At 43.8% G+C, this 72,089-nt stretch overlaps 1 protein-coding gene across 1 annotated transcript; it reads right to left on the bottom strand.

Annotated features, from left to right (window-relative positions):
* Positions 1-41,531: 41,531 nt before the first annotated feature.
* LOC124661327 (phosphopantothenoylcysteine decarboxylase-like) lies at positions 41,532-43,676 on the bottom strand. The gene is made up of 3 exons (XM_047199188.1): positions 43,567-43,676; positions 42,201-42,552; positions 41,532-42,107 (listed from the first exon to the last, which is right to left on the bottom strand). Exons 2-3 carry the CDS (start codon positions 42,528-42,530, stop codon positions 41,790-41,792), a joined length of 648 nt encoding a protein of 215 aa, XP_047055144.1. The 5' UTR covers positions 42,531-42,552; positions 43,567-43,676; the 3' UTR covers positions 41,532-41,789.
* Between the last annotated feature and the right edge of the window lie 28,413 nt (positions 43,677-72,089).

The raw sequence follows: 72,089 nt of genomic DNA, 5'->3' as shown, positions 1-72,089 counted from the left end.
GAGCAGGAGCTGGGTTTTGTCTCTCTCGGCCCAAATTGGCATTTTTAAGAGCACCTTTTCCCCTCTTTCTCTCTCTGTCTTTTTCACCAAATTAGTATCAAATCTAGAGAAGCTTCTATTTCTGTCTTTCTTCAATATGGCAGCAAATCTAGTAGCAAATCTCTGGGGTTATTTATGCCTTTTGGCCCTCGTTTTTTGCCCAATATGGCAGCAAATCTAGTAGCAAATCTAGAAGCTATTATATGATAAATTCACGAGCAGCATAATCAGAAAACTAAGTATAATACATAGGTAAACCGCATACAGTGACCAAAAGCAGCCAATAACATTGTTAATGTTCACGACAAACTAAGCTGCAAAAATATACAAGATCACGCACGCAATGTATGGACAACAAGAAGATTAGGATGAATGAATTTGTTCTTCATTCCTCCTCATATATTTCTCCGTCGCTCCATTCGTGCAATTCCCCAAGGAAATATTCATTGAACTCCTTCCGTCCGCAGTGTGAGGCCAATACATCCTCCAAACGGTATGGCTCGTGTTCATTTCTCAAACCGTAGAATCCTATTCTATCCACACGTAGTGGCCACTCATCCCAGGCATTTGTATCATGAGAGTACGCTCGATATAACCCAAATCCGTGTAGTAGATGCTGCCGAGGTTGAAGTGTCGGGTACACTCCGGTGTCGACGGAGATACACCGGATATAATTCACGAAGAAGGCATTACTGCCAATGTTAGTGACCGGATGGAGAGAGCGGCTCGAGTGTCCACACGGTACACCAATGGTTTGCCCGCCAAAGCCGCGCTGACCAACAACACAAGCAGCAGCTCACCATCCGACTCCACAAGGTAGAACTTCGACGTCCAAGTTACGGAAATGAAATTAGTGTCTCCATCTTGACGAGTGCTCGCGCGCTGCTGCAGCTGTATATTGGTGCACACTATTCTTCCGATCTCAAAATTGTCCGCAGCCTACGCATACGGTTCACCATTGAACGGGGTAATGGAACGGAAACCATGGTTCTTGATCGAAAATCTTCCTTCTCCCCAATCCCCATCTTCATTTATATCCTTAGTTGGAGTGCTCTCATCGACCCAACCAATTTCCGGCGGGTAATGTGTGGCAACGAAGACCATAGTCGAGGATTTGATAACGGCGACTGATTTCGAGAAAAACGAGATGGCATCTGCGCCTCAAACATCGTGTTCGATTTCTTTGTGAGTGGGTTCAGCAGCCGTATCTTGTGCGGTGGGTTCTTACGGGCAAGCACGATGACGCCACGGGAAAAGCCGAGAAGTAGAATCTAAAATATATTGAAAAGATAACATTCAGCACTAAGATTGAAAATAAGATCTATGGTGACGCCACGGGAAAAGCCGAGGAATTTGAACCTTGCACGAACTGCAGATAGATCTATGGTGACGTAGCGGGATGTGCCGAGATGGAGGAAGGTGAACTCAGCGGCGCGTGGAAGGGCGTGGTGTAGCATGATCCATTCGTGCAGGTGCACGTCGGGATCGAGTAAACACTGAGCGCCAATTTCTACGGAACTTGCCTCATAGCAGAGTAGCTGTCCACGTACTCCTCTTTGGCCAATAAGCATTCGCCGATCTTGTGAAGTGGTCCGTCAGCAGTGAGACCGGCCCAGTTCACGGAGGCGCCGCGCTTGGATGCGCCGCCCTCGGAGGCGACGGGCTCGGCGGCGACGGGCTCGGCGGCGACGGGCTCGGCGGCGACGGGCTCGGCGGCGACGGGCTCGGCGGCGACGGGCTCGGCGGCGACGGGCTCGGGGCGATGGCCGCCGGCGCATTCTTCTTCTCCATCGCCGGCGGGGAGGGCTCGTACGGCGGTTGGGGTTTTTGGAGAAGTTGATGGGACGTGAGAGGGGTGGTTTCGTGCGTGAGCGATAATGAGACGTGCTTGTGTGCGAGAGGGAGGGAGAGAGGGGCTTACGCGTCCTAAATGCGACCCGAGTCAACAATGGCACGTCTTCCACGTACGCACCGCGACACGCGTCAACAATGGCACTTCTTCCACTTACGCACCGCAACACGCGTCCTCGAGTCTAACCACGGAAATTTAGATATACTCATCTATACCCTCGAGTCATATACTAGCATTTTTTGTATGCTCAGTTTTCACCTTGAGTGCTAATACTGGCTAGTGCAATATACTCGAGTTTTACCCTCAAGTGGCTGGTCAACGGAGAGTCAACAAATGGGATTAACTAGTTAAATGAGTTATTTAATGTGCAAAAAATTCCGAAAAGGAGTGGCACTTACTCATGGAGTCTTTACCACAAATTTCCACTTCTCAAATCATAGATAAATCGTAGATAAATCAAGTTTCACCACAAATTGTCACTTCTCAAATCACCTAGTAGCTATGAAGGTGCATGGTTTTCCATAATAAGCCCTACCCAAAACAGCTTTCCCCAAAACATACTTTGTCCGAATGAGACCATAATTTTCACACTCATGTAGATTTGTATTGCAAATAGTTTGAGGTAGGCCAAGATGGGTTTCATTGTACAAAACACGCATTTTCCATTTTTTAAATCTCATATTTGAATCCCTTAGTCATGTTTACTACTCACTTGCCCTTGGTTTCTTGATACTACTCGGTTTTGCCCTCTCCCTTCACAAACTCTCACGGACGCCCAACATTGCCACTGATTGGTCTAGCCCATGTCACGCGGATCGTGCCCGACGACCGTTGATCGTATGATCTAACGGGCGGGATAACCCCTATCTCTCTCTCGGTCGGGGCCACCACCCTCTCTCTCTCTCTGTCGTCGGTTAGCTTCACGCAAAGTTTGGTTTTCTGCATTATTTTTCACGAGCTAAATTATAAACTCTTTTTAGGCATTACTTTTCACGCAAAAAATGATAAACCATCACCGATTTGTTGTAGCCATTACTTTTCACGCACAAAAATGATACACCATCACCCATTTCGTGTACCCATTACTTTTCACGCAAAAAATGATAAACCATCACCGATTTTGTTGTAGCCATTACTTTTCACGCACAAAAATGATAAACCATCACCGATTTGTTGTAGCCATTACTTTTCACGCACAAAAATGATACACCATCACCCATTTCGTGTAGCCATTACTTTTCACGCAAAAAATGATACACCATCACCCATTTCGTGTAGCCATTACTTTTCACGCAAAAAATGATACACCATCACCCATTTCTTGTACCCATTACTTTTCACGCAAAAAACGATAAACCATCACCGATTTCTTGTAGCCATTACTTTTCACGCACAAAAATGATACACCATCACCCATTTCGTGTACCCATTACTTTTCACGCAAAAAAATGATAAACCATCACCGATTTTGTTGTAGCCATTACTTTTCACGCACAAAAATGATAAACCATCACCGATTTGTTGTAGCCATTACTTTTCACGCACAAAAATGATACACCATCACCCATTTCGTGTAGCCATTACTTTTCACGCAAAAAATGATACACCATCACCCATTTCTTGTACCCATTACTTTTCACGCAAAAAACGATAAACCATCACCGATTTCTTGTAGCCATTACTTTCCTTTTAGGCATTACTTTTCACGGTAAAATGATAAACTATACCCACACAACGGTCGTCTCCTCCTTAATTTATTGTGTATAAACCCCCACAACGGTCATCTCCTCCTTATTTTATTGTGTAAACCCTACAACGGTCATCTCTCCCTTATAAACACCCACACGGCCATCCCTTGTGTCAATAGGTTCTGCCTCTCTCTTCTTTTCGTTCACATACACTTTATCCATTGCCATGGCTTCCACGTCTCGGACGCGGACCGGAAGGGGAAGGGGAAGGGGAAGGGGAAGGGGAAGTGGATCATCATCATTGCCACCACCACCGTCAACACTGCCATTGATCATAGAGGAGTTCTTCATCGTCGTCTATGAAGACCCTTTGGTCAAGAAGGTACGTACGCGTTCCCACATATATGATGCATGTGATTAATTATGGGCATGTTCTAAAAAACCTTTAATTTCAAGGGTTCCCTAATTTCAAACGATCGGCGCTCGATCTCTTTGCAGGAACTCCCAAAAAAATTTGCGGACTATCTTGACGGCAAGGAGCCAGCTAAGGTGTATCTGCGAGCAGCTGACTGCGGTCCTATTTGACGGAAAAGGCCGAATGTACCTCGACAAGGGCTGGGAGAAATTCGCCATCGCGCACGGTGTGGATTTCGGCTGGTTCGTACACTTCAAATATGAAGGCGATGATGTGCTCACGGTGAAGGTGTTCGACGGAACAATGTGCAGGAGGTACTACTACTCGGACGACGAAGATGCGACGATGAAAGCGACGACGACGTGAAGCCATGCATCCATCCCCTTTAGATAATTAAGGGGATTATGACCAAGAATATATATGTAGCTTCATATGCATCGATTTAGAGATCTAGCTATTTATTATGCATGTAAAAAATAATATCGCATTTCCACTATTATTCGAGCACCACATCCTCCAAACGATGCCGATGCCGATGCCGATATCGGCATGGTCAGAAGCGGCTATGCTCGCCGCCACTGCTAGGTCAACGTCGGGATGCACAATGTTTAGCATAAGAGTCACTTTAGATTAAGCTGTGAAAATGGGCTGAGGCGACCCCTACAGAGCGGCTCTATATTATATTCTCTAAATAAAATAGACGACCACAGCGGTCATTGGCTGCGGAGGCCCCACAGAGCGGCAATATATAATTTTCTATAAATAAATAGACGACCCACTGGTCATTGGCTGCGGCAGCCCCATAGAGCGGCCCCATTTGTCATTGGCAGCACCGCGTATACAATCAGGAAATAAAACGGCCCACGCGTCGGCGGTAGATGGATCCACCCGTCAGCACGAGACGGTCAGCGAGGAACTGACCTCACGGTAACGGTAAGGCCTCTGACCTGACGGGAACCCGCGTCTTCGAGGGGTTTCAAACTAGAGGGAGGGGAAAACTGAGGAAAAACTAACGAGCTGGGGAAAACTGAGTACAACTAACGAAGCAGGGGCACGAAAATAGAAATCCCGATATTTTACGTATATGTGTGCAGTAATATGACAGATTGACAGAATGTTCACCACTTCTACAGTAGTTAATTAGGGACGGATTGTTCTAAGTAAACTTTTAAAAAAATCGATAGCAGTATACACATGTCTTAAAAAGTCAAAAAGGTACTACTTCCTAGTCCGTCCACAAGTGTACTTAGGTTTTCACTGGCGGAGCCACGTTTCAGTTAATGGGTGTACAAAAATTTAAAAAATAGTCAAAATATAAAGGATTCTCAAAGGTGTATTGTCATGTATGCGTGTATTATACATAAAAAGCCTTCTCTTCAAAGTAATGGGTGTACATATGTACACCCAAGTACTCAACTAGCTCCGCCTACGTAGGTTTTGTTGGAAGTCAAATATTTTTGAATTCCCTCCGAAAAACATATTTTTGAATTTTACCAATGTTAGTGAAACAAAGTAAAAACATTCATGACATCAAGTTTGTATATTATGAAACTCCATTTTAAAATGGATCTAGCAATAAATTTAGTGCCATAAATATTGTTAGGCTTTTAGATAAAATTTGTCGAGAGATTAAACAGTTTGACTTATGATAAGAGGTACAAGTACATTTATTTGTGGATGGAGGAGTACGTCCACTCCACTGTGTAGATTCGAACGAGCGGTCAGGGACCACAGACTAGTTCGCGGCGACCCACTTCCGAATGTGGTCATGCAGACGATGCGAACATCCGCATGCGTCCTCACCTTGTCCTCCCCAGGGCCACCTGCTTGTGCCACATAAACCACTCCCTCTCCAGCCACTCCATCATGAATTTCACCGGCGCCGTTGTGCAAGCCCTAGCAAGCGATGGAGGATGACGATGCCGCCACCACCACCGCCGCCTCCGGCCGCAATCAAAGGCCATGGTCAAGCCTAAGAAAGACCCATCATCGGTGGAGCAAGAAAATGGGACCAAGATGTGTGTTGGCTAGCACGACGCCTCCAAGGCATTGGAGGCCGTTGACATAGGCATCCCTGATGGGCCTGCCGAATAAGGTACCCGGGGATAACTGAAGGCCCACAACCCAAAGTCTTTGAAGCTTGGAAGCACAATAAGTATTGATATGGAAGATAGATGTATTAGGAAGTCTTGATGTAATACGAGGACTCGTGTAAACCTTCCAAACATTGTAAACTTGTACGATACGAAATCCTCGGCTCCACCTCCTATATAAAGGGGAGCCGAGGGAGACAGAAAGGATCGAATCATTGTTAGCACCAACCCTAGTTTTTAGCAGCCGAGCACCTTTTCGGCTGAAACCTTCGAGATCTACTTGCCCTCTACTTTCCGCGAAACCCTAGTCTACAACTCGTAGGCGTTGACAAGTTAATACCTTGTCAATTGGCGCCGTCTGTGGGAATCGGAGGCGACAAGGAGCCGATCTCGATGGCATGTTCAACATCGTCAACATCATCGGTGGCAAGCAACGCGATGGACGGAGGTAAACAGATCAAAACTGGTCTCGTTGATTTTGTTCCTCACCCTCCCGCCCGTGTGGATGCTTATGCCTATATGGAGGATCCAATGAAGATGACGTTCGGGAGTTTCCACTTCCGCGTCGGGAGAGAAGGATCATATCGCTTGGCGGCACCGATTCTCTCGGGACCGTTAGCGATTGATTCCGATTTCTCGGGATCATTCTCTTCAATCAAGTCAAGCGACGAGGAGACTTCGTCGGCAAGCTACTCCAAGCCCGCCGCCGGCGGAGAACTCGCCGATCTGCTCGGCGGGATGCCTTTCGGGTCGTTCACGGATTCCGATCTGGACAACGACTTAAAGAGCATCGACAGCTTCGACTTCATCGACATATCTACTTCTATTCGGGAGGTCTTCGCCGATCTTTACGACGGTGTCACCGACCCCGAAGATGAAAACACAATGACAAAATATCATCAAGTCTGTGCAATTGGCGACTCAAGTCGCCAGGAGGATGAAACATCAGAGGCTTTCGATGATTTGGGAAATCCATAAATCGATCCAGCTGATCTCACGTGAGGAATGGGAAATAAATACGTCAGGCCCACACCGCGGGAGAAATTACAACTTCCGCAGGTAGCCTGGGACAGAGCAGCAAGGGCCATGAGCGGCACCGAGCCGATGACCTCTACAGCTACATTACAAGAGATGCAAGCGTATCAATATATACTCGCTCGTGCCAGACGGGAGATAGAAAAAGAAAAAATGTACTGGAGCAGAGAAAAGCTACAGCCTCAGCGTCGAGTAGGCGTAGAGCCAACCTGAGCCAATACTCAAGAACCTCGGGAGATAGTCACCGAGCAGCACGCGCGAGAGGAAGATCTCGGCTAGCTCATGTGACTGAGCATGAAAGAGAGAACTGATAACCCACAAGTATAGGGGATCGCGTGTAGCCTTTTCGATAAGTAAGAGTGTCGAACCCAACGAGGAGCTAAAGGTAGGATAAACATTCTCTCAAGTTCTATCAACCACTGATACAACTCTACGCACACTAAGCGTTTGCAATATCTAGAAAATAAAACTAGAGCGATAACGGGTATGAGAGGTGACTTTGCGAGAACAATAAAATACACGGAATAAATGTTAGTGCTGCAGCAATAAAACAAACTAAACTAACGAGTACCATGAGTGTGGAAAGGCGGTGGTAATAGTTGTGGCTTTGTCCAAGATCAATTAGTGAAGATCTTGGGTTCAATGTCTTCGATGCAGCTTTCTATGTAGGAGAGGCTAAATATACATGCTCTCCCTCCGGGATTACAAGTACTATATGATTGGCTTGCTAGCAAACATCCGTAAATACTAGCAAGCATTAAGGTTTCCCCAACCATAGCCTTAAGTAAATGGTCCTCTTACTCCCATACATGCAACTATCCGGTTCGCGTCCTTAGGTTTCTGTCACTCCGGCAGAACTTCCCCCTTCTAGTATACAAGTACTACAAACCCTATGATGCTTGATCCATACGCGCACAAATATAATGGGCACCAAGGACGGTAACATATCAACATATAACTCTAATGAACCAAAAAGAAACAACCAATCAATCAAAGAACAAATAAACTATGGCAACATGACATAGATCATAGGATTATAACTTATAGCATCAAACACCATGTTTACATAGGGCGGTACAGAGGTTTGTGAGAGGATGGACCACTGAATACAATGAGGAGTTGGTGATGGAGATGGCGGTGAAGACGTTGGAGGGCTCAGCGAGGAGCGCCGGGAGGCGGAGGCGTGGGCGGCGCCGGCGCCGGCGCGGGGGACTCCTTCCCCGCCGCCGGCATCATGGGGGAGCGCCGCCCCTTAGCCTTCTTCTTCCTTGAGTTGGTTCTGGTGTAGATGAGTGTTTCCCCCTCCTTGTCTGCTGCCAAGGAGGAGGATTTTCGTGACAATGCTTGGGGCCTTCAAAAATAGGGTTTCCCATCAATATATAGTGTTGGAGATGCAATCTAGGTCATGGGATGGATGCCCCTTTGATCCAAGGGCTCTTGGGCACCTCTAAAACCTTCCTAGGACTCCCCTCTGTCCTTCATGAGCCTCACAACTCGTGGCTGGGCCGAAATATCCAGGTATAGAAAGAGTTTGTGTCAAATACGTCACCAACTTTCGGAGTCCCGAGACTGCATGAACCTGCGCAGTAATTCTGCTCTGCCGGATGCATCCATTGTCCGTTCTGGACGAATAAGATGTCCAAATAGTTCGGCTTGAAATTCGCTACAACTTTGTAGTTTACGACTTTTTCATTGGATGTCTTTTTGATGGAGTTTCGAAGCGATCTTTGAAAAGTGTTCAGCAGGGACAGATTACGGGAAATTCCAGATTTCACCATAATGAGCTATTTCCTTCCATATTTACCTATTTTCTGCACAACAAAGTTGAAACCAAGAAATTATGCACTTTTGCAACTATTAATAGGTTAGTCTCTTAAAACATATAGTAATTGGTGTAAAACAAGCATGGAACATCAAAAATTATAGATACGTTTGCGACGTATCAACATCCCCAAGCTTAACTCCTGCTCGTCCTCGAGTAGGCAAGTGGTAAAAAGAATAATTTTTGAAGTGACATGCACCTTCAAAGTTCAAAGGATGACTAGATACAAATAATTTAAGAACAATTAATAACACATTCATGATTCAATCAATAATAATTTTGGGACCATGCACATAGAACTAAGAATGACAACTATGCTCTCATAAGACGTGCATATAACTTAGAAGATGAAGACTCAACATAAAAGTAAAAGGGAAGCAGAGATTAAACATGTGAGCTTTTTATTTTGAAAACATAGAGATATAAAATTTAAGAGAGGCAATTGTGTCAACGGTAGCAATAAGTAATATAGGTTATGTATAAAACTTCCTATAAGTTGCAAGCCTCATGCATCGAATACTAATAGTGCCCGCACCTTGTCCTAATTAGCTCGGATTTCCACGGATTATCATCGCATTACATATGTTTCAACCAAGTTTCACAAAGGGGTACCTCCATGCCACATGTACAAAGGTCTAAGGAGAAAGTTCGCATTGGATTTCTCGCTTTTAATTATTCTCAACTTAGACATCCATACCGGGACAACATGGACAACAGATAAATGGACTCCTCTTTAAGCTTAAAGCTTTTGGCAACATAAATTTCTCATAAGAGATTTTTGAGGTTTTAAGGTCCATGCTGAAACTTCCACCATGTAAACACGACTTTGGTTAGCGGCCCAATGTTCTTCTCTAACAATATGCATACTCTAACCTTTTATCATGGTTATCTCCTTTACTTCAGACAAGACGGACATGCATAGTAACTCACATGATATTTATCAAAAATATGATGATGGTGTCCCCATGTCGGCATGGTTGCCACACAACAAGCAGCTTATAAGAACTAAGATACATAAGTGACATATTCCTCACCACAATATTTTTTTAGGCTACTTTCCCATGAGCTATGTATTGCAAAAACAAGGAATTATTTTGAAGGTTTTAAAGGTAGCACATGTAAATTTACTTGTAGTGGCGGTGAAATACCACATATAGGTAGGTATGGTGGACACTTTTGGCATATTTTGGTTTTTGGTGGTTGGATGCACGAGTAGAGATCATACTCAGTACAGAATGAAGGCTAGCAAAAAGAAAGATAGCGACCAACTAAGAGAGCAATAATGGTCATAATCATGCATAGCGACAAAACTTACTAATTAAAGCATAAGGTGATATTAAAAGTCTAAACTAAATGATCAATTCAACCCAATTGAAACATCAGAGGAGATCTTCCATTTGCATCACTATTAATATGAAACCTTTTTACTCGTATCCAACACCAATCAACTTATTTGAAACAACTCTCATTTATAATATTAATTAAAGATCAGAGAGCTAATCATATATAACTGAAGCATACTAACAAGCTCTGAACAAAATAGGAGTGAAAACCAGAGCTAAACGCAGTACTACCAAAAATAAAACGCTCGTTGAACAATAAGAGTGAAAACTAGAGCGTTCATACAATTAAAACGGAGCGTGTCTCTCTCCCAAACAAACATGGTATGATGGTGCCCATTTTATTGAAAATATAATACACAACAGAAAATAAAGACGCTCCAAGAATAACACATAGTATATGAAGCAATAAAAATATAGTGAACAGAAACAGGACCTGATATTTTTATTGATGAAGAAGGGGATGCCCAGCTTTGACGCTTGTACTTCTTGAATATATCTTGGGCTGACATGGGCATCCCCAAGCTTGAGCTTTTGTCCATTCTTCATCTCATCTCATCATTCTTCTTTCCTACACTTGAAAACTTCCTTCATACAAAACTCATCACAAATCTCATTAGCGCGTTAGTAAAATGATAATATTAATCAAATCTACAAAGTTCAGTATGACGTATGAAAAGAATTTTAATAAGCATTAGCTACTGTAGCACAACTTCAATAAGGTTCTTTGATCAAGAGACTCAAAAAGGTGGGCAAAAAGATGCAAATGCAAAACAGTGCAAGAATCTGTCAAAACAGAATAGTTCGTAAAAATTGATTTTTCAAAAATAGTTACGCTGCGTAACTCGAAAAACTCTGAACTAATGAAAGTTAGATAAATACCTGGGGAAGATGCTCGTAAATTGGCAGCTCAAACTTACGTTCTGGTGATTTTTGGCGATTTTTCTCGTAACGAACCAGAAACAGTAAACAAGATTGCAAATCTCCCAAATACCACTTTCTTACCATTAGAGGCAATTCTTGGCACAAAAACAAAACAAACATGATAAGGAGAGGTCATTACAGTAGTAATGACTTCCAAGACTCAACAAAGCAGTAAATAACAGAAATATAAACATATTGGGTTGTCTCCCATAAAACTCTTTCTTTATAGCCATTTAGGATGGGCATGATTATTTGATGGAGCTCTCAAACCCCCCCTTTTTTTGTTTTCCAATTATAAGTGAAACTGACAAAGAAACAAGAACCAAATAAAGAACCTAATAAAACTAAATAGGATAAAACCAAAGATAATAAAAGCAACTATATACAATGCTTACATGTGGATGGGTAATATTGAGTTTGAAGGAGACAACCTCATGTTGGTTGATGAATAGGGGGATGCCTTGGGCATCCCCAAGTTTAGATATTTGCATCTTCTTGAATATTATCTTGGAATCCATCTACACATCCCCAAGCTTGAGCTCTTGCATCCTCTTTCTCATCTCATATCACCATATTGATTGGAACTTAAAAACTGCATCCACATAAAGCTTCACAAAACTCATTAGTAGGTTACTACTCACTAAATAAAATCCACAAGTGTTCAAGTATCCCTAATTTCTATAAAATCTATCAAATATTTAGCCAGTGTAATACTGAGGTTTCTTATTATTTCAATCGTACATCGAAAACGAAGGAAACTTTTGAATCCTAAGTACAATATTTAAACAAAAAGAATAGAAATCTGTCAAAACTGAACACTCTGTAAAGATGTCACTCAATGAGATAGTTACGTAGCTCAAATCGAAAAACTCATGATTAATGAAAGACAGATCATAACCTCAGTTCTATGCACAAAAAATTTCAGATCAAAATGCCATACTGAGATTTTTCACGAATTTTTGCAGCACAGCACAGGAAATCTGTCTCAACAGAATCAGTCCGTAAAGATTGAATTATTAGATCTGTCTACGTACCTCAAATCAGAAAAGTCAGAACTAACGAAAGTTAGATAGCAAGCACTACTTTGCACTCAAGAAATTTCAGATCAAGATCACGTTCTAGTGATTTTTAAAATTTTCTACAGTGGAGCATAGAAAATCTGTTTTCTAGGCAGCATAGTGATAAACTTGCATAACAAACTAGGGGTTATCTTTACATTCTATTTACAGCGGGATATGTACACTATATACACTATAGACACTATTTACAAGTTTTTAATGAAAAGATTCCATGGAAAGAATTGTTTTGCTTTCGCAGGCATGAACACAAGTGTTCAAGGTCGACCCCCACTTCACCATTACTCATCTTTTCAATCACTTTTCTTTTCTGAAAACATTTTTTTATTTTTTATATAAGAAGTACAACCAATTTTTTTTTTGTAATTCGCATTTCCTATCCATACAAGAGATAGAGAACAACTAGGTGCAGGAAGTAAAACTACTTAGAGATAAAGCAAACAAGTGCACACGAAAATATTCACCCACGCTATGGCTCCCCGGCAACGCTGTCAAATACGTCACCAACTTTCGGACTCCCGAGACTGCACGAATCTCCGCAGTAATTCTGCTCTGCCGGATGCATCCGTTGTCCGTTCTGGACGAATAAGATGTCCAAATTGTTCGGTTTGAAATTCTCTACAACTTTGTAGTTTACGACTTTTCCATTGGACGTCGTTTTGATGGATTTTCGAAGCGATCTTTAAAAAGTGTTCAGCAGGGACAGATTCCGGGAAATTCCAGATTTCACCGTAATGAGCTATTTCCTTCCATATTTGCCTATTTCCTGCACAAAAAGGTTGAAACCAAGAACTTGTGCACTTTTGCAACTATTAATAGGTTAGTCCCTTAAAACATATAGTAATTGGTGTAAAACAAGCATGGAACATCAAAAATTATAGATACGTTTGCGACGTATCAGGTAGCTGGGCGTGGAGCCCGGATCGCTTGGCGTCGCCGGCGATTCCCACCAATGCAGGAATCCGGGCGACTTGCCCTCGCTCTCCGAATCGGACGGCAGCGTGTAGTCGCTCATGACGTGCCGGTGTTGGAGAAGAAGAAGAAGAGGAAGAAGAAGGAGGCGGTTGAACTTGAATTACCGTAGATGCGGGGGTTATAATGTGCGCGGATTAACGGCGGCGCATAAAACGAAGAGGCCGGCGGTTGCTCTTCCGCGGTGGTTCGGCGCTCCATTGCTGCGGTTGGTCGCCGCGGTTGTCACACCGGCGCGCGTTGTGAATTCGAGGCCGATCGAACCTAGGTCGCTGCCATGAGGGCCCGTGGGGACGCGATCGGACGCTCCGTGCGATCGCCGAGCGTCCGCGGAGACGCAAACCTGGCGCATATTTGGACCAGGTTTGCGTCTCCACGGACGGCCCGGTCACTTTGCGTCGCCCGCTGGAACAGGCCCCAGACGTATTTCCGGTCACGGCGGCGCAAACGATCGCTCAGCGTCCGTTTGCGTCGCGCCGCTGGAGATGCCCTAACTAAAAACAACCAATCTTATCTAAAACACTTGAAACAACTAAGAAATACACATTTAAAAATAAATCCGATATTGTTCACAGTGTATGTTCAAATAGAATTATATCTAAATCTAGAAATTAAGAAAATAAAATGGTTGCAACTTCTTTTTCGATGTTTCTGGAAATTTCAAGTTTCAAAAAATGCACACTCTTGGATTCCACATTTCAAAGCTCGAAATTCCCAGTATACTTATTATTGCGGAAATACTCACAAATTTCACATGTGGCTCTAGCTACCTAGTTCTGATTGCCATCTATGTGACGAACCGTCATAGTCAAGTCAAGCCAACAAGTTGTTTTAGGCAGTTTGATGTGTATTATAGGCTGTAAAAGGGATGGTTTCATTTTATTCAAAATAGAAAGTAGTATTTAGTTCATGATACCGAGGAATCCATTTTGGGGCTCTTGAAAAACAATTTCAACTTGGCCTAGAAGAAGTTTCCACATTAATTGGCACGACATAGAAGCATCATCTTAAAAATGTGCATCCTGAGAGTTCATGGACCAATCTTGCATTGTGATTAATGATCCTTGTTGCAATTTACTCTTCAAAATTAGTGTATATACAAATCGTGTGCATACTAACTTGGTCATGCGCCATTAGCCCAATATAGTCCATCAAACAAGAGCCATAAGCCATGCTTTATGTTTTGTCAACAGTTTCATTGATATTTCTAAACATGACCTAACCGACTGGTAGCTAGGGAGGAATCAGATTGTATAAGGGCCATTTCTTAAAGATAATGGAATTCAGTTCATACAAGTGAAGCAAAAAAAAAGCTCATTTAAATCATGGCACCAACGAAGATGGAGTACGGCGAATGAAAAGAAGAAAAGGTTATTGATCAGTGTCCTCTGCCGACGACACACGCGGCGTGGAAAAATACATGCATAAATCACGGGTGAACATGTAAAATTTCAACAAAACTTTGTAGATGAAACACGAGGCATCAGTATCGATGCCACAGAAACTATTTCCATGTGTGAACACGCCAAAGTTGCAATCCTGAAAGTTAGCCTCTTGCGACAGGACATGCAGATGGGTCTCCGGCTAGCTCTGACTGTTGATCTTTAGGCCTTGAAGTCCTTGTTTCCTCCAACAGTTGATGATGCCTTGAGCACACCAATTCCACTGAAGTTCACTGGACAACTTTAGACTCTGTATTAGGTTGGTAGGCCCCTTCCGGAGACGAGAAACTCGGTCATTGAAAAATCAGAGCAGGTGTCGTTTTACCCTGGGAAGAAACCCTGAGATGTTACTTTCTTGTTTACAAGAGCTGATTATGACAGGTACTCGATACTTAGGACCACTATGTATTTAGCCTTCTCGGTGCCAGCCTCGCCTTGTGAAGAGAAGAGCTGATTATGAAAGGTACCCCCTGAGACCCATTCTCATTGCCTGTGTAGAGCAGAAGATGTTGAACGATTTTTCTTTGAGTACATCAGTTTTGCTGTTTCTATCAAAGTGTAAACTATCGTCCGTACACCCGATTCCTCGCTGCATCAACTACCAATCACTGTGGGAATTGATCGATCGGTCTAGATATCATGGTGGAAAATTCAACGTTTAGAACATTCAAACAACTTGGAGGATTAGCGGTCTTATTCTTCTGCTCCGCATCAATGGACACTTCAAGTTGTTGTCCTATGGGGAGGGTCTGGCGGGCTGAAGAGAGGGAGGAAGCGATGGAATTTTTGGGCTTTGGCCCATGAGCCATTATCAAATTCTGAAACTTACATGATCCATTCCAAAAATCAGTGGCAGCACCAGTGGGGCTAAAGTTTAATCTCACATTGCTAGTTGGGAGAGTGTTGGAGTGGTATATAATGTGGGTTGTTCTAGTCCTAGTAAGTGAGTGAAAAGAGAGAGAGCCCTCGCGCACTCCTCCTCCTCCGCCGCCCGCCTCGACACGGCACGGGTTGCAGGAATCTCGCCGAGCCGAGCTTATCTTTTTGCTGTTTGGGAAATTAATTGTGTAATCAATTTTGAGTCATTAACGGACGCGTTACTCAGCCATTTTGCCTTCCGGTTTTTCTGGATCGTGGTTGTGCCGACTCGGACGTGGGCTGCGCCCCACGACCTTACAAACTGCACTACATAAGACCCTGCGCAACCCTAGCCGCCAGGGCCAGACGCATACGCGACTACCTGTTTCCAGTTTATTGCGCCGTCGCCTTCGTCTTCCTCATCCCGTCCGTTGGCGTGCACCGACTGCCGGGACAGTAGGCCTCTGGAACCCTGCCTCTCGTGGACCTGTACGGGTGAGGGGCAACGTTTTTGGGGAGCGCTCCGGCGCGACTACTGGCATCACGACGTCGTCATCGGACGACGAGTTCCTCCACACCGACAATTACTTCCCGGACCTCAGCGACTTCTTCGACAACCTCAACATGGGCGACAACGACGATGCTGCGAAGTATGTGATCTTGTCGTTTCTCTTTCAGTTTATGTTAGAGTTTCTTCTTCTAGTTTATATGGTAGATGCGATCAGTTTGTCTTGTTTAGATGTGATCTGTTCATCTACCTTACTAGTATGCACGATTAGTTTATTTGTTATTTTCATAGTCATGATTTATGAATTACTTGTACGAATTATTTCATATGAATATTTGCTTATATATTCAACAATCCAAAAATCTGAATATAGGCAAATCAATTCAAGCAGCGTTGTTGCCGCTACTCGACCTCCCCTCTTTGATGGTATGCATTACAAGAGGTGGCGCACAAAGGCGGTTCTATGGTTTACAAACCTAGACTGTTTAAGCGCCACAGATGCTAGACCTGAGGGGCCTCTTTCTGCATAGGAGCAGGAAAAGTTTGAGAAGGTCGACGCCATGTTTAAGGCGGCCTTGTTCAGCATTCTTGCGGACAACATTGTTGACCCGTACATGGCTTTCGACCATGGTAAAGATGCGTGGGATGCGCTCGAGGCCAAATTTGGGGTCTCGGACGCTGGCACTGAATTGTATGTCATGGAGCAATACTATGACTACAGGATGACTGATGAGCGCTCCGTGGTTGAGCAGGCTCATGAGATTCAGTCCCTTGCCAAAAAACTCGAGCAGTTTAAGTGTACCTTACCGGACAAATTTGTGGCCGGTGGCATTATTGCCAAGCTTCCTCCCTCGTGGAGGAACTGTGCTACTTCTCTGAAACATAAGAGACAAGAGTTTTCCGTTTTTGATCTCATGGTCTCGCTTCATGTGGAAGAGAAGGCGAGAGCAAAGGACACACGCGCTCGTAGTTTTGAGGGAGGTTCTAGTGCGAATATGGTACAGAAGAAGAACTTCCAATCTCACAATTCTAAGAATAAGAACAATGGAAAAGGCAAGTTTGACGTGAAGAACAAAGCCTCCAACTACACCAACTTCAAGAGGAAGACTCCTTATAAGAAGAAAGGGAACTTCCATGTTTGTGGCGCTCCTGTACATTGGGCTCCTGATTGCCCAGAACGTCATGATCGTCGTGAGAACAGCGGCAAGTCCGCAAATGTTGTTATTGGCGTTGATACTGAGATGAAGGACATTGGGTACGGTATTCCTCCTACTGTCCTTTCAGTATGTAATTATCCTGATTGGTGGATAGACACCGGAGCCAATACACATGTATGTTCTGATGTCTCTATGTTTTCTTCTTATCGGGTCGCAAGGACTTCCTCCGTGCTGATGGGAAACGGCTCACGTGCTTCTGTTCGTGGTGTTGGTACGGTGGATCTGAAGTTTACTTCGGGAAAGACCATCCAAATTGAAGAATGTGTAGCACGTTCCCTCCATTAATAAGAATCTCGTTAGCGGATCGCTTTTATGTCGAGATGATTTTAAGTTGGTTTTTGAGTCCAATAAAGTTGTAATTTCCAAATGTGGACAATTTGTTGGAAAGGGTTATGTGTGTGGAGGCTTGTTCCGCTTATCTTTGTCAGACTTAAGTACTCAAATTATTAATCATGTTTGCAATGATAATGAGTCCGATATTTGGCATTCACGACTTTGTCGTATTAATTTTGGGTGCATGACGCGGCTAGCGAATATGAATATAATTCCGAAATTTGCTATTGTAAAGAAATCCAAGTGCCAAGTATGTGTGCAAGCTAAGCAACCACGTAAGTCTCATAAGACTGCGGAGGCAAGAGACTTGGCACCGCTGGAGCTTATACATTCGGATCTTTGTGAAATGAATGGTGAATTGACAAAAGGAGGGAAAAGATACTTCATGACATTAATTGATGACTCTACTCGATATTGTTATGTGTACCTCCTAAAATCTAAAGATGAAGCTCTTAATCACTTCAAAATCTTTAAAGCTGAAGCAGAAAACCAACTTGATCGAAAGATCAAGCGGCTAAGGTCCGATCGTGGTGGAGAGTATTTTTCCAACGAGTTTGATTCTTTTTGTGCGGAACATGGTATTATCCATGAGAGGACGCCTCCCTACTCACCTCAGTCAAATGGGGTGGCCGAAATAAAGAACCGTACTCTAACTGATTTGGTTAACGCCATGTTAGATACATCGGATATATCCAAGGCATGATGGGGGGAGGCGATATTGACTGCATGTCATGTCCTAAACCGTGTCCCCACAAAGAACAAAACCATTACCCCTTTTGAGGAATGGGAAAGGAAAAGGTTGAAACTCTCTTACCTACGAACTTGGGGCTGTATGGTGAAAGTAAATGTGCCGATACCCAAGAAGCGCAAGCTTAGACCAAAAACCATGGATTGTGTTCTTCTGGGATATGCATTTCATAGAATTGGCTACAGATTTTGATAGTAAAATCTGAGGTATCTGAATTGCATGTTGGTACAACTATGGAGTCGAATGATGTGACTTTCTTTGAGGACATCTTTCCTATGAAAGAAACATCTAGCTCATCAATTCAGGACATGCCCAGTTCATCTACTCAAGAATTATTTCCTGAACCTACCATGGCTATAGAACACTTTGATAATCCTGTGAAGGATGACAATGAAGCTCCCAAAAAGAGCAAGAGACAGAGGATCGCAAAGTCCTTTGGACATGATTTCATTGTGTACCTCGTGGATGACACTCCCACTTCTATTTCAGAAGCCTATGCATCTCTGGATGCTGACTACTGGAAGGAAGCTGTCCGTAGCGAGATGGATTCCATCTTAGCCAATGGAACTTGGGAAATTACTGATCGTTCTTATGGGTGCAAACCTGTAGGATGTAAATGGGTGTTCAAAAAAAAGCTTAGGCCCGATGGTACTATTGAAAAATACAAGGCACGTCTTGTGGCCAAGGATTATACCCAGAAAGAAGGTGAAGATTTCTTTGATACATACTCACCTGTTGCCAGATTGACCACCATTTGAGTGCTACTATCCTTGGCTGCCTCACATGGTCTTCTCGTTCATCAAATGGATGTTAAAACCGCTTTTCTAAATGGAGAGCTTGAAGAGGAAATTTATATGGAGCAGCACCGATGGATTTGTAGTAGATGGTCAAGAAGGAAAGGTGTGTAAGTTACCGAAGTCTTTGTATGGGTTTAAGCAAGCACCTAAGCAAGTGGCATGAGAAGTTTGAAAGAACTTTAACCGTCGAAGGCTTTGTTGTAAACGAAGCCGACAAGTGTGTATACTATCGCCATGGTGGGGGCGAGGGAGTTATTCTTTGTCTCTATGTCGATGAAATATTGATATTTGGGACCAACCTTATCGTGATTAAGGAGGTCAAGGAGTTCCTATCTCGTTGTTTTGAGATGAAGGACTTGGGAGTAGCCGATGTAATCTTAAACATCAAGCCGCTGAAGGATGACGATGGTGGGATTACATTGCTTCAGTATCACTATGTGGAAAAGATCCTGAGTCGCTTCGGGTATAGCGACTGCAAATCTTCTCCAACGCCTTATGATCCTAGTGTGATAATTCGTAAGAATAAAATAATTGCTAGAGATCAATTGCGATATTCGCAAATCATTGGCTCGCTTATGTATTTAGCCAGCGCCACGAGGCCTGACATCTCCTTTGCTGTAAGTAAACTCAGCCATTTTGTGTCTAGACCTGGAGATGTTCATTGGCATGCTCTTGAGAGAGTTTTGCGCTATTTGAAAGGCACTGCGAGTTATGGCATTCACTATACTGGATATCCAAGGGTACTTGAGGGTTATAGTGATGCAAATTGGATATCCGATGCTCGATGAGACTAAGGCCACAAGTGGTTATTTGTTTACACTTGGAGGTGGCGCTGTTTCCTGGAAGTCTTGCAAGCAGACCATCATTACGAGGTCAAGTATGGAAGCAGAACTCACAACATTAGACACAGCCACTGTTGAAGCAGAGTGGCTTCGTGAGCACTTGATGGACTTACCTGTGGTTGAGAAACCAATACCTGCTATTCCTATGAACTGTGATAATCGAACTGTGATCGTCAAAGTAAACAGTTCTAAGGATAATATGAAGTCATCAAGGCATGTGAAGAGGAGACTGAAAACTGTCACGAAAATGAGAAACTCCAGAGTTATAGCGTTGGATTATATCCATACGTCTAGAAACCTGGCAGACCCCTTCACAAAGGGACTATCATGATAGAAAATGCATCGAGGGAGATGGGTATGAGACCCACACTATGAGCTGCTCATGGTGGTAACCCACTCTATGTGATCGGAGATCCCGTGAATTAGAGCTGGGAGACAAGCTGTTGGTCAGCTGGGAGGAGAGTATATATCCATATAGCAATTTTACCACTCCGTAAGATGCAATACTCTCCTAGTCTGCATGGCAGGTTGATAATTATCTTAATGTGTTATAAGTGGCTTATTTTAGCAGAGATGTTGTCCTGCAGAACATCTTTTGAATAACACACCTATATGAGTCTGATTGTTAAACATCGCAATCCATGAGAGTTGGGTGCTCTCTAGTAAACTCATGAAAGGCCCTGGAGTATGACGTATAAGCTCCAAACCGCGAGGAAGTCTCGCGGCAGCCTAGTATCGGTCTAGGCTTTGTATGAAGCTAGTGCGCGAGAAAACTTGTAGTTCAAGGCATAGTCCACTATCCAAGTTGCAATCTAGTGTAATATGAAGCTTTAAGTGGAAGTTCAACTTAACAGTCTCCACAACATACCGGTATATAAAACAATGTTCTCGAAACTTATTGATGAGATGTGCCAATGAGAGTTTGTGGGGGATTGCTGGAATTTTTGGGCATTTGGCCTTTCGCCCATTATCAAATTCTAAAACTCACATGGCCCATTCCAAGAATCAGTGGCAGCACTAGTGGGGGCTAAAGTTTAGTCCCACATTGCTAGTTGGGAGATAGTTGGAGTGGTATATAAGGTGGGTTGTTCTAGTCCTAGTAAGTGAGTGAGAAGAGAGAGAGCCCTCGCACACTCCTCCTCCTCCGCCGCCCGCCTCGCCTCATCACGACGCACCACGGGTTGCGGGAATCTCGCTGAGCCGAGCTTATCTTTTTACTGTTTGGGAAATTAATTGTGTAATCATTTTTGAGTCGGGCTGCGCCCCACGACCTTCCCAAACCGCACTACATAAGACCCTGCGCAACCCTAGCCGCCAGGGCCAGACGCATACGCGACTACCTATTTCCAGTTCATTGTGCCTCCGCCTTCGTCTTCTTCATCCCGTTCGTCGGCGTGCACCGACTGCCGGGACAGTAGGCCTCCGGAACCCTGCCTCTCGTGAACCTGTACGGGTGAGGGGCAACCAGGTTTTTGGGGAGCGCTCCGGCGCGACTACTGGCATCACGACATCGTCATCGGATGACGAGTTCCTCCACACCGACAACTACTTCCCGGACCTCAGCGACTTCTTCGACAACCTCAACATGGGCGACAACGACGCTGCTGCGAAGTATGTGATCTTGTCGTTTCTCTTTTAGTTTATGTTAGAGTTTCTTCTTCTAGTTTCTGTGGTAGATGCGATCAGTTTGTCTTGTTTAGATGTGATCTGTTCATCTACCTTACTAGTCTGCACGATTAGTTTATTTGTTATTTTCATAGTCATGATTTATCAATTACTTGTACGAATTATTTCATTTGAATATTTGCTTATATATTCAACAGGAAGCTCCTGTTTGAGAACCGAAGAAAAGGGAGAACCAACTGGTTGTTGGATGGTTAAGAACGAGTGATAGGTCAAGCTCGTCACTAGAGTTTAAATTCTAGGTTTTCCCTTTTTTTTGTCTTATAGAAGACAAAATATGTTTTCGGTAGGAGGTGTGTTTCCGTCGATAGCGAAACGTATGTGATGACTTCGCTGTTGGAGATATGCCCAAGAGGCAATAATAAAAGTGTTTATTGTTATATCTTTGTGTTCATGATAAATGTTTACATCACATGCTATAATTGTATTAACCGGAAACATTAATACTTGTGTGTTTTGTAAACATAAAGGAGTCCCTAGTAAGCATCTTGTTAAACTAGCTTGTTGATTAATAGATGATCATGGTTTCCTGATCATGAACATTGGATGTTATTAATAACAAGGTCATATCATTAGGTGAATGGTGTGATGGACATACACCCATAGTAAGCGTAGCATTTGATCAAGTCATTTAGTTCTTTGTGCTTCAAGCTTTAATATGCATAGTAACTTAATCCTTCGACCATGAGATCTTGTTAATCACCTACACCGGATGGATGCTTTGATGACACCAAACACTACTATGTAAATGGGTTGTTATAAAGGTGGCATTAAGTGTTCAGAAAGTATAGGGTTGAGGCACTTGTATCAATAGTGGGATTTGTCCATCCTAATGACGGATAGATATACTCTGGGCCCTCTCGGGAATGACATCCAATTAGCTTGCAAGCATGTGAATGGTTCACATGGGATATTGATGTCTACGCACGCTTCTATTCCTGTAGACAGTGTTGGGCCTCCAAGAGCGAGAGGTTTGTAGAACAGCAGACAAGTTTCCCTTAAGTGAATCACTTAAGGTTTACCGAACTCGTGGGAGGTAGAGGTCAAAGATATCCCTCTCAAGCAACCCTCGCAATTAAGATACAAGAAGTCTCTTGTGTCCCCAACACACCTAATACACTTGTCGGATGTATAGGTGCACTAGTTCGGCGAAGAGATAGTGAAATACAAGTAATATGGATGATTATAAGTAGTAATTGCAATCTGAAATAAAAATGGCAGCAAGCGAACATGTAGCGAGAACTTGTTGAAAATGGTGTTTCAATGCTTAGAAACAAGGCCTAGGGATCATACTTTCACTAGTGGACACTCTCAACAATGATCACATAATTGAATAAATAAATGCTACTCTCAAACACTCTCTTGTTGGATAACAAACACCATTCATTGTGTAGGGCTGCAAAAGCACACCTCAAGCCGGAGTAAACAAGCTCCACAACGTCATAAAGGAATCACACACGATGCATACACTGTCACCATCACACCGTGGAGAGTAACTCCGGAGTTCATATTAAAGTAACCTCTAGAGTGCATAATAGACAAGAGTAACATCTAAATATTCAACTAGATTACAAAGCTCATGATAACATAAAGATCACACCATGAGAGAGAGAGAGAGAGATGAACCACATAGCTACCGGTAGAGCCCTCAGCCTCGGGGGAGAACTACTCCCTCCTCATCATGGGAGTCAGCAACGGCGATGAAGATGACGATGGAGTCGATGGAGATGGATTCCGGGGGCACTTCCCCATCCTGGCGGTGGGCCGGAACAGAGACTTCTGTCCCCCGAACTTGGCTTCGCGATGGCGGCGGCTACGTAACTTTTCGTGGAATATGACTAATCATCTTAGGGTTTTCGCATCTGGGAGAATATATAGGCGGAAGAGCGGCCTCGGAGGAGTCCCGAGGGGCCCACCCCACATGGTGGCGCGACCAGGGGTGGGGCCGCGCCCCCTATGGTGTGGGAGCCCCTTGGCCCCCCTCTTGCCCTTCTCTGGCTCTCTGGGTCCGTCTCGGCAAAACATTGACTTCTGTCTTCGTGGGGTCCAATTCCGAGAATATTTCCTGTGTAGAATTTCTGAAACCAAAAACGAGCGAAAACGAGAACCGGCGCTTCGGCATCTTGTTAATAGGTTAGTGCCGGAAAATGCATAAAAATGATATAAAGTGTATATAAAACATGTAGCAATTGGTATAATATAAGCATGGAACATCAGAAATTATAGATACGTTTGAGACGTATCAAGCATCCCCAAGCTTAGTTCCTACTCGCCCTCGAGTAGGTAAACGATAAAAAGAATAATTTCTGAAGTGACATGCTACCAACATAATCTTGATCAATACTATTGTAAAGCATATGAGATGAATGAAGTGACTCAAAGCAATGGTCTATAGTTTGCTAACAAAAAGATAATGACTAAACAAATGAATCATATAGCAAAAACTTTTCATGAATAGTACTTTCAAGACAAGCATCAAAAAGTCTTGCATAAGAGTTAACTCATAAAGCAATAGATTCTTAATAAGAGGTTTTGAAGCAACACAAAGGAAGATTTAAGTTTCAGCAATTGCTTTCAACTTTCAACATGTATATCTCATGGATAATTGTCAACACAAAGTAATATGATCAGTGCAATAAGCAAGCATGTAAGAATCAATGCACACAGTTGACACAAGTGTTTGCTTCTAAGATAGAAAGAAGTAGGTAAACTGACTCAACATAAAGTAAAAGAAAGGCCCTTCGAATAGGGAAGCAGGGATTAAATCATGTGCTAGAGATTTTTAAGTTTTGAAATCATAAAGAGAGCATAAAAATAAAGTTTTGTGAGGTGTTTATTGTTGTCAACGAATGGTAGTGGGCACTCTAACCCCCTCGTCAAACAGACTTTCAAAGAGCGGCTCCCATGAAGGACGTTATCTCTACCAGCAAGGTAGATCATCCCTCTTCTCTTTTGTTTACACATGTACTTTAGTTTTATTTATGGATGACACTCCTCCCAACCTTTTGCTTTCACAAGCCATGGCTAACCGAATCCTCGGGTGCCTTCCAACATTTCACATACCATGGAGGAGTGTCTATTTGGAAAATTAAGTTGCTTACTGATGAATCAGGGCAAAACATGTGAAGAGAATTATTAATGAAAGTTAATTAATTGGGGCTGGGAACCCCGTTGCCAGCTCTTTTTGCAAAATAATTGGATAAGCGGATGAATCCACTAGTCCATTGGTGAAAGTCCGCTCAACAAGATTGAAAGATAAAACACCACATACTTCCTCATGAGCTATAAAACCTTAACACAAATAAGGAGTAATAAAGTTTTGAATTGTTTAAAGGTAGCACATGAAGTATTTACTTGGAATGGCAGAAAAATACCACATAGTAGGTAGTTATGGTGGACACAAATGGCATAGGTTTTGGCTCAAGTTTTGGATGCACGAGAAGCATTCCCTCTCAGTACAAGGCTTTGACTAGCAAGGTTGTTTGAAGCAAACGCAAGTATAAACCGGTACAGCAAAACTTACATAAGAACATATTGCAAGCATTATAATACTCTACACTGTCTTCATTGTTGCTCAAACACTTTTACCAGAAAATATCTAGACCTTAGAGAGACCAATCATGCAAACCAAATTTCAACAAGCTCTACGGTAGTTCTCCACTAATAGGTTTAAACTACATGATGCAAGAGCTTAAACATGATCTACTTGAGAGCTCAAAACAATTGCCAAGTATCAAATTATTCAAGACAATATACCAATTACCACATGAAGCATTTTCTGTTTCCATCCAAATAGCAATAAATGCTGCGGCTTTCAGCTTTTGCCATGAACATTAAAAGTAAAACGAAGAACACAAGTGTTCAAATGAAAAAGCGGAGCGTGTCTCTCTCCCACACAAGCATGATAGGATCCGATTTATTCAGAGAACTAAGATAACAAAACGAAAATAAAAGCACACAAACGCTCCAAATAAAGCACATAAGATGTGACGGAATTAAAATATAGTTTCACTAGAGGTGACCTGATAAATTATTGATGAAGAAGGGGATGCCTTGGGCATCCCCAAGCTTAGATGCTTGAGTCTTCTCGAAATATGCAGGGATGAACCACGGGGGCATCCCCAAGATTAGACTTTTCACTCTTCTTGATCATATTATATCATCCTCCTCTCTTGATCCTTGAAAACTTCCTTCACACCAAACTCAAAGCAATCTCATTAGAGGGTTAGTGCACAATCAAAAATTCATATGTTCAGCAAGGACACAATCATTCTCAACACTTCTGGACATTACCCAAGGCTACTGAAATTTAATGGAGCAAAGAAACCCACTCAAACACAGTAAAAGAGGCAATGCAAAATAAAAGGCAGACTCTGTCAAAACAGAACAGTCCGTAAAGACGAATTTTTTCGAGGCACTTAACATGCTCAGATGGAAAAGCTCCAGTTGAATGAAAGTTGCATACATATCTGAGGATTACTCATGAATTTTTTCAAGATTTTTAGATTTTTCTACAGAGAGAAAAACTCAAAACCGTGACAGCTAAAAATCTGTTTCTGCGCAGAAATCCAAATCTAGTATCAACTTTCTATCAAAGACTTTACTTGGCACAACAATGCAAGAAAATAAAGATACAAAGATATTGCTACAGTAGTAGGCAGTACCTTGACTCAAAAATAAAACAAAAATTGCAGAAATAAAACAATGGGTTGTCTCCCAAGAGCGCTTTTCTTTAAAGCCTTTTAGCTAGGCATGATAATTTTCATGATGCTCTTATAAAGATGAGAGTTGAATATAAGAGAGCATCAAAAAGCAAATACCAAACACATTTAAGTCTAACCCACTTTCTATGCAAACGAATATTGTAAGAAAACAAATTATTGAAGCATGAAGCTACTATCATAGAAAGACAAAGCAAGTGCAACTTCAAAATTTTCAACAAAAAGAGAGGTGACTTAATATTATTGAGATATATAAAATCGTGTCTCCCTCTCTCATAAGGACCAGTAGGTCTTAAAGTACCAAGCAAATAAAAGCAAATCAAGAGAAAGCTCAAAACATTCATCATAAAGAGAAGAAATTTAGTAACATGAAGATTTCTATACCCATACTTTCCTCTCTCAAAATAATTTTCAGTGGCATCATGAATAAACTCAACAATATAGCTATCACATAAAGCATTCTTATCATGATCCACATGCATAAAAGTGTCATTACTCTCCACATAAGCATTTTATTAGTAATAGTGGGAGTAAAACTATCACAACCATCATTGTAATCATCATAAATTGCAGGCATGGTATAATCATAATAAACTTTCTCCTCCATAGTAGGTGGCACCAAAATACCACTATCATTATAATCATCACAAATGGGAGGCAAAGTATCATCAAAGAAAATTTTCTCCTCAAAACTTGGGAGACTAAAATTATCACAACCAGCTTCCCCAAGCTTAGACTTTTCCATAGCATTAAAAATAATAGTGTTCAAAGAATTCATGCTAAAAACATTGCTACAACTATTTTGCAAACAAAGTTCCATGGTTTTTTTTAATTCTCTCTTCAAACACACCATGTCCTAATTCAATATAAATTTCATAAAGATCTCTAATTTTGTTGTTGTTTTCCATTAAGCCTAACTAGTGAAATAAAAATAAGAAACAAAAAGATATAATTGCAGAATCTAAAGGAAATAGCTTCGAGCACTCACACACCGGCAACAGTGCTAGGAAATAGCTTAGTAGTCGGAGGATGTGAATACCTTTTACCTTACCTCCCGGCAACGGCGCCAGAAAATAGCTTGATGTCTACGCACGCTTCTATTCCAGTAGACAGTGTTGGGCCTCCAAGAGCGAGAGGTTTGTAGAACGGCAACAAGTTTCCCTTAAGTGAATCACCCAAGGCTTATTGAACTCGGGGAGGTAGAGGTCAAAGATATCCCTCTCAAGCAACCCCGCAATTAAGATACAAGAAGTCTCTTGTGTCCCCAACACACCTAATACACTTGTCGGATGTATAGGTGCACTAGTTCGGCGAAGAGATAGTGAAATACAAGTAATATGGATGATTATAAGTAGTAATTGCAATCTGAAATAAAAATGGCAGCAAGCGAACATGTAGCGGAACTTGTTGGAAACGGTGTTTCAATGCTTAGAAACAAGGCCTAGGGATCATACTTTCACTAGTGGACACTCTCAACAATGATCACATAATTGAATAAATAAATGCTACTCTCAAACACTCTCTTGTTGGATAACAAACACCATTCATTGTGTAGGGCTGCAAAAGCACACCTCAAGCCGGACTAAACAAGCTCCACAACGTCATAAAGGAATCACACACGATGCGCACACTGTCACCATCACACTGTGGAGAGTAACTCCGGAGTTCATATTAAAGTAACCTATAGAGTGCATAATAGACAAGAGTAACATCTACATATTAAACTAGATTACAAAGCTCATGATCACATAAAGATCACACCATGGGAGAGAGAGATGAACCACATAGCTACCGGTAGAGCCCTCAGCCTCGGGGGAGAACTACTCCCTCCTCATCATGGGAGTCAGCAACAGTGATGAAGATGGCGATGGAGTCGATGGAGATGGATTACGGGGGCACTTCCCCGTCCCGGCGGCGTGCCGGAACAGAGACTTCTATCCCCCGAACTTGGCTTCGCGATGGCGGCGGCTACGTAACTTTTCGTGGAATATGACTAATCATCTTAGGGTTTTCGCATCTGGGAGAATATATAGGCGGAAGGGCGGCCTCGGAAGAGTCCCGAGGGGCCCACCCCACATGGTGGCGCGACCAGGGGTGGGGCCGCGCCCCCTATGGTGTGGGAGCCCCTTGGCCCCCCTCTTGCCCTTCTCTGGCTCTCTGGGTCCGTCTCGGCAAAACATTGACTTCTGTCTTCGTGGGGTCCAATTCCGAGAATATTTCTGTGTAGAATTTCCGAAACAAAAAACAGCGAGAAAACGAGGACCGGCGCTTCGGCATCTTGTTAATAGGTTAGTGCCGGAAAATGCATAAAAATGATATAAAGTGTATATAAAACATGTAGCAATTGGTATAATATAAGCATGGAACATCAGAAATTATAGATACGTTTGAGACGTATCAGATATCATATCACGGTACGAGTAAAGAGTACTTATCGGTAACGAGGTTGAACTAGGTATGGAGATACCGACGATCAAACTTCGGATAAGTAAAATATCGCGAGACAAAGGGAATTGTTATTTTATGTGAATGGTTCTTTCGATCACGAAGTCATCGTTGAATATGTGGGAGCTATTATGGATCTCCAGGTCCCGTAATTAGTTATTGATCGGAGAGGAGTCTCGATCATGTCCACATAGTTCTCGAAACGTAGGGTGACACACTTAAGGTTTGATGTCGTTTTAAGTAGATATGGAATATGGAATGGAGTTCGAATGTTGTTCGGAGTCTCGGATGGGATCTAGGACATCACGAGGAGTTCCGAATGGTCCGGAGAATAAGATTCATATATAGGAAGTCACATTCCAAGTTTGGAAATGGTCCGGTGAATTCATGGAAGGTTGTAGAAGTTTCTAGAATCATCCGGAATAAATCACTATGGAAGGAGGAGTCCCTAAGGGACTCCACCAACCCTAGCCAACCCACCAAGTGGGAAGGTGGAGTCCATGGTGGACTCCACCTAGTTTGCCGGCCATGAAGCAAGGAAAGGGAGCAATCCCACTTGACCTAGGTTTCACCCATATGGAAGGTTTTGAGTTGGACTCTTATTCGAATTTTGGGCAAACCCTAGGGGGTTCCACCTATATAATGAGGGGGAGAGGGAGGGGGCTGGACACAACTTGGCCGCACCACCAAAGGGCTCCCAGGCCGGCGCCCAAGCAGCCCCCCTCTCCCAAACCCTAGCTACTCCCTCCTCCTTCTTCTCCTGCAGCGTTTACGGCAAAGCCCTGCCGGAGATCTCCAACACCACCATCACCACGCCGTCGTGCTGGCGGGATTCTGAGGAGGATCTACTACATCCGCTGCCCGCTGGAACGGGGAGAAGGACGTCGTCATCAACACCGAACGTGTGACCGAGTACGGAGGTGCTGCCCGACTGTGGCACCGTCATAATCTTCTACGCGTTTTTGCAAGCGGCAAGTGATCGACTACATCAACCACGAGATTTATCTCGTTAACGCTTAGCGATCTTCGAGGGTATGTTGATCTTCACCTCATTGCTACCATCTACTAGATTAGATCTTGTCTTGTTATTCGTTCTTGCGGTAGTAATTTTTTTGTTTTCTATGTTACGAATCCCAACAGTGGTATCAGAGCCGTGTCTATGCATAGATTGGTTGCACGAGTAGAACACAATGGTTTTGTGGGCGTTGATGCTTTTGTTGTCTCTTGTTATGTGTACTTTGCATCTTGCGGTATGGTGGGATGAAGCGGCCCGGGTTAACTTTACATGACCGCGTTCATGAGACTTGCTCCACGCTCGACATGCAAGTTGTATTGCATAAGTGGCTTTGCGGGTGTCTGTATCTCTCACCATAGTTAAGATTCAATTTACTATTTCAATTGACAACACTAGTATCAGCGTTGTGGTTCATGTTCATAGGTAGATTGGATCTTACTCGAAAACCCTAAACCACGTAAAATATGCAAACCAAATTAGAGGCGTCTAACTTGTTTTTGCAGGGTTTGGTGATGTCATATGGCCATGATGTGATGATGAATATGTATGAGACGATCATTATTGTATTGTGGCAACCGGCAGGAGCCTTATGGTTGTCTTTATATTTCATGTTGTAGTATTATTTCAAATTAGTTGTAATAGTTTCTACATGTGGTGAACAACCATGAAGACGGCGCCATGGACCTTGACGCACCGCCGATGATAATGGAGATCATGCCCGTGCTTTGGAGATGAAGATCAAAGGCGCAAAGACACAAGGGCCATATCATATCACATTATGAATTGCATGTGATGTTAATCCTTTTATGCATCTTATATTTCTTAGATCGCGACGGTAGCATTATAAGATGATCCCTCTCACTAAAAATCAAGATAATAAAGAGTTCGTCCTTAGTTAGCGCCGTTGATAAGACTCATTGTTTCGAAGCATCATGTGATGATCGGGTGTGATAGACTCAACGTGTGCATACAACGGGTGCAAGCCAAATTTGCACATGCGGAAACTAGGGTTTGACTTGACGAGCCTAGCATGTACAGACATGGCCTCAGAAGTCAGAATACGGTAGACCAAAAGGTTAAGCATGAATCATATAGATGATATGATGAACATGTTTATGTTCGCCATTGAAACTACATCATCTCACGTGATGATCGGACTTGGTGTAGTGGATTTGGTTCGTGCAATCACCAAGACAATGCGAGGGATCGATATTGTTTTGAGTGGGAGTTCACCTAGTTAATTTAAGAATTAATAGTAAACTCAATTTATCCTAAACATAGTCTAAATTGTATTTGAATTAAATTTTGTAGAACTGGCATCCGTTTTCTACTTTGCGCTAGGCTTGTAACTGAGATAGAAATACTGTTAAGTCTGACAAGTAACTTTACGGACTGGTACCGTATCGTTAAAGAATCAAGAAATGATTAAGTCCTATAGCAAACTTTTGGTAATCCTCAAATTGCCGATTCAAAAGCAATGGTTTCAATTAGTATCTAAAATTATCTTGTCTCCGTGAAACTTGATGTTCAAATCCGTTTGAAAAGTAAGGAACTGAAAAGTTTGTTTTCATAATAAGCAAGGTATGAGATATATGTGATATCTAAGACCTTAATACAAGATAATAGAATATAATTTAGTGAGACTACATAAACTCATAAGTTTTATGGGAATGTACGAAGGTTGAAGACGCTAGGCGTCCCGATCCTCCAACTAGTTGGGCACTAACGTTATTCGCATATCCATGTAAGCCATAGTAGCTTCATCATGAAGTTGTCATGATTTGATGGATAACATTATGAGTGAAATTGTTCATCACATTAAAAAATTACTAATAGTGAAATCCGGAACACTTGTCATGTGATGATCAACTTCAAAGTGTGAACCTCAAGGTTATTGGTATTTGACCAACAAGCCTAGAAGTTATTGATGTTGAAGTGTTTTTAGAAATACGAGGAAAGTTGAAAGATAAACTACAAAAGGATTTTGGCAGAAAGAAAGAAAAGACTAGAAAGTCTAGCTCAGGTGTATATAGATGATATACATGTTATGAATGTATTGTTTGATTGGTCACACAATGAAGTTATTGGGTATTTGTACGGTTGTACCAGATTGGTTGGTATGAAATGTCATACAATACAACGCAATACAAGAATACAATGGACTAAGTGAATGATAAGGAATATGGTAATAATGCACGTCTGGAACAAAATAAAGTGTTATTATGTTTGTCATTGGCATTCTACCTAGCCCTTGAGATTTACAATAAAGAACTTAATAATTGTTATTTTTCTCTGGTTAAATAAAAACAATGAGTTGTTCAAATTATGACCGTACTCCATGTACGATGGATAAGTTATTATAAATCTTAATGGTGAAATGCACATACATAAGACTAACGCTAAAATGCCGTAAGGCAAATGATTTGAATTCTACTTATTTGTGGAACCGCCATTTAGGTCATGTTAGAAAGGAACGCATGAAGAAACTCCATGCAAATGGATTTTTGGATTCATTTGATTTTTGAATCATTTGACACTTGCAAATCTTTTCTAAAGAAAATGACTGAAATACCATTCATAGGCCAAGAGTTGAACGGGCAACTAACTTAATGGAAACATACATGATGATATATGTGGTTCATTGGGCATAGTTGTGTGCGGAAGATTCTTCTACTTCATGAAAACTTCCAACAATGAATTGAATGTATATATTTATTCGATAAGAAAGAAGTTTGAAACATTTGAATAAATTCAAATAAATTTCAGCATGAAGTGGAAATCATCGTAATAGAAAAGTCAAATATCCATGATTGGATCATTGTGGAAATATTTGAATTTTGATTTTTAGCGAACATCTAAGAGAGTTATGAAATTGTTCCACAACTCACGTTTCTCGGAACACCATAGTTATGATGGAGTATTCGAAAGACGTATCCAAACCTTGTTGGATTAATGATGATATAAAATAAAATGATGCCATTATAATTTTGTAGATTATGTTTTAGAGACTACCGCTTTTACACTAAATAGAGCGTCATCATAAATCCGTTGAAATGACACCATATGAGTTATGGCATGGGTATAAACCCTAAATAGTCCTTTCTTAAAATTTTGGTATGCATAGCATAGGTAAATGAGTTTACAACCAAAATCGGATGAATGTCTTTGTTGGTTATTCCAGAGAACAAATTGGGAATTCTTTCCACTATGAAGTCAAATACAAAAGTGTTTGTCGATGTTTCTTATTTCCAAGAAATTGTTTCTAGCAAAGTATTTGAGTGGGAGGACAATAGAACTTGATAAGATTGATGAACCTGAGCATGATGATCAGAGTAGCGCAGCATCGGAAATGGTTCTGGAAGCGACCACGATGATCATGGCTCCCATGTCACAAAGTGTTATAGTCATGGAGATCGAAGTACCTATTGAACCTTGTAGGTATGGTTTACTTTGTGATCAAATAAATGATTTGTGAACAAAGGATTGATTTTGAACAATGATAAACCAACTACATACAAAGAAGTTATGATGGGCCCTGACTCCGTTAAAATGGCTAAGAACCATGAAATCCAAGATAGTATCTAAAATCAAGCTTGGAGCTTGATAAACCTTTTGAAGGAATAAATACTTTTTGAAAATAAATAGATCTATCAAATTTATAGACTGGATATAATATCCTTGAAGAAGCTCAACTTGTCAAAACATTGTTTATGACAAAGTTCAAAAAGTTGACTGCGGTAAGATTAGATCTTCAGTAGCGATGCTTATAGTCTATGCGGATTGTTCTAGTAATCGCTACATATTTCTTTTATGAGATATGCTAGTAGGATGGCAAAATACATTACTTAACAGAAGTGTGCATTAAAGGTGTATACAAGATACAAATGAGAGTTTTGCTAGTCCGTAGAATGCTAGAAAGGTATACAAACTTCACTAGATGAAGTAAGTATCACGGAGTTGGAATCTTCACCGGATGAAATAATCAAAGAGTTATGATTTCATCATAAATGATGAACAAGCTTGCATTTGCAAGAAATTAAGTGGGAGCGCTGAGACATATTTATAATACTTTATGTAGATGACATATCGTTGATTATAAATAATGTAATCATGTACTTGATATGATTAGAAGGTTTCATTGAAAATCAACTTCAATGAAATGATATGGACTAAAAACATATTTAGCGTCAAGATCTATGAAGATAGATTGAAACACATAATAAGTTTAAGTCAAAGTACATAGAATGAATATTGAAGTAGTTCAATATGAAAACATTAAAAAGGTGTTATTTTCCATGTGGAGGTTTAAACAAGACTTGAGTGTATTTGACACTCAATGAGTAAAATCACATGAGTGATTTTAGATCATGAATAATAAGTACACAATCAGATGTCCTATGCTCTAAGGTGTTACAAGCATATATCAGAATGATTCATAATATGATCATTGGACAACAGTAAGAATTTCCCTGAGTGCTTTGTCAGAGCCGAGGATATAAATATGTAGTTTTATATGGGTAATGACAAACAAATTGTTGTAAGGTGTTACACCGATATTAGTTTGGTCACATATAAAAATAAATTTTAGTCTCAATTAGGCTAAATGTTATCATTAAAAGGTAGCACAATGGGCTAGAAAGAGTCTATGCTAGATTTAGATGAGTTCTAAATATTGTGACGGATTCTACAAACGAAGGCAGAGTATCTCATTGTTTTTACAATGACCAAGGGTGTTTTTGAGTCGAGGAGTTCTTTGAGAACTTGGTGTAGTTCCGGTAGTCGAGGAGTTCTTTGAGAACTTGGTGTATGTGACAATATTGGTAACATATTTCAGACCATGGAATTAAGGTTCCACCAGAAGACCAAACATATACGATTGATGCCGACTCATTTTGAAAAATTGAGTAATGCGTAGAGACGCAAATGAATTTCAAAATACATACGTTTCTGAGTATGTCAGATTCGTTGACTGAAACCTCTCCCATAAGCAAACATGATAAGCACCAGAAGGCCAAGGTGTTATATCTTTACAAATGTAAACTAGATTATTGACTCTAGTGCAAGTGGGAGACTGTTGGAGATATGCCCAAGAGGCAATAATAAAAGTGTTTATTGTTATATCTTAGTGTTCATGATAAATGTTTACATCCCATACTATAATTGTATTAACCGAAAACATTAATACTTGTGTGTGTTGTAAACATAAATGAGTCCCTAGTAAGCCTCTTGTTAAACTAGCTTGTTGATTAATAGATGATCATGGTTTCTTGATCATGAACATTGGATGTTATTAATAACAAGGTCATATCATTAGGTGAATGATATGATGGTCATACACCCATAGTAAGCGTAGCATTTGGTCAAGTCATTTAGTTCTTTGTGCTTCAAGCTTTAATATGCATAGTAACTTAATCCTTCAACCATGATATCTTGTTAATCACCTACACCGTATGGATTCTTTGATGACACCAAACACTACTGCGTAATGGGTTGTTATAAAGGTGGTATTAAGTGTTCGGAAAGTATAGGGTTGAGGCACTTGTATCAATAGTGGGATTTGTCCATCCTAATGACGGATAGATATACTCTGGGCCCTCTCGGTGGAATGACATCCAGTTAGCTTGCAAGCATGTGACTGGTTCACAAGGGATATCATATCACAGTACGAGTAAAGAGTACTTATCCGTAATGAGGTTGAACTAGGTATGGAGATACCGACGATCAAACTTCGGATAAGTAAAATATCGCGGGACAAAGGGAATTGTTATTTTATGTGAATGATTCTTTCGATCACGAAGTCATCGTTGAATATGTGGGAGCTATTATGGATCTCCAGGTCCCGCTATTAGTTATTGATCGGAGAGGAGTCTCGATAATGTCCACATAGTTCTCGAACCGTAGGGTGACACACTTAAGGTTTGATGTCGTTTTAAGTAGATATGGAATATGGAATGGAGTTCGAATGTTGTTCGGAGTCTCGTATGGGATCCAGGACATCACGAGAAGTTCCGGAATGGTCCGGAGAATAAGATTCATATATAGGAAGTCACATTCCAAGTTTGGAAATGGTCCGATGAATTTATGGAAGGTTGTAGAAGTTTCTAGAATCATCCGGAATAAATCACTATGGAAGGAGGAGTCCCGAAGGGACTCCACCAACCCTAGCCAACCCACCAAGTGGGAAGGTGGAGTCCATGGTGGACTCCACCTAGTTGGTCGGCCATGAAGCAAGGAAAGGGAGCAATCCCACTTGACCTAGGTTTCACCCATATGGAAGGTTTTGAGTTGGACTCTTATTCGAATTTTGGGCAAACCCTAGGGGGTTCCACCTATATAATGAGGGGGAGAGGGAGGGGCTGGACACACCTTGGCCGCACCACCAAAGGGCTCCCAGGCCGGCGCCCAAGCAGCCCCCTCTCTCAAACCCTAGCTACTCCCTCCTCCTTCTTCTCCTGCAGCGCTTACGACGAAGCCCTACCGGAGATCTCCACCACCACCATCACCACGCCGTCGTGCTGGCGGGATTCCGAGGAGGATCTACTACATCCGCTACCCGCTGAAACGGGGAGGAGGACATCGTCATCAACACCAAACGTGTGACCGAGTACGGAGGTGCTGCCCGACTGTGGCACCGTCAAGATCTTCTATGCGTTTTTGCAAGCGGCAAGTGATCGACTACATCAACCACGAGATTTATCTCGTTGACGCTTAACGATCTTCGAGGGTATGTTGATCTTCACCTCGTTGCTACCATCTACTAGATTAGATCTTGGCTTGTTATTCGTTCTTGCGGTAGGAAACTTTTTGTTTTCTATGCTACGAATCCCAACATTCGCCAATCTCAAGACCAACAAATTAGTTTCATAGACTAAGTCTCTTGAAGGTGCTCATAAGCCGGAGCGAAGCTAGGTAGAATGAGTGGGGTCAATTGACCCCAATGGTTATGGTAAATTATTTGGCAATTTATTAATGGAACTAGTTGATTGATAGAAGGATACGTCCCTGCTCATAAGGTAGTGTGTGCCTTAGTTAATAGAGGTGACTTTATATACTCCCTCCGTCCATTAATAGATGATGGTTCGTCTAATTTCAGATGTATCTATGCACTAAAATGTGTCTAGATACATTTAAATTTAGACAAATTTTTGACATCAAAAAATGGGCAGAGGTAGTACATATTTATGAGCGCAGCGGAGCGGTATGGTCTCATAGAAATGTTTCATCGTATCCTGATAATATGGGGTTGTTGATATTACATATATTCTGTAATAAAATTTTAATAAAAAATTCTATACATTAAATAGGTAATTTTATAGTGAGAATTATATATTTTAATGAGATACCTTTTGTGGTACCCTCAAATAAATAACAACCATCTATTTTCCTGCATCCAAGGGCCAATAAGAATTCATACTCGTGCCAAAATGGTGAGAAGTACGATTCCTACTGCCGACCTCCAAAGGCAAAATCGGACGACACCAACAAATCTCTCTTAGACGGGCCTGGCCCAAGATGGCCATTTCTATCTGCATGTGTGTTGTAGTTTTTTTTTTTTTTAATCATTCATGATCTAGATCGATGTCGTACACGCCTCCCTCACGTGGCCGCCGCCGGTGGTCCTCGCCGACGAGCCCGCGTCATACCTAGCTTCTTCCACGCGGTCGTACACCTCGGTTGAGTCGGTGCCGCGGCGACGCGGTCGCCGGACTCGGGTATGTTGGCGCCGCCGCGGATATTGAGAGGGAGGCCGGCGACGGTGGGGTTGAGATAATGGGGATGTGGAGGCTGTCGGTGAGGGGTGGCGCAGGTGAGGGCAGGAGGTCGTCGAAGTGGTCACCATGACTTGGAAGACGATGTGACAGGAGTCGATGGGATGATCCCCGCTCGTGTTGCGGTGAGCATACGCGTCGCCTGCGTGTCGCCGACCTCAGTTGTGCTGGCGCCGCCGCGAAGAGTGCGGTCGCCTTCCTCTCGGCGGCGACCTCGCTGGCCACATCGCACACCGGCTCGTCTCCTTCAAGGCCCCGGTCGGAGCGCTGGACGAGGCAAGCGACCCAACATCAAGCCATCATTCCACTAGACATTGTCATCGGGGCAGACAGGGATGCGGCGGCACCCTCCGTCAACTGTCAACACGCGCATCAGGACGCAACTGCGAAGCTTTTGTCGTCAGAATTACAGCTGCAGCGGCGGTCTCCATCGGGCAGCCATCATTCCTCATCCAGGGAATCTCACCCAACAGAGCTCTTGTGTTGCGCAGTTATTTTGTTGTTCCACACACATTTAATTTATTTGTTGAATGCTCTCACTCTTCATTCAAAATTAAAACAAATGCTTTCACTCAATGTGTCATTGTTGCAAACTGGGGTTATTGTGAAAGAACGATAGACTCACAGACCTCACTTCCATCACTGTATTTAGGGCATCTCCAACGCGGAGACCCAAACCCAGAAACGGCGACCACTTTCGTCCGTTTGGGTAAAACCTGCTCCCAACGCGCGGACCTATATTAAAAATGGACAGCTATAGTGTCCGGCACGACCCAAAGTCAGACCAAATTTGGGAGCTATTTGGGGCGAGCCTGACCCTGCGAGCGTCCGTGGTTATCCGCGCGTGTCCTTCCAAACCCCACATGGCAGCCAGACTAGTCAATCAATCCACCCAGACCCCCACAGCCTTCTCTCTCCTCTGTCCTTCTCTTTTCTTTTTCTGCCATGGATGTTGGCTTCGCTCCTCACCGCAATAGGGCTCGCCGGCCAACCGCCGCCGTCGAGCTCGCGTGGAGGCTCCCCACTAAAGACGACCCCTTTTTTTTCGTCCATGCCGGAGGTCGCCGCGGCCGAAACGGAGCACGGGCGCGGGAACGGACGCCGGCCGCTTGCCACGCCGTCGCGGGCGGAGCTCGCCGCGACGGGCGCGAGCACGGGCAGGCAAGGGCGGGGACGGGCGGGGACGGAGCTCGCCTCGCCTCTCTGGCCACGCCACGCCTCTCTGGCCGCGCGGGGGCTCGCCGTCCGGGCCGCGCGGGGCGCCTATCTGGCCGCGACGGGCACGGGCACCGGGCGGGGCAGGCCGCGTCGGCCAAGGTCGGCCACGGGCGGGGCGGGCATGGGCGGGGCGGCGCTTGCCCCGACGGCCACGGGCGGGGCGGGCACGGGCGGGGCGCCGCCGGCCGCGTCGGCCACGGGCGGGGCGGGCACGGGCGGGCGCGCCGCCGGCCTCGTCGGCCACGGGCGGGCGGGCATGGGCGGTGGCGGCGCTTACCCCGACGGCCGCGTCGGCCATGGGCGGGAGCGGCCACGGGCGGGGTGGCGCCGGCCGAGTCGGCGACGGAGCGATCCGGGTGCGCTCGGGCGGAGCCGGAGCCGGCCGCGTCAGCACGGGCAGGGACGGGCACGGCCACGTGCGGGGCCGGAGCCAGCCGCACGAGCCACGGGTGGGGCGAAGCTGGCCGCGGGCGTGGCCTGCCAGGACGCCGCCGAGCTCGTCGCCGGAGCACGGGCGGGGCAGGGTGGAGCTCGTTTCTTGGCCAACTAGTACTAGTACGGGCGTGGCTAGAGAAGAGGAATAGGGATTTGAGTCACTGCGCGCGTTGGGGAATAAAAAAAAGCCACGGACGTCCTCATCCGTCCGCGTCTCCGGAGGCCGACCCAAACAGCCAAAATCAGACGCGAAAACGCGTCCGTTTGGGTCGCAGCGTTGGAGATGCCCTTATGTAACGGTTTAGCTCAAGCAATGAGAAGAAGAATGAAGTGAATAGATTTAACTCCTCGTCCTCTCATGCCTCCACATCAGCTATTTATCCTTTTTCTTCTCATTGAAGAAATAAAGGATTGTATTACGCCCTGAATGTTGTCGCCGATCCAAAATAATTTCCAATTCCATTCAGAAACATTGATTTCCCCTGCATCTTGTTGCAGTGAGCAAGACTGACGTGGAGTCCTCCAACTCAGAGTCTATGTCAGTAGGAGAAATTGGTGGCACTGGCCGGGCTGACCAGCAACGTTCGTTCTGAATTTCTTGAGATGGGTGAATTGTGTGAGAGGACCACCTACCTGGATGATGATCTTTTCCGTCTCAAGAGTCCAAAAATATTGCAACAGTATTTTGTCAATGATAGATGTGTGGATTCTGTAACTGTGTATCTTCTAAGATTGTACCGTATTATAACCGAGACTTGAACCGCTGCTTGACTTAATAACTAACAACTCTTTGCTGCATTAGGGAATACAATCAAGACATGTATTTCTCTCTTTGTGCTCTTTTGAAAGAAAATTGCTGTGTTTTTGCCCATAGATTGAGTTTTGCAACATGTTGTAGGAAACTAGTGTATGCATGTGCTGACTAGTTATAAACGTAAGAAATTAAACTCTGCTTTCAACGTTCTCCTAAAAAAAGTGTGGAGTACATGCCAGACAAGAATATGAACTGATGGAGTCATAAATTCAATATTACAGAACCACATCAACAAGACCACAACTACAACACCATTATAAAGAACATGGAGACGTATCTGATGGGAGTTACAACATATTTCATACTACCAATTCATTAAAAGATAATATCTGCATAAACTAAGACAAGTTGCTCAAGTTCTCCATGAATATGGACAGAATGGTGGCTAGCTGCTCAGCCCGCAGATACAACATGAGGCATGAGCAAACGTTTCACCATATTCCTTCCTACACATTAAATCCTTTCAGCCATATGTGTTGTGGTATTGAAATCCTTCCTCGCCGCCGCCAGGGTGCGGGTTTTCCGGCGGCGGCGAGGAGAAGGGGGCGAGGATAGAAGTGGCAGGCGGCCGGCGGCGGGGATCGCCCCCGAGTCGCCTAGGTTAGGCGACGCGAAATATACTATCCTGGATGTAGTATTCAGACATGTCACATGTATAGCGCAATAAATCACGTCACTTTATCTGCACGTGACAGAGAAATGGCGACATGTTTTTGAATTAACCGTGAGACAGAGAAATGGTGACATCTTTCACAAAGAAAAGAGTGAAATGGTGACATGACCCCTTCTATCTAAAAAAAGAAGAGACCTGCGTACACGTTTTCAGCAAGAGTTGTTTGTACCAACCTGGCAGCTTAGTCAGTCTGAGGCAATGAAAATGCCCACGTAACGGGCTTTTGCCGTGTAAAGACGAAAAGGTGATGATTATCTTGTATGTAGATCTTGTTATCAGTTAAGTCTTTCTGTTTCGGATTATCATAACTCTGAATTTTGGTTGAAGTATTTCTCCTATATATATGGTTGCCACTTCCTTTTGCTGCTCTCTTTCAGTCTTCTTGCTGGTACCATATGAACTTCTGACGTTGGCACGATTATCCATTTATCCAGACGAGTCAACACAGCACTCACCAGCCATTCATCTCACACCACAACCTTGTGGGGCACAGGACCGAAGTGTTCATGTTTACTGCTGGTAGTAAGGCCGAGACGATGACTGGACAGAGTTGGCCTCCTCTACCCAAATGCTTATCTGGACTTGGCATCATCTTATCTTGTTGCTTAGCCACAAGTTGTGGATCGCCAGGACCCTTTCTTGCACGCGTCATTCTCGCCTTGTCCCTGAAAGTACAAATTTGCAAGCGTCTACCACAAGATGGAGAATGAGAACTTTGCTGCTTGTGATCTCAATTTAAAGTTATTGCAAATCACTGTAGTGAAATTTAGAATTACTGATATAATGGAAGTAGATTCATCAGTACTAACAACACGGAACATTTATGCTGGAACAACAACAACATTTCCCCAATCTCTATGACCTAACATCTCACAAATAAATATGCAGATCCATGGGTACTGCATGTTCACTGATACAGACACCACTAGTAAAAATCTGATAACTCTTCACTTCTTACACCCAGATGGGGAGTGTACCAAGCTCAACACTTGGAACATATCTATCATCGCATCAGCTAGACAGGGTTGCTGCTGGAAGGCATCACACATGGACTTCCTGTACCAAATGTTTGTGCCTTGCATGCGAGCCTCACGGTCGTATGGATCTGCGAAGGCTCAGCCATTGCGCCGTTCCCGTAGTCCCCACAGGCCAGCCTTTTCGTGATGGGTGGGACCAAAGATATGCCGAGTTGGTTGATTATCTCGATATGGCGCCCTGTGAACGGGTTGCTCCACATGAAGGTGTTCATGGCTGGTGCAACAAAGAGTGGTTTCTTGTAGTCCCACGCTCGCACTATGCATGTCAAGAGGTTGTCACATAACCCACCAGCAATCTGAGAAACTAGCATAACATCAGTTTAGGCAGCACTGAGAGCGACTTCTGTTAACTGATTCAGAGCATGGTTCGTACAGAAGAGAAAACAAACCTTGCCCAGCGTATTTGCTGATAATGGAGCAATCACCATGATATCTGCCCACTTCCTCAGTTCTATGTGTAGAACCTCGTCCCCTATCTTCTTCCAGCTAGACCATTCATCATCATCAGTGTAAAGAATGACGTCACTGGGCAGAGATGATCTATCAACAAAGTGCAATGCTGACTTGGTTGCCACAGCTCGGACTTCCGCCCACTCAGAGAAGATACGACAGAGGCTCTCAAATTTTATAGCAGCTACACTTCCTGAAGCAGCAAGGAGGACCCGTGGCTTATTGGGCTCCAGCATCAGGTTTTCCTGTACTTGTCCTGGTGTAGCCATCTGATTTGCTTGGACTGCTCAACTGCAACAGAATTATAAGACTTGAGAGGATTTATGCTGGCAACTGGCATACGAAAACATGATCAACAGTGCACAATCTGGAATGAAATTAAAGAGAAACAGGGGAAATTCATTTCAAAGAAGCACAAGAGATATTTTATTGCTCAAGGAACCATGAGCTTTATCTTGTAATACCCTGAATTTGATATGCTTTACATTCAGAACTCTGCTATCATCAACACAAAAATCAAGTGTTGTTACTTGGATTAAGGTGCAATCTGGTTGAACTAGACGAGTTAACACATTGACAACGTAAAAACCATAATTAGCAGTTCCAACTTATAATTAACATTCCTGGGTCAAATGTACAATTTTGACACACTCAAACGGCAATCCAAGATGAGTTAGCCGAACTAATAATCTGGCACCTTTTGCTATGGTGCTAAGTTAGTACATATTAGAAGTCTCACTACATTGCAAATAAAATATAGTCCTACGCCATATCGAAAATACATACATACATGTTGGGAACAGTTATGCTAGAGCAGAAAACGAACCTAATCTGCCAAAGGGCAGAATTAGGGTTATTGGATAACCAAAATTTGTTCCTCCCTGATCCGGGGAACCTTGCCTCGTGCGTAATCGACCCATTTCAGTTCCAGATAACCAACAATTGGTGCCTTAAGTGTCAATTCACCCACGGAACTGCTGCTCTAGAATGCAACTAACATTTTGACAGCTAAACCATGATTTAGCTCCAGAAGAGGCTTGTGTAGACAACAACAAATCAACCACGATTTAGCTCCAGAAAATGTCAGAAATCAACCATGGATTAGAGGAACCGAAGGGGGAGATGAAGCCTAGCTAAGAGGCCAGCTTGGGGAGCGGCAAGGAGATGGCGTCGTTCCCCATTGCATCTAGGGTTGGAGGAGGGCAAGGATGCAGAGAGGAGGACGGGGATGCGCAGAGAAGGGAGGGCCTTGGATGAGAGCGGGGTTGGGGAGAGGAGCGGGGAAGAGGGCAGGGAGAGCATTACCGGAGGCGGCGCCGCCGCCGATCGGGTCGAGTTGGTGCTCGCTCGCCAGAGGGGAACGAAGAGGTACGCGGACGCGGGGGTGCGAGGCCAGATTCCATGCGTTTCCGAGCTCGCACCCTCGGAAACTCCCTAGGCAGAGCGGACGGGCTTGGAATTGGGTCAACTTTCCCAGCTGCAATTCTTTTCTATGGCCATCCAAACAGAATTCCATTTCCGAGGCCAGATTCTGTACATCCAAACACAGCGTTATAATAGGATTCTTATGAGATATCCCATTTATCCCAATAAAAATTGATCGATCAGGAAATAGCCAAACACTATATATAACTATACTTACTCTCGTAATTCAGATGCGCTAATCTGTCCAGCTATTGACTCATACGTGTTCTCTGTGTTTATATAGTCAGAACAACATTAGGTACATACTATCTCCATTTCAAAGAATAAGGTGTCCTCGTTTTTCGTGTTTTTATTTGACCAATAATTACTTGAAATATATAAAGATTATTTGTATGAAATTAGCATCATCGGAAAGTGTTTTTCAATACAAATTCAACGATACTAATTACGTATAATATAATTAAAATTTTGTTGCTCAACTTTTATGATTAAAATTCATTTTGGAATTCGTGTGCGTCTCATTTCTTGAAACAGGGTACTAGAGATTAATCTATAGAAAAAGAACTCGACTATGCTTTTTTCGAGCCACCAGCTCTCGACTACTTGCTGCAAGGTAAGCTCGATAACGCATCCGAATAAACAAAGGTTCGTTATACGACCGTCCACCACCTAAGCTAGGCGATTTACACAAAAATAACCCAAAAGTGGAAGAAAAGCACAGACTGACCCTCCGGCGAAACTATTTCACTCATCTAACCCTTTTATGTGGTGCCCCTCCCACGGGCGCCACATATGCCCATGTGGCTCCCTCCCGCCGGCGCCACCTGTCCCGGCCGACGTGGCCCCCTCGCCGCCGAGCCGGTGCGCCCATCCGACGTGGCGGCATGTGTGGCGCCCCTCCCAACGGCGCCACACATGCACTTGGAATCCCCCAAAACATACCGTGAGACAAATCCTCCGGGACTTAGCCATTTTGCGAGGCTCGATGTGTGGCGCCGATGCCACGGGCGCCACACCAGCTCGTGTGGCGCCGATGCCACGGGCGCCACACATAGAGGCTCGCGAAAACGGCTAAGGACTTATCGTCCGGAGCCCCTGGATGTTTTCGACCCAATAGTTCATATAAGTTGGCATGTGTGGCGCCGATGCCACGGGCGACACACTAGCACTTGTGGCGCCAGTGGGAAGGGCGCCACACATGGACTTGTGTTGAAAACATGAAAAATCCAAACTCCAACAGTTACGAGTACAACATTGGACACAACAAGTAGCAATTTCATGACATACACATATAACACTTCATAGGTCACATTGTAGCACGTAGATTCAAACAACAAGTAGCATTACAGACCATGGTTCGAAATGACATAGGGTTCACAAATCGATACTTATGAATATAGAGTTCACAACAACACGTAGCACATCCTAGTAGCATCCTCGACGTGCCGTCCTCGGGGCTGCTTCCGGACGGCCATCCTCTTCGTCCGCTGCCTTGGCTGTTGTTGCTGCTGCTCCTCCTGCTGCTCCTCCTCCTCCTCCTCCTCCTCCTCCTCCTCATCTGAAGAGAACGGCTCGTCGTTCCTCATCCTCGACATAGCTGATCTCCGCGGCGGCCCGTCATCCTCCTCAGTGACAACCTTCTTTCCTCGGTTGACATAATCTTCCGGAGTGTACCGGTTTGGAGCCTTGCCCCTTGGCTTCAACTGGTAAGCTGACCGTGGGGCTTGCTTGGAGGTATGCTTTCGAAGTATGCCTTGACTCAGAATTAGGTCGTCCTCAGGAGGAATCTTCACAAACATGAACACATGAGATTACAAAAGTTGAAATTAGTAAGAACATGTTTCACAGCAACAAAATAGTCCATACCTGCGGTTCTTCGGAAGAGGAGGATGTAGGGATTTCGCCTTCGCGGCAACCTAGCAAGTTCGCTAACCGCCGCATCTTTCGTGCGGTGTTCGCGTCATGGAACTCATGGTTACAAAGCCACCAGAACATAATAGTGTACATTCAAAGTTGGTGATCATACCTTAATGAAATTCCGCAACGGTCCGACGAGCTTTTCATCTCTCCCGCTCTCGCTCCCACATAACCTCGCACTCCTCGGCTGTTTTTGGATCTCCTCCCGCTGTGACAAACATAGCATACACAATTTAAGCGAGCACATGGCAATCTAGATGATGTACTAGTTAGTGAGAGAATCCATTACCACGAAGTTCAGCTCGGAAGCAATAGAAGTCGATCTCCCTCTGCGAGCAAAAGTGTCGTGCTGGCTTTGCCCAACCTCATCGAACTGGATGGGGTCGTCCAAGATCTCCTCACGATACGCGCGCTTCACTAACTCGATACGCGTGTTCTGATGGAACCACTCGAGGTAGTTGTTGAAAGCGGTGAAGTCGTGAGGCACAATCTGCTCAGGGCCAGCATTCCGTGCCGCTTCCAAGCGGTGTTGGAACGCTGCGATGTGGCCGCTATGATGGATCGGCCAATTTGTGATCTTCCTCTGCCGCTGCCTATCAAAGCCTGCAAGAATCAACAAGTTAGTTTGTACCTCTTCTATCAAGAATCTTCCATCGCATGATTCCAGAAGTTTACCTATGAAGCGCCTTGTCCGTGTCTTGCCACATTGGTGGGCACTCCTGATACAGCCCAAGCTTGTCTCATCACTCTTTGCGGCTGGTGGTGTTCAACAAGCCACATGCATATGAGTGGGCAGCGCATACGCCAGAACCGCGCCTCCTCCGTGCACTTGTGGTTCAGGTCAGCCATCCCCGCGCCAATATGGTAGTAGCTACCATATGGCTCCCATTCCACCTACAGCATACAATTATTTAGAACATGCCAGTAGAATCAATCAAAACTAGGATTGCAACTCCGCAGTGATCGGTTACCTGCTCAGCGGTAAGAGTGTCCAACTCCGCGAGTGTACTGCCTGTACATGACCATTGGATCGCTCGTCATCTCCGAGACATTGTCCCAAAGGTATGCCCAAGTGGGCTCCCGATCGGGAAAGTGAGGGTGATGAGGCCATGGCGTCTCGGTGAGTACCACGGGACGCCCAACCGATAGGCGGTCCCAGCTCCATACGGAAAGTAGGAGCATGCATCCACCAATACCGCCGCTCCCGGTCCTGCTCCCGGTCCTGCGACAAGCTTCGTCCAAGCTGCGTACATAAGATATTTGGTTACTACTTTGTCTAGCACACTACTATAGAAAAATAGTACATAGAACAAATCATCACCTGCCGGTAGAGGTAGGCAAGTGCCGCTGTTCCCCAACTCCACCGGTCGTCCAACACCGTAAGCGCCTTCAGCCAACACCAATGGGCCAGCTTCCCCCCACTGTCAGGAAAGAGAGTCCTCAAAATCATGTACCATAAGTACACGCGGGCGTACGTCCTCCGAGTGTCCTCGTTGGCCTCTATCGGGCATTCTCCAAAGTTAGTCCTGATCCATTCGAAAGACGCGCCGGCGGGTACTCTCTTCTTTGGTTCTGTTTGCAGCGGAGGAGCCCTGCCAATAAGCCCCTCCATCTGCTGGCGCCACCCATCAGAAGCTGTGTTCATACACAGTGGCTCGCCCTGAATAGGTAGTGCAAGGATCATGGAAACATCCTGGAGAGTAGGGGCCATCTCGCCGGCCCTCAAGTGGAAGGTGTGAGTCTCCGGCCTCCACCGGTCGACAAGGGCGGTGAGTGCCGAGGGGTTCATGTGTGGCCCCCACGGCTTACAAGGGATATGAACGGCATAAGACCGGTAGGCCGGATGAACTCCGTGTACCTCTCGTCATACGGTATATCCGCTGTGCCATAGTAACGAATCTTCAAAGGGTGAAGATCCGTTCCCCTCTCCGTCATATGAACAGCCCGGTGCATCCTGTCGTACTCTTCATCCAGAAGCCACACCATCCTACATGTTTACACAACCATATTATGAGTCATTCCACTAACAAAAATGAGCAACACATACATGAGACATACCATTCCTAGGCACATAATAGACATATGTAAGACAATAGAATGCATTTGCTAAGCTCCAATTTTGCCTTTCACCACATACATACATAAGGTTCCATACATACACACATACATCAAATACATACATATACATTCATATCTAGGGATAGAACACCATATGAGTTATTCCTTCACATACACATTCATGAAATTTGATGCCTATGGTTCCTCCACAAATCTAGGATACATACATATCTAGGGTTCCTTCAAACATCTTTGGATACAATGCATACAATCTAGCAAAATTTAACATCTATGGTTCAAACACATGCATACAATCTATGGTTCCAACAAATCTATGGTTCAAACACATGCATACAAATCTATGGTTCAAACACAACCAACATTTCCAATCTAGGCAAAACGGCTAAATCGAATTAAACCGGAGCAAATCTTGGATGAATCGAAGGGGAACGAAGGGGAATACCTTGAGGATTGTATGGGGATGGATTTGGCCGGCCAGATCAGTCCAATCCGTGGAGGATTTGGTGGGGGGCGGCGGAGAGGCGGCCGGCGGCGGCGGTTGGAGGAGAGAAAGAGAGGAGAGAAAGAAGAGAAAGAGAGGGTCGGGCTGGGGGCGGGCGCGGGCGCCACACTTAAGTGGATGTGTGGCGCCCGTGGCATCGGCGCCACACATGCTAGTGTGGCGCCCGTGGCATCGGCGCCACACATAGAGCCTCGCAAAAACGGCTAAGTCCCAGACGTCCGGAGCCCCTGGATGTTTTCGACCGAAAACTTGATATAAGTTGGCATGTGTGGCGCCGATGGGAGGGGCGCCACACATGCTGCCACGTCGGATGGGCGCACCAGCTCAGCGTCGATGGCGCCACGTCGGCTGGGTGTGTGACGCCGGCAGGAGGGGCGCCACACTGGCATGTGTGGCGCCGATGTGTGGGGCGCCACACAAAAGGGTTAGATTGGTGAAATAGTTTCGCCGGAGGGTTAGTCTGTGCTTTTCTTTCACTTTTGGGTTATTTTTGTGTAAATCGCCCCTAAGCTAAGCTAACATTCGAGCTTAATCATTGACCAACTAATCGTCATTGACTCGTCCATTTGTTTAGAGCGTAATCAAGCTGCTTACGCCTGGCCAGTGGGCCGAGAACCTGTGGAGAAATAATAAAATTGCCAACATTCACAAGGAACTGGGGAAGTGGCGATTTCTTACAAATTAAGAGTTAAGTGGAGTTCTCACGTAGAAAAGAGTTAACTGAGTTAACAAAAAAATTAGAATTTGTACTGTTCTTGGAAGAACATCTAAGATAGAGCCTGCCTCACAAATAGTTTTTATGGAAAAACTCTCTTGCGGCCAAAGAAAAGCATTATTCAAGATTTCCAAAATTCAAATAACTCAGGTGCGCCATTGCTATCTGGCTTAGCAGTGGCGCACGAAGCAGTACGCCACTACTAGCTCTCTGCTTCGCTACTTTTAAAAGCGGGAGGTGCGCCACTGGACAAAGAAAAGGTGCGCTGGATCTGGATCTGGCACATTTTTTTGATTTTTTTTTTGCTCATTTTTGTTTCTCGTTTTTGTTGCCCGAATTATTTGTCCCGTGTTCATCTCATTCATAGCCTAGCCGCCGGTGAGGATGGATGAGAGAAGGGAGGAGAGGTGAGGTGAGGATGGAGGATGGAGGAGAGGCGGGTTCATAGAGAGGAGGAGGGTAATGGAGGTCGAAGGGAGGAGGGAGGCCGGAGGATCATCGGAGTTCGCTGAAGTTCGCCGGAGAGGAGTAAGGAGGAGTGGATGGAGGAGTAGAAGGAAAGAAAGGAGAAGAGGAAGAGGAGAGGAGGAGGGGAATGGAATGTATGGAGGAGGAGAGAGGAGGGAGTAGGAGGGGGTAAGTGGCCGGCCAAGGCATTTCAAATTTCGTGGGCGGGAAGTTTAGCAGTAGCACACCAAGGCATATGTACACCACTCTACTTTTAGTTTCTTTTCTTTTAAAATTCTGCTCGAAATCTAAAACCTAAAAAAAATCTTATTTCCGTTTCAATTTTTTAGAATCTAAATTTGTTCTAAACGATCGGAGGAGTTGAAATCGTATAGAAAATTCCGCGTATATATTTTTTCATATAAAACGATTTTTATCGGAGGTCGTATGCAACCAGAAATCCCGTGTTACCGAAATATGACGCCATTTTGAAAAAAAGATTGAACTTCATGTTTGTTAATTCTCATTAATACTAGGTGACATAATACATGAACATCTTGAAGGATTTTATTTTTTAAATTTCTATCTATTTCTTTTATTTTTTTCAAAACCAAAAAGGCGATCCAAGGGGATATTTGGGCACCACTTAGCAGTGGCGCACTGATACGTCTCCAACGTACCTATAATTTATGATGTTCCATGCTTGTTTTATGACAATACCTACATGTTTTGCTCGCACTTTATAATGTTTTTATGCGTTTTCCGGAACTAACCTATTAACAAGATGCCGAAGTGCCAGTTCCTGTTTTCTGCTGTTTTTGGTTCCGGAAAGGCTGTTCGGGCAATATTCTCGGAATTCGACGAAACAAAGACCCAGTATCTTATTTTCCCCGGAAGACCCCAGAACACCGAAGGAGAGTCGGAGGCGGGCCAGAGGGCCACCACACCATAAGGCGGCGCGGCCCCAGGCCTGGCCACGCCATCCTATGGTGAGGAGGCCCCAGGCACCTCCCTGCGCCGCCTCTTCGCCTATAAGACCCCTTTCGACCTAAAAATGCGATACCAATTGACGAAACTCCAGAAAGACTCCAGGGGCGCCGCCGCCATCACGAAACTCCAATTCGGGGGACAGAATCTCTGTTCCGGCACGCCTCCGGGACGGGGAAGTGCCCCCGGAAGCCATCTCCATCGACGCCACCGCCTCCATCATGCTCCGTGAGTAGTTCCCCCATGGACTACGGGTTCTAGCTGTAGCTAGTTGGTACTCTCTCCCCCATGTACTTCAACAATGATCTCATGAGCTGCCTTATATGATTGAGATTCATCTGATGTAATCGGTGTTGTGTTTGTTGGGATCCGATGGATTGTTACTATAAAGTTTATGAAGTTATTGTTGCTGCAATTGTCAACACCCGGATTTTTAAGTCCGGATGCCTATTATGTCATTCATCGCAATTCCAGGAATATTGTTGTTGCGAGGCATAATAGCTGAATATCATAGTCATCATTTATTACAAACCATATTGTCTTACAACTTGAATCACATGATCCATATTACACAAATAGTTGATCTATTGATCAACGAACAAACACAAGTTCATAGCGGAAGCGTAAGATACAAGGACTCTCTAGTCCACAGGCCAACGCTTGACGTTGGAAGACTCCTAGTTGTCGTAGGCGTCCTGCTGGTCATCTCCGTGGTAGTTCTGTTCATCTTCATACTCTGGCCATTTGAATAGCCAGGGACAAAGCCATAAGTACTTAAAGTACTTGCAAACTAATACTAGTGTAAGTGCTAGACATTTCTAGTAAGGGGTGCTAAGCTCTAGTTTATTTGCATAAAGCCAATTTTGGTTCATAAGTATTTGAGAAAACTTATTCAAGTGCTAGACTAACTCAAGTGGGAACATTAGTGTCATTCCCACAACATTGTTGCGATTCAAAGTCAAGTCACCAATTCACCAACATTTTCAAAAGATTTGACATTGGACACAGTATGGCCTTTCCAACCGTCCGTAACCGTGGACGCGGCTATTCGAATAGATTTACACTCTGGAGAGGTTGCACACTTGTGCCACAACATTTGATTTCATCCCTCGGGATATCCCCGAATCATCGTAACACAGTACGCGGATCATCAACCATAACCTTTCACTTACAAATCCTAGTATGAGCACCTCTCCCCATGAGCTTGGCCTCCCAGTGAAGACCAACTGTCAACCTGGGAACTGCACAGGTCTTGGTCGTACAATTCACCTCAATCCACATCATTTCTCAACAACGGAGGCAGCCTCGGCATAACCCCTATGATGTGTGTTCAGAGGGAACCCATACTAAGATGCATAAACTTCCAGTTAAGCCCTACCCATAATCAGGTATTGTGGGGGTACTCAATATTGGAAAGGTATCGCATTCAAACCAATATCAGTTTTATATCAAAAATCACCATCTTCTCTTGGTCATATTCACCTTCAAAAATCATTCAATGGAATGACTTCATCATTCCAAGGTTTCAAACTTGTTTAAATTCATATGCTCCCATCTAGAGTAGTCAAGTTTTAATATTTAGCACTAGCACTAATCATGAGGGGTGCTAATCTTGCTTGGCTAGTTTGAGACTCACTTTGCTACTCTAGTAACCTTCTTTAACATTGACCAAAGTTAACTATAAAAGCAACTCTTTAAATAAACAAGTAAAAACTTGTAAGGTAGAAACTTGGAATAGGCTTATGGTAAGAAAGGTAAGAATCATGGTGCCATGCCCCAAGGGGCTTTGCACTTTGCAAGAATATTAGCTTGCCTTGATAGTTATCAAGGGGCTCCTCCTCCTCCTCTTGGTAGAATCCCTCCTCCTCTTGGTATTCTCCGGTGCTAGCGTCTAAATTTGAATACGAGTATAATCACTCACTAATTCAATGGCTATTCCAAACATCACATAAATGCACACCACTATTCTAAGCACACAAGTAATTCAATTAAGGTGCATTGGTTGTGTTGCTTGAGGAAAAATAATTTCCTCTTATGACATATGTAAATGATAGTTTCCATGTTGTTCTTGAGAAATAATTTCCTCTCATTGAAATCTTCTTAAGATTTAATTTCTCAAACAATCATACATGAATTTGTATTGACCAAAGTCAACCATTCATTATCATCATTTGAGAAAATGATTTAAATGAGGTAGACCACCTCATACTATTTATCAATCCTACACATGATTTAAATCTCCAAGTATTTCATATAGGTGAGTTTGGCCAGGGGTCCAAACATCACATGAATTCATTTGGGACAAGATTTAAATGAAGTATAACACCTCATATAATTTGCATAATAGTTTTGGACAATATCACTTAGAGAAAATAGCCATATTGTCCACTAATTAAACTAGGGCATGATCATGCAAAGTGACCACACCATTTTCATGCAGAAACAATTAGTGTAAGTCAAATGTGAGCTATTGGAGTTGGAATAAACTTAATATCTATTTTGGTTGATTTTTAATATTTATTTGAATGTGCAAAAGTCCCTGGCTTGTTCTTTTTGCCACATTATTTCTACAAAAAATCTGGTCATGGGACCAGTGCCATTTTGTAGATCTTTTTACTAGCTTTCCAACCATATAAAATTCATTGAATTTGGTTAAGACAAATTGAATCTATGGATTTTCAAAGTTTGGGAAGTATTGATTTGAAAAGGATTTGAATTAAATCTAATTTAAATAAAAGGGCCGGCGGGAAACTGAGTTGGGCCGAAATGGTCAAGTCCTGGTTGATATCCACCGATCGATGATCGATGTTCGTGAACACTTCGGTCTTCTCAGGGACTTCAAGGCACTTCCGGAGGAGTGAGATGTGAAACACGTCGTGTACGGCCGACATTTCTTCTGGCAGCTCCAGCTGATAAGATACTTCACCTCAGCGGCTGAGGACTTTGAAAGGTCCGACATATCGGGGTGCGCGGTTTCCCTTCTGCTGGAATCTCTGCATTCCTTTCAAGGGGGACACCTTGAGATAGACGAAGTCTCCGATCTCGAAGGTCATCTCCCGACGTCTCTTGTCGGCGTAACTCTTCTGTCTTGATTGCGCCGTCTTGAGGTACTCGCGGATCTTGTGCACTTTCTCTTCGGCTTCACGAAGAACATCTGGGCCAAAGACTTGGCTTTCTCCGACTTCCGACCAATTCAGAGGGGTACGGCATTTCCTTCCGTACAATGCTTCAAAGGGGGCCATCTGCAGGCTGGCTTGATAGCTGTTGTTGTAAGAGAATTCTGCATAAGGCAAGCAGTCTTCCCACTTGGATCCGTACTCCAGTACACATGCTCTCAACATGTCTTCCAGTATCTGGTTGACTCTCTCAGTCTGTCCGTCAGTCTGAGGGTGATAGGCGGTGCTGAAATTCAGACGGGTTCCTAGTCCTTCGTGCACTTTCTGCCAGAATCTTGAGGTGAATTGTGATCCTCTATCTGACACTATCGACTTCGGGGTTCCGTGCAGGGCGACTATTCTGGAGATGTATAGTTCCGCTAACTTTGGGCCTTGGTATGTGGTCTTGACAGCGATGAAATGAGCTACCTTGGTCAGTCTATCGACAACTACCCATATGGAGTCATTGCCTTTGCTGGATTTGGGCAAACCGGTGATAAACTCCATTCCTACTGAGTCCCACTTCTATTCTGGAATCTGCAAGGGTTGTAGCAGTCCTGCGGGTCGCTGATGTTCCGCCTTGACTCTCTGACAGATATCACACTTGGCGATGTAGCTTCCGATCTCCCTCTTCATTCCATGCCACCAGAATTGCTCCTTCAGGTCTTGATACATCTTGGTACCTCCGGGGTGGATTGAGTAAAGAGTGTCATGGGCTTCTTGCAGGATGACTTGCTTTAAGTCTGACTCCGATGGTACGCAGAGGCGTCCTTTGTACCAAAGAACTTCGGCTTCATCTACGGTGAATCCTGGTGCCTTTCCTGCGGCGATCTGTTTCTTGATTCCATCGATGCTGGCATTTCCTATCTGGGCTTCCTTAATCTGGCTGATCAAGGTGGGTTGAAGTTCAATTCTGGCTAGGAATCCTTCACTAACAAGTTCAAGTCTAAACTGTTCAAACTCTTGAAACAGGCTGGGTTGCTCGATTGCGATCATGGAGTTCAACCGACACGGCAGTCGACTCAAAGCATCCGCTACCACATTGGCCTTGCCGGGGTGGTAGTGAATCTCCATGTCGTAATCCTTGATCAATTCAATCCATCTGCGCTGCCTCATGTTCAGCTCCTTCTGGGTGAAGATATATTTCAGGCTCTTGTGGTCGGAGTAGATCTCGCATCGATTACCCATGAGGTAATGACGCCAAACTTTCAGGGCTAAGATAACGGCTGCAAGTTCGAGGTCATGGGTTGGATAATTCTGCTCATGTTGCTTCAACTGTCTTGAAAGGTAGGATATGACCTTGCCTTCTTGCATAAGCACGCATCCAAGACCAATCTTGGAGGCGTCGCAATATACGTCAAAAGGCTTAGTGATGTCGGGCATGATCAGGATTGGGGCTGAGGTCAGTCTACTCTTGAGCTGTTGGAAGCTCTCTTCACATTTATCAGTCCACTCAAACTTCTTGTCCTTCTTCAACAGTTGGGTCATTGGTCGAACGATGCTCGAAAAGCCTTCTACAAATCTGCGGTAATATCCGGCTAATCCAAGAAAAGCGCGGACCTCGGTTTGGGTGGTGGGGGCTTGCCATTCCATAACAGTTTTAATTTTGGCGGGATCTACGGCAATTCCTCCTGCAGACAAGATGTGTCCTAGGAATCCTACTTCCTTCAGCCAGAACTCACACTTGCTGAACTTGGCATACAACTGGTGGTGTCTAAGGGTTTCTAGGACCGTCTCCAAATGCTGTTCATGTTCCTCTTCGGACTTGGAGTAGATAAGAATGTCGTCAATGAAGACAACGACAAACTTGTCCAGAAAGTTCATGAAGATCTTATTCATGAGGTTCATGAAATAAGCGGGGGCATTGGTTAACCCGAATGACATGACGTTGTACTCATACAACCCATATCTGGTGGTGAAGGCAGTCTTCGGAATATCAGTGGCTCGAATTTTGAGCTGATGATAACTAGTTCTAAGATCTATCTTTGAGAAAACTTTGGCTCCGGTTAGCTGATCAAACAGGTCTTCTATCTTGGGTAGGGGGTATTTGTTATTGATGGTGACATCGTTAAGCTTACGGTAGTCCGTACATAACCGGGTGGCACCATCCTTCTTGTCCACAAACAACACAGGTGATCTCCAGGGGGATGCACTAGGTCGAATCAGACCCTTGGCTAGCATATCATCTATCTGTTTCTTCAGCTCCACAAGCTCTGTTGGGTTCATGCTATAGGCTCTCTGCGCTATAGGTCCGGTTCCGGGGATTAACTCGATGATGAACTCGATATCCCGATCCGGGGGCATACCGGGTAGATCATCCGGAAACACATCAGGGTATCGACAAACGACCCTGATTTGATCCAGAGTTGGCTTGGCTACACTTTGGTTACAGGTAAATTTTCTGGGTAGTTTTTCAGAGACATGCTCTACTAGGATACCGGTGCTGCTAGTCATGGTGATGGCCTTCTTGGCACAGTCTATCAAACCATGGTGTTTTGACATCCAGTCCATTCCTAGTACGACTTCCAAACCTTTGGTTCCCAGAATGATGAGATTGGCATAGAATTCTACCTCATGTATTATGATGGGTACATTTTTGCAAAATTTTCCGGCTTTGGTGGTTGATCCGGGGATTTGAACTATCATAACATGCTTCAAACTGAGAGGTTGAATTTTACTGGTTGATGCAAAGTCTTCGGTGACAAAAGAATGAGATGCTCCGGAATCAAACAACACTCTGGCAGGGGTGTGGTTGACAGAAAACATACCCAATACAACATCTGGTGCTTCCTGGGCTTCTTCGGCGCTCATGTGGTAGAGACGTCCGTTGCGGTTATTGGGGTTGTTGGGGGCGAACTTCTTGCCGGTGGAGACACGGCGTTGCTGCTGAGCAGGTGCAGCGGTGTTTCCTGCGAGCTTGGCGAGCCTCTTGGGACACTCGTTGGAGTAGTGCCCCACTACACCACACTCATAACAAGTGATGGTGGACTTGTCCTTGGAGGCGACGGGGATGGCGTTGCTTCCGGTCCTTGGAGCGGTGTTGGTGTTGGTGTTGTTGTTGTTGTTGTTGGGGGCTCTAGGCGGAGCGCGGTTGTAGTTGTTGTTGTTGTAGTTGCTGTTGTTGTTGTGGCCTCCTGGCCTGGGGTTTCCTCCACTCCGGTTCTGATAACCGGGGCGCGAGTTCTGCATCTGTGGCTTGTTGTTGTTTCTCGGAGTGAAACCTCCGCTTGAGCTGGGGCGATACTTCGGGGCATTGCTAGGCCCACTCTGATGCATCATGCGGCGTTTGCGGTTTTCATTGGCTTGGTTCAGCTTGCCCTCCATCTGGATGGCGGAGTCGACAAGGGCTTCAAGGTCGGCGAAGGGGATGTTGACGAGGACGATCCGCATCTCATCATGCGGTCCGTTCAGGAATCGCTCCTGCCTCTTCGCGGTGGTGTCGGTCTCATCGGGGGCGTACCTCGACAGGGTAAGGAACCTGTCGCGGTATTCTACCACCGTCATGCGACCCTGCTTTAGTTCACGGAACTCATCCCTCATCTTCTTGATAAGACCCGGGGGTACATGGTACTTGCTGAACTTGATCTTGAAATCTGCCCAAGTCATGAACTGACCTCCGTTCATGGCACGGGTGCTAGTCCACCAGGCTCGGGCTGGTCCGGCAAGATAGTGGGTTGCAAACAGCACCATCTCATTAGCTTCCACTCCGGCTACTTCCAAGTTATTCTCCATAGTCTGGAGCCAGTCATCGGCGTCAAGGGGTTCTTCCGTCTTGCTAAACACCGGAGGGTTGGTGTTACGAAAGTTCTTGAGCTTTGAACCGGGGTGGTCATGGTTTCCATGGCCTTGATTGGCAAGGTTCCGCAAGGCTGCGATGTTGGCTTGGCGTTCAGCTCTTTCGTCTCCCTGTCAGCAAGCAGGGTTTGCAGCAGTTGCATCATCGCATCGTTGTTGTTGCGATTGGGAGGGGCCATCTGATCATAGAGAAGATAATGAGATAAGAGGGAAATTTCTATGGTTTATTTTGAGTTAGTTCATAAATTTGAAACTTGAAGTCTTTTCATGACAAACACAACATTCATTCATTCATTCAACACACATTACAAACTAACACTTGACACTTAACACTTCCCATGGTTTTAAGAACCATTCAACATGCTACGATACAAGGGACGGGATACAACTCACACCTACATCAGTGCTCAAGTGTTACTACCCTCGTCCTCAACATCGATCGGAACGACATCGTCAGGTCCCGGCTCCAGGAAAGCGTAGTCCTCCTCCTCAGTGAACTCGTCCTCCTCGAAGTCGTCGTCGTCACTCAGGAAGGCTCCTCCTCCCTGAAGGTCGATACCTTCGTCATCCTCCTCCATATCCCTCAGCTGGTCCTCCTGGTCCTGGACGGTGGCCTCCAAAGATGCGATCTTGGCGCGAAGGCGCTTGATCGTCGCATCCCTCTTCGCACGCTGCAGGTGAAGCTTGTTGCGATCCTTGGAGAGCATCTTGATGGCGTCCGCATGGGTTGACAGAGCGAGGTGCGTCTGGTTGGCGTACGCCCGAGCGTTGTCTAGATCCTGCTGCGTGTGATACAACATGAAGTCTAGGTGCTCGGCGTGGTGCCTCAGCTCCGGGTGGGACTGCAGAGTCATGGGCACTCCTGAGGCATCACGCCTCACTAGGTGAGCGAAGCGGGACGCAAGCAGGCGTACCACATTCTGGCCACAAAGACGAGCAAGTGCCTCCTAAAGGGCACGTGCAAGTCCATCTAGCCAGTTGCTCTCACGGAAAGAGAACAGGATCCTCTTCGTGTTGGGAGACTCCATCGTGCCTCTCAGATCTGCAGTGATGATCCACTGCAGTTCGCCACCGGGCTGATCGTTCACCTGAATCCCGTGGAACTCAGGGTGAAGGCGCCCAAGAAAGGCGAAGACAGCAGTGAGGTCATGCTCGAACACGAGGCTTCCACCGTTCCCAAGCTGATAGAACTTCGTGTTGACGGGTTCATTCGGCTCCATCTAAAAGCGAATTGGATAAGTAAGTTAGAGAGTGAACAAGTGTGGCAAAATTTTAAGTAGATTCGAATAAGAAATAGCATGATTCAAATTTCGAAAAAGGCTCAAAGGCAAGAATATAAATAGATTTTCATAAATATCCTCTTGGTTTGATTTCAAAGTTAAGTTTTTATGAACGTCCATTCTAACTAGGGTCTTCTAAGGTCAAACAATGGCTCTGATACCAACTTGTCAACACCCGGATTTTTAAGTCCGGATGCCTATTATGTCATTCATCGCAATCCCGGGAATATTGTTGTTGCGAGGCATAATAGCTGAATATCATAGTCATCATTTATTACAAACCATATTGTCTTACAACTTGAATCACATGATCCATATTACACAAATAGTTGATCTATTGATCAACGAACAAACACAAGTTCATAGCGGAAGCGTAAGATACAAGGACTCTCTAGTCCACAGGCCAACGCTTGACGTTGGAAGACTCCTAGTTGTCGTAGGCGTCCTGCTGGTCATCTCCGTGGTAGTTCTGTTCATCTTCATACTCTGGCCATTTGAATAGCCAGGGACAAAGCCGTAAGTACTTCAAGTACTTGCAAACTAATACTAGTGTAAGTGCTAGACATTTCTAGTAAGGGGGTGTGATGGCGTGTATTTCACACGTTCGTTGGGCAACCCCAAGAGGAAGGTATGATGCGCACAGCAGCAAGTTTTCCCTCAGAAAGAAACCAAGGTTTATCGAACCAGGAGGAGCCAAGAAGCACGTTGAAGGTTGATGGCGGCGGGATGTAGTGCGGCGCAACACCGGAGATTCCGGCGCCAACGTGGAACCTGCACAACACAACCAAAGTACTTTGCCCCAACGAAACGGTGAGGTTGTCAATCTCACCGGCTTGTCTGTAACAAAGGATTAACCGTATTGTGTGGAAGATGATTGTTTGCAGAGAAAATAGTAAAAACAAGTATTGCAGCGAGTTTTGTATTTCAGTATTAAAGAATGGACCGGGGTCCACGAGTTCACTAGAGGTGTCTCTCCCATAAGATAAAAGCATGTTGGGTGAACAAATTACAGTCGGGCAATTGACAAATAGAGAGAGCATAACAATGCACATACATGACATGATAAGTATAGTGAGATTTAATTGGGCATTACGACAAAGTACATAGACCGTCATCCAACCGCATCTATGCCTAAAAAGTCCACCTTCGAGGTTATCATCCGAACCCCCTCCAAGTATTAAGTTGCTAACAACGAGACAATTGCATTAAGTATGGTGCGTAATGTAATCAACAACTACATCCTCGGACATAGCGCCAATTTTTTATCCCTAGTGGCAACAGAGCACAACACAACCTTAGGGGTTTCCGTCACTCCCCTGGGTGTCAATGCGGGCATGAACCCACTATCGAGCATAAATACTCCCTCTTGGAGTTAAAAGTATCAACTTGGCCAGAGCCTCTACTAATAACGGAGAGCATGCAAGATCATAAACAACACATATGTAATAACTTGATAATTAACATGACATGGTATTCTCTATCCATCGGATCCCGACAAACACAACATAGAGAATTACGAGATAGATGATCTTGATCATGTTAGGCAGCTCACAAGATCCAACAATGAAGCACAATGAGGAGAAGACAACCATCTAGCTACTGCTATGGACCCATAGTCCGGGGGTGAACTACTCACTCATCACTCCGGAGGCGACCATGGCGGTGTAGAGTCCTCCGGGAGATGAATCCCCTCTCCGGCGGGGTGCCGGAGGAGATCTCCAGAATCCCCCGAGATGGGATCGGCGGCGGCGGCGTCTCGGTAAGGTTTTCCGTATCGTGGTTTTTCGCCTCGGGGGTTTCGCGACGGAGGCTTTAAGTAGGCGGAAGGGGCGAGTCGGGGGCCGGACGAGGGGGCCACACCATAGGGCGGCGCGGGTCCCCCCGGGCCGCGCCGCCACGTGGTGTCGCCACCTCGTGGCCCCACTTCGAATGTTCTCCGGTCTTCCGGAAGCTCCGTGGAAAAATAGGACCCCGGGTCTTTGTTTCGTCCAATTCCGAGAATATTTCGTTACTAGGATTTACGAAACCAAAAACAGCAGAAAATAGGAACTGGCACTTCGGCATCTTGTTAATAGGTTAGTTCAAGAAAATGCACGAATATGACATAAAGTGTGCATAAAACATGTAGGTATCATTAATAATATGGCATAGAACATAAGAAATTATCGATACGTCGGAGACGTATCAAGCATCCCCAAGCTTAGTTCTGCTCGTCCCGAGCAGGTAAAACGATAACAAAGATAATTTCTGAAGTGATATGCCATCATAACCTTGATCATACTATTTGTAAACATATGTAGTGGATGCAGCGATCAAAACAATGGTAATGACATGAGTAAACAAGTGAATCATAAAGCAAAGACTTTTCATGAATAGTACTTCAAGACAAGTATTAATAAGTCTCTCATAAGAGTTAACTCATAAAGCAATAAATCAAAGTAAAGGTATTGAAGCAACATAAAGGAAGATTAAGTTTCAGCGGTTGCTTTCAACTTGTAACATGTATATCTTATGGATATTGTCAACATAGAGTAATATAACAAGTACAATATGCAAGTATGTAGGAATCAATGCACAGTTCACACAAGTGTTTGCTTCTTGAGGTGGAGAGAAATAGGTGAACTGACTCAACATAAAAGTAAAGAGAATGGTCCTTCAAAGAGGAAAGCATCGATTGCTATATTTGTGCTAGAGCTTTTATTTTGAAAACATGAAACAATTTTGTCAACGGTAGTAATAAAGCATATGAGTTATGTAAATTATATCTTACAAGTTGCAAGTCTCATGCATAGTATACTAATAGTGCCCGCACCTTGTCCTAATTAACTTGGACTACCGGATCTTTGCAATGCACATGTTTTAACCAAGTGTCACAATGGGGTACCTCCATGCCGCCTCGTACAAAGGTCTAAGGAGAAAGCTCGCATTTTGGATTTCTCGCTTTTGATTATTCTCAACTTAGACATCCATACCGGGACAACATGGACAACAGATAATGGACTCCTCTTAAATGCATAAGCATGTGGCAACAATTATTATTCTCTTACGAGATTGAGGATATATGTCCAAACTGAAACTTCCACCATGAATCATGGCTTTAGTTAGCGGCCCAAAGTTCTTCTCTAACAATATGCATGCTCCAACCATGAAGGTGGTAGATCTCTCTTACTTCAGACAAGACGGACATGCATAGCAACTCACATGATATCCAACAAAGAATAGTTGATGGCGTCCCCAGAAACATGGTTATCGCTCAAGCAACTTAATAAGAGATAAAGTGCATAAGTACATATTCAATACCACAATAGTTTTTAAGCTATTTGTCCCATGAGCTATATATTGCAAAGGTGAATGATGGAATTTTAAAGGTAGCACTCAAGCAATTTACTTTGGAATGGCGGATAAATACCATGTAGTAGGTAGGTATGGTGGACACAAATGGCATAGTGGTTGGCTCAAGGATTTTGGATGCATGAGAAGTATTCCCTCTCGATACAAGGTTTAGGCTAGCAAGGTTATTTGAAACAAACACAAGGATGAACGGTACAGCAAAACTCACATAAAAGACATATGGTAAACATTATAAGACTCCATACCGTCTTCCTTGTTGTTCAAAACTCAATACTAGATGTTATCTAGACTCTAGAGAAACCAAATATGCAAACCAAATTAGCAAGCTCTAAGTATTTCTTCATTAATGGGTGCAAAGTATATGATGCAAGGGCTTAAACATGAGCACAAAAATTGCCAAGTATCAAATTATCCAAGACATTATAGCAATTTACTACATGTATCATTTTCCAATTCCAACCATATAACAATTTAACGAAGAAGAACTTCGCCATGAATACTATGAGTAGAGCCTAAGGACATATTTGTCCATATGCTACAGCGGAGCGTGTCTCTCTCCCATAAAGTGAATGCTAGGATCCATTTTATTCAAACAAAACAAAAAACAAAAAAAACAAACCGACGCTCCAAGCAAAGTACATAAGATGTGACGGAATAAAAATATAGTTTCAGGGGAGGAACCTGATAATGTTGTCGATGAAGAAGGGGATGCCTTGGGCATCCCCAAGCTTAGACGCTTGAGTCTTCTTAGAATATGCAGGGGTGAACCACCGGGGCATCCCCAAGCTTAGAGCTTTCACTCTCCTTGATCATATTGCATCATACTCCTCTCTTGATCCTTGAAAACTTCCTCCACACCAAACTCGAAACAACTCATTAGAGGGTTAGTGCATAATAAAAATTCACATGTTCAGAGGTGACACAATCATTCTTAACACTTCCGGACATTGCATAAAGCTACTGGACATTAGTGGATCAAAGAAATTCAGCCAACATAGCAAAAGAGGCAATGCGAAATAAAAGACAGAATCTGTCAAAACAGAACAGTCCGTAAAGATGGATTTTATTAGGCCACCAGACTTGCTCAAACGAAAATGCTCAAATTGAATGAAAGTTGCGTACATATCTGAGGATCATGCTCGTAAATTGGCGGTTCAGATTCGTGACACAAAGAAATCTGGAACTGCGCAGTAATCCAAATCTAGTACTTACTTTTCTATCAAAGACTTTACTTGGCACAACAAAACTCAAAACTAAGATAAGGAGAGGTTGCTACAGTAGTAAACAACTTCCAAGACACAAATATAAAACAAAAATACTGGAGTAAAAACATGGGTTGTCTCCCATAAGCGCTTTTCTTTAACGCCTTTCAGCTAGGCGTAGAAAGTGTATCTCAAGTGTTATCGCGAGATGGAGCATTGATATCATAAGCTCCCCCATTTGCAGTGGTACTAGGGGCTTTGTCAATTTTAGGCCTATAATAATGTTTCTTTTGTTTAGGCACTTTAGAGACATACATAAACTTTTGCTCCTTTCCCACATAAACTTTCTCTCTAAACTGTAAAGATGAAAAGGTTGAACCCAAGGTTCCCATAGCTTTTTCAAGTTCGCCAATCCTATTAATTTGATTATCATGGTCAACACAAGTTCCTAGGACACTAATTCTTTCATCAATTCCTCCTAGGGATTTATCAAGTTCATCAGTTTTATCAAGTAATATCTCCAACTTAGTTTCAACACTCGGAAGATTTTTCTCTATGGTTTCCAATTTTTTCATAACATCCTCAAGGGAGGTTTCAATTTTAGTTTCATTAACAGGTGGTGTTCCAAATAAACTCTCAATGATGCAGCTAGCTTCTAAAGCGGGAGCGCCTAGGAAATTATCTCCCGCGAGACAATCAAGAACATATCTATTCCGACTAGAGATACCAACATAAAAATTCCTGAGTAGGATAGTGGTGGAGTGTTTCTTAGTGCACCTATTATGGGCATCACTAATTCTATACCAAGCATCTTTTAAACATTATCCTCCTTGTTGCTTAAATGAACGAACTTCAACTTCAGGATTACTCATTTTAGTAGTAGTAAAACAATCTAGATAAAGTAAATGCAAGTAAACTAATTTTTTTTTGTGTTTTTGATATAGCAAACAAGACAGTAAATAAAGTAAAGCTAGCAACTAATTTTTTTGTGTTTTGATATAATGCAGCAAACAAAGTAGTAAATAAAACTAAGCAAGACAAAAACAAAGTAAAGAGATTGAGAAGTGGAGACTCCCCTTGCGGCGTGTCTTGATCTCCCCGGCAACGGCGCCGGAAAAAGAGCTTGATGGCATGTATTTCACACGTTCGTTGGGCAACCCCAAGAGGAAGGTATGATGCGCACAGCGGCAAGTTTTCCCTCGAGAAAGAAACCAAGGTTTATCGAACCAGGAGGAGCCAAGAAGCACGTTGAAGGTTGATGGCGGCGGGATGTAGTGCGACGCAACACCAGAGATTCCGGCGCCAACGTGGAACCTGCACAACACAACCAAAGTACTTTGCCCAACGAAACAGTGAGGTTGTCAATCTCACCGGCTTGCTGTAACAAAGGATTAACCGTATTGTGTGGAAGATGATTGTTTGCAGAGAAAATAGTAAAAACAAGTATTGCAGCAGTTTTGTATTTTAGTATTAAAGAATGGACCGGGGTCCACAGTTCACTAGAGGTGTCTCTCCCATAAGATAAAAGCATGTTGGGTGAACAAATTACAGTCGGGCAATTGACAAATAGAGAGAGCATAACAATGCACATACATGACATGATAAGTATAGTGAGATTTAATTGGGCATTACGACAAAGTACATAGACCGCCATCCAACTGCATCTATGCCTAAAAAGTCCACCTTCGGGTTATCATCCGAACCCCCTCCAGTATTAAGTTGCTAACAAGAGACAATTGCATTAAGTATGGTGCGTAATGTAATCAACAACTACATCCTCGGACATAGCGCCAATGTTTTATCCCTAGTGGCAACAGCACAACACAACCTTAGGGGTTTCTGTCACTCCCCCAGGTGTCAATGCAGGCATGAACCCACTATCGAGCATAAATACTCCCTCTTGGAGTTAAAAGTATCAACTTGGCCAAGCCTCTACTAATAACGGAGAGCATGCAAGATCATAAACAACACATATGTAATAACTTGATAATTAACATGACATGGTATTCTCTATCCATCGGATCCCGACAAACACAACATAGAGAATTACAGATAGATGATCTTGATCATGTTAGGCAGCTCACAAGATCCAACAATGAAGCACAATGAGGAGAAGACAACCATCTAGCTACTGCTATGGACCCATAGTCCGGGGGTGAACTACTCACTCATCACTCCGGAGGCGACCATGGCGGTGTAGAGTCCTCCGGGAGATGAATCCCCTCTCCGGCGGGGTGCCGGAGGAGATCTCCAGAATCCCCGAGATGGGATCGGCGGCGGCGGCGTCTCGATAAGGTTTTCCGTATCGTGGTTTTTCGCCTCGGGGGTTTCGCGACGGAGGCTTTAAGTAGGCGGAAGGGCGAGCCGGGGGCCGGACGAGGGGCCACACCATAGGGCGGCGCGGGCCCCCCGGGCCGCGCCGCCACGTGGTGTCGCCACCTCGTGGACCCACTTCGAATGTTCTCCGGTCTTACGGAAGCTCCGTGGAAAAATAGGACCCCGGGTCTTTGTTTCGTCCAATTCCGAGAATATTTCGTTACTAGGATTTACGAAACCAAAAACAGCAGAAAACGGAAGCGGCACTTCGGCATCTTGTTAATAGGTTAGTTCCAGAAAATGCACGAATATGACATAAAGTGTGCATAAAACATGTAGGTATCATCAATAATATGGCATAGAACATAAGAAATTATCGATACGTCGGAGACGTATCAGGGTGCTAAGCTCTAGTTTATTTGCATAAAGCCAATTTTGGTTCATAAGTATTTGAGAAAACTTATTCAAGTGCTAGACTAACTCAAGTGGGAGCATTAGTGTCATTCCCACAACATTGTTGCGATTCAAAGTCAAGTCACCAATTCACCATTCATTTCACCAACATTTTCAAAAGATTTGACATTGGACACAGTATGGCCTTTCCAACCGTCCGTAACCGTGGACGCGGCTATTCGAATAGATTTACACTCTGCGAGAGGTTGCACACTTGTGCCACAACATTTGATTTCATCCGTCGGGATATCCCCGAATCATCGTAACACGATACGCGGATCATCAACCATAACCTTTCACTTACAAATCCTAGTATGAGCACCTCTCCCCATGAGCTTGGCCTCCCAGTGAAGACCAACTCGTCAACACTGGGAACTGCACGGGGCTTGGCCGTACAATTCACCTCAATCCACATCATTTCTCAACAACGGAGGCAGCCTCGGCATAACCCCTATGATGTGTGTTCGGAGGGAACCCATACTAAGATGCATAAACTTCCGAGTTAAGCCCTACCCATAATCAGGTATTGTGGGGGTACTCAATATTGGAAAGGTATCGCATTCAAACCAATATCAGTTTTATATCAAAAATCACCATCTTCTCTTGGTCATATTCACCTTCAAAAATCATTCAATGGAATGACTTCATCATTCCAAGGTTTCAAACTTGTTTAAATTCATATGCTCCCATCTAGAGTAGTCAAGTTTTAATATTTAGCACTAGCACTAATCATGAGGGGTGCTAATCTTGCTTGGCTAGTTTGAGACTCACTTTGCTACTCTAGTAACCTTCTTTAACATTGACCAAAGTTAACTATAAAAGCAACTCTTTAAATAAACAAGTAAAAACTTGTAAGGTAGAAACTTGGAATAGGCTTATGGTAAGAAAGGTAAGAATCATGGTGCCATGCCCCAAGGGGCTTTGCACTTTGCAAGAATATTAGCTTGCCTTGATAGTTCTCAAGGGGCTCCTCCTCCTCCTCTTGGTAGAATCCCTCCTCCTCTTGGTATTCTCCGGTGCTAGCGTCTAAATTTGAATACGAGTATAATCACTCACTAATTCAATGGCTATTCCAAACATCACATAAATGCACACCACTATTCTAAGCACACAAGTAATTCAATTAAGGTGCATTGGTTGTGTTGCTTGAGGAAAAATAATTTCCTCTTATGACATATGTAAATGATAGTTTCCATGTTGTTCTTGAGAAATAATTTCCTCTCATTGAAATCTTTTTAAGATTTAATTTCTCAAACAATCATACATGAATTTGTATTGACCTAAGTCAACCATTCATTATCATCATTTGAGAAAATGATTTAAATGAGGTAGACCACCTCATACTATTTATCAATCCTACACATGATTTAAATCTCCAAGTATTTCATATAGGTGAGTTTGGCCAGGGGTCCAAACATCACATGAATTCATTTGGGACAAGATTTAAATGAAGTATAACACCTCATATAATTTGCATAATAGTTTTGGACAATATCACTTAGAGAAAATAGCCATATTGTCCACTAATTAAACTAGGGCATGATCATGCAAAGTGACCACACCATTTTCTTGCAGAAACAATTAGTGTAAGTCAAATGTGAGCTATTGGAGTTGGAATCAACTTATTATCTATTTTGGTTGATTTTTAAGATTTATTTGAATGTGCAAAAGTCCCTGGCTTGTTCTTTTTGCCACATTATTTCTACAACAAATCTGGTCATCGGACCAGTGCCATTTTGTAGATCTTTTTACTAGCTTTCCAACCATATAAAATTCATTGAATTTGGTTAATCCAAATTGAATCTATGGATTTTCAAAGTTTGGGCAGTATTGATTTGAAAAGGATTTGAATTAAATCTAATTTAAATAAAAGGGCCGGCGGGAAACTGAGTTGGGCCGAAATGGTTTGAAAAAGGGAAAAACGGCCCAGCAGCGCAACTCGTGCGAGTGGGCCGCCTGACAAAGTGGGGGCCACTCGTCAGCCTCTATTCAAAACCCGAATCGGTACGGGGGCTAACAGGCATTGGATTAGAGCAAGATCGGACGGCGCTGGTGCGTCGTCTTCTCCGGCGAGAAATGGTTACGGGCACGGCGGCGCTAGGGGGTCGGAGGGCTAACCAGGGCTCCCGCGGTGGCTGGCAGTGTGCTCGGGGTAGATGTGGTCGATGAGGAAGCTCCTGGCACCGGCGGCTCCTTCTGGAACGGCTCCAATCGACGGCGGCGAGATGAGGTACTGGCGGGCTCCGGTCTTCAAATTGGAGCAGCTCCGGCGACAATCGGGGTAGCTACGGGGTGGAGGAGAGGCAGTGGAGGGTGGAGAGCAAGGTGGTGTGCTTGGATTGCTCATGGGAGTGCTCTATTTATAGAGGCGCAAGGGTGCTGCGGGTCCGAAGCGAGGTCGACACGCTCGCGGCGATTCCGGCGAATGGTTGGGCTAGGCGAGGGTGCTACGACATTCTCCTCGTCCAGGCGAGTCTGTAGGTGGCAACATCACGGTCATGCGGTGGCTGGTTTGGTCGCGTTGCGTCCATGTCTGCCGCGTCGTTCACGGGATCGTGTCGCCGTCTCCGGCGGCGGCGGGCACGGGTCTGGGCTGCGCGCGTGTCTGGCGGCGTCGCGGTGTCACGCAGGTGCTCAACTCGCAACCAGGTGGTCCAGGGCATGCTCGAGGTGGCCGCGCGGCGCGTGTCCAGTGTGCGTCTGTGGCGCGCCACGAGCGACGCGAGCGGCATGCTGGCACGTTCTGGGCGCGCGGTCTCCGGCGTGGCCAGGGCATCTACGTCGACAAGGCCGTGGCTAGGTGAGGTAGAAGAGAGCTAGGGCACCAGGGCCAGTGAGCAAAAGAAGGGAGAAGAGAGGAGGCTCGACATGGCCGGCATGACCATGCCATGCAAGCTAGGGCTTGCCTCCCTAGGGTTGCTGTGGGGGTTTAAGTGAGAGAGGGGACAAGGGAACCAGTAGGGTGCAAATGGTGTGGTTAGGGTTAGGTTAGAGCACTATTTGAAATAGTGTCAAATAGTTACATAGAGGCTATTTGTGAATTTTGTTGAAATTTGATTCAATTCACAAGGTTGCAAGTGTTGAGTTGTGAGCATCTCAATGAGTTAGAAATGACCAGAGGTGGTGAAGTGTGGTGGTGGTATTTTCAAATTCAAAGAGTTGCCAAAAATGACAAGTGTGGGATTGTTGCACTTAATACAAAGTTGCAACTTTGGTTGAGCATAGCTAATGATCAAGAAAGAATTTGGCATGGTGATCTTTACAAAAAGTGTTCACCTTGATGTTGACTTGGATGAGGTGCGAAGAGTTGACAAAGTTTTGTTTGAAAATTTCGAAATGCAGGGGCTGAAAGTGGTGACCAGATTGTAAATGGCAGTTTTGGCCATTATCATATGTGAGCAAGTTTTGTATTTGAAAACCATTTGATTTGTGTTTCTTTGATTCCAAAAGTTGTAAAAAGTGTTTAGTAACATTATTCAACTAATGGTGAAGGCCTAATTGTTTTAGGGTCAAAATTTATAAAAATGCCATAGAGCATATGTGAGGGTTTTAGGGTTTTTCTTTTATTTGATTTCTTTCTCTTTTTGATTTATTTGGTTGGTGATCTTCACATGATCACCTTAGGGTTTTAAAGCATAGCACAAACACATATTAACAATCATCATGGCCTATCACTCAAATGCACAAGTCCTATGCAGGGTACTATATGCAAAAGAAAAGTTTTTGTTGGTTTGAAATTTTGATCTCTGGAATATTTGCTTCTCTCTTTTATTGAAATTTGGGATGTTACAGCAATCTTGTTGTGTTTAATGCTTGTCACTAGGGCCCGAGTGGCATGATCTTAGATTTAAGCTCTATACTTATTGCTTAGATTGTATCTACAAGTTGTTTGCACATGTCTATGTCCGGAACCCGAGGCCCCAGAGTGACAACAACTGGGATAACTGGAGGGGAAGGCTTAGGTATGAGGATCACATGTTTTCACCAAGTGTTAATGCTTTGCTCCGGTGCTCTATTAAAAGGAGTACCTTAATTGCCAGTAGATTCCCTAGAGGCCCGGCTGCCACCGGCTGGTTGGACAAAAGATGTTATACAAGTTTCCCATTGCGAGCACTTATGACTATATATGGAAAACATGCCTACATGATTAATAATCTTGATGTTTTGTCTTAATGCTATTTCAATCCTATCAATTGTCCAACTGTAATTTGTTCACCCAACACTTGTTATTGGAGAGTTACCACTAGTGTAGATAGCTGGGAACCCCGGTCCATCTCTCATCATCATATACTCGTTCTACATGTCATTGGAAGTAGTATCAACTATTTTCTGGTGCCATTGCCTCTGTGTTACTATTACTGCTGCTATGTTACTATTACTACTGCTCTCATATTACTGCTACTTTCACATCACCCCTGTTACTAGTGCTTTTCCAGGTGCAGCTGAATTGACAACTCAGTTATTAAGGCTTATAAGTATTCTTTACATCCCCTTGTGTCGAATCAATAAATTTGGGTTTTACTTCCCTCGAAGACTGTTGCGATCCCCTATACTTGTGGGTTATCAAGACTATTTTCTAGCGCCGTTGCCGGGGAGGCATAGCTCTACTCATAAGTTCACCTGGGGAGTACACTCTACCTCTCTCTCTGTTTTTTATTTTTATTTTGTTTTGCTTAGTTTACTTTTGTCTAGTTTATTTGTGCTTAGTTTATTTCTGTCTAGTTTATTTGTGCTTAGTTTACTTTTGTCTAGTTTCTTTTTGTCTTGTTTTATTTTCCCTATATACCCGAAAATCCATAAAAATTTGAAAAACCTAAAAATTAAAATCGGTTATTATGAGAGAACCTACAACCTATTTGGGAGAACCTACAACCTATTTGGAGCTTATAGAATTGTATAATAATTATAGAGAATCAAGAACGGGTAAAGTTATGAGTGCTGTGATAGAAAAATTGAATGCAATTGCTAAAATCTTGCTTAAACGCCATGATATAAACTGTTGCTCTAAACAGGATACTAAACATCTTAAATTTCAATGTGGCTTTAGTGAGGAAGTTTTAATTAAGAACTATAATTGGAATAGCTATATTCATTTTGGGTTCGAAGAAGTAGAACAATTTGTTTTGTTTATGGGAGCTTCGAGATCGAATCCTTCATTGCTAAAAATTATGAAACTTGTGTTGTTTGTAAGGACCTTAAAGATTATGTTTCTTCTATCCTTAATTTTTGCATAGAAAGCTACAGTGATAATCCTTATATCATTGATTATAAAGAGAGACTCATTAATGCACAAGAATGCACTCACAATTTGCAGGAACCGAGTGGAAGAAGAAATTGATGAACCCGAAAGCTCATTGGATGAAAAAGAGGAGGAAATTGATGAACCCGAAAGCTCATTGGATGAAAAAGAAGAGGAGAGTGATGAACAAAAGGAGGAAGAATGGATTAGCTACCCATGCCAACCTTCTAATGAGAGTAACTCTTTATCTCTTACACTATTTGATTGTCCTCCATGCTTACCAAAGGAGGATGAATGTTATGTTCATGTGGATTCTCTTGAAATAGTACCTATGAGTAAAACTTGTGAGAATAATTATGCTACTGTTATTCATGATAATCCATGCTATTTTGATAAATCTTATGATAATGCTTTGTTTGTGCCTGATGTCGAAATGCATGGTACTAAAGAGTTTTGCCTGGCAAATGTTTATGATAAATCTCTAGATGATGGTCCTATGTTACTTGATAATATTAATTGTACTACTAATGAAAATGGGATTGGAGAGTTCTTGACTTTATCTATGAGTCCCATATCTTTTGATATTGATCAATCATCTTGTTACATTATTGATAAAAGTGGGTTTGAAAGTTTTAATCCTATTATTTTTGAGCTTGATAAAAATTATGTGTTTGTGGATCATGAAAAGCATGCTGTATGTGATAGTTATGTTGTTGAGTTTGCTCATGAAGCTACTGAAAATTATTATGAGAGAGGAAAATATGGTTGTAGAAATTTGCATGGTACCAAAACACCTCTCTATATGCTTAAAATTTTGAAGTTACTCTTGTTTTACCTTCTTATGCTTGTCACTTTGTTCTTCATGAATTTATTTGTACACAAGATTCCTATGCATAGGAAGTGGGTTAGACTTAAATGTGTTTTGAATTTTCTTCTTGATGCTCTCTTTTTCTTCAACTCTTATT

This window comes from Lolium rigidum, chromosome 6 (assembly GCF_022539505.1).
Source record: "Lolium rigidum isolate FL_2022 chromosome 6, APGP_CSIRO_Lrig_0.1, whole genome shotgun sequence".
NCBI lineage: Eukaryota > Viridiplantae > Streptophyta > Magnoliopsida > Poales > Poaceae > Lolium > Lolium rigidum.
The sequence above is the reverse complement of the archived record's forward strand: the minus strand, read 5'-3'. Positions and strand labels throughout refer to the sequence as shown.

Excerpts from the sequence above, each read along its gene's own strand:
- LOC124661327 (XM_047199188.1), bottom strand. The coding sequence starts at position 42,530 with ATGGCTACACCAGGACAAGTACAGGAAAACCTGATGCTGGAGCCCAAT. Across the intron at positions 42,108-42,200 it reads CAGCAAATACGCTGGGCAAG|ATTGCTGGTGGGTTATGTGA; the intron begins GTTTGTTTTCTC and ends CTAGTTTCTCAG.